This window comes from Entelurus aequoreus, linkage group LG03 (genome assembly GCF_033978785.1).
Source record: "Entelurus aequoreus isolate RoL-2023_Sb linkage group LG03, RoL_Eaeq_v1.1, whole genome shotgun sequence".
Taxonomy (NCBI): Eukaryota; Metazoa; Chordata; class Actinopteri; order Syngnathiformes; family Syngnathidae; genus Entelurus; species Entelurus aequoreus.
Genome location: NC_084733.1, coordinates 36,560,166 through 36,632,254, shown reverse-complemented (window position 1 = coordinate 36,632,254; position 72,089 = coordinate 36,560,166). Strand labels below are relative to the sequence as shown.

At 40.9% G+C, this 72,089-nt stretch overlaps 1 protein-coding gene and 1 pseudogene across 1 annotated transcript; both read left to right on the top strand.

Annotated features, from left to right (window-relative positions):
• The first annotated feature begins 22,567 nt into the window (after positions 1 to 22,567).
• LOC133645635 (uncharacterized) lies at positions 22,568 to 25,811 on the top strand (annotated as a pseudogene).
• A 21,005-nt stretch (positions 25,812 to 46,816) lies between these two features.
• On the top strand, positions 46,817 to 68,802 carry LOC133645909 (uncharacterized). The gene is made up of 8 exons (XM_062040839.1): positions 46,817 to 46,895; positions 50,439 to 50,620; positions 50,686 to 50,764; positions 50,997 to 51,155; positions 51,440 to 51,535; positions 53,837 to 53,986; positions 55,490 to 55,738; positions 68,749 to 68,802. The coding sequence occupies exons 3-8, from the start codon at positions 50,714 to 50,716 to the stop codon at positions 68,800 to 68,802; spliced, it is 759 nt and encodes a 252-aa protein (XP_061896823.1). The 5' UTR covers positions 46,817 to 46,895; positions 50,439 to 50,620; positions 50,686 to 50,713.
• Positions 68,803 to 72,089: the final 3,287 nt, after the last annotated feature.

Below are 72,089 nucleotides of genomic sequence, written 5' to 3'. Positions count from 1 at the left end.
CCCTGTGCGCGAGCACTCACACACAAAACAAACAAACACACACACACACACACATATATATATATATATATATATACAGTATATGTATATGTATATTAGGGTTGTACAGTACAGAGTTTCTTACAAGTATCATCCCTGCAGGACAAGGAATAGGTAAACATGCTTCACTACACATCGTAGGAGGATACACTAGCTCACCGGCATCACCGCTAACAAAAGCTAGCGCTCCTCAATATAAACAAATGCCAGGAGTGGATCTACACCTGATATCCACTGTAATGATACAAAGTACAAGAGCGTATCTCGTCGATAGAACTATGAATACATTGATATTTTTATAGTCACAAAATATTTTTTTCTTTATACGAGAAAGGTTAATACAACAGCAATTGTTGTGGTGTGTCAGCATTGTCGCAGCCAGAAACACACAACACGTAAGAGGGCAGATCGATCCATGCAGTAAATTATATAAAAGTGTGTTTAGTTATTGTGTTGTATTGCTCAATCAATTGTGTGTAACAAAACAGAATAAGGAAATAGCTTTAACATGGTGCTGATATTGATAAGCTGTCAATAGCACTCACAATAGACAAACAGCAAATTTTACATTTAATACATATGATCGGTATTGGTATCGGCTGATCTCACTTCTGGATGATCGGAATCGGCAGCATAAAACCCTGATCGGAACATCTCTAGCTACAACGTTTTCACTGAGGCTTGAGATACATTTATTAAACACTATTCTGTTACAATGCATATTCTTGCTTTGTTGCAATTAATCTATTTTTGCACACATTACCTAAATCAAATTAACATTATTGCCTGTGTATGTGAAACACACGCCAAATAAGATCCAGGACAGTTACTGCTGCAAAATGTGTAAGTAAGTGTAACTTTTCCCTCAACCTAAAAGGTTAAATCGGCCTTTAATGACTGTGCAAATGCAACTGCAACAGATCACTGAAGGCACTGCACACCTGTGTTAGAACGTCTGCTTAATGGAGCAAGGCAAAGCAAGCCTTTAAAGACATCAAACTCAGCAAGCAACACAGATAACTACGAGCAGCTGAAGACTTCTATTGAGTCTGCCTTAATGCACAATTATCGTAATAAGGCCTAAAGCAAACATCTAGTCCAAATGTCGCTGCATCTCCTGCTGTGGTGACACATGCATGTTTTCACATCGCACGTCACATCTGTGTTAAGGGGGGGTCCTCCAGCAGAAGAATCAATGAGAAGCTTTGAAAAGATCCCATTACAGTGGTTATCTTGCTACTGCAAGAAGCTACCTTAGACTTCAACTCACATTTTATCTTTGAAATCTGAAATTAGTGCTAAATGTATTATTTTTATAAATGTATTAGTGCATATATTAAACTGGAAAATAGTCATTACTTATATAATTCATATTTAAAATAACCACAAGGCTAAAGACTGACTGGATAAATTATATCCTATTCCATTTTGACTGTACTTGAATCAGAGGGTGTAATGCATGTATTAAACTAGAAAATAGTCATTAGTTATATAATTCATACTTAAAATTCTGTTTTGCACTGCTGTTTTTGCACCGGAAGGCTAAAAACTGAATCCTCGCCTATTCCTTTCTGACTGTACTTGAAGGTATACTAGACCATATTTATGTTATTCACACGTAAAAAATGCTACTGCACTGCTGTCTTTTTGCAACAGAAGAATAGTGATAGGACAATTATATTCGATTCCATAGCCTTATTTATAGTATTCACATGTATAATGCTATTTGCACCGCTGTTGTTGCACCTGCTGTTTTTTGCTGGTTTTGCACTGGAAGGAAAGTGAGGGGACAATTCGAGTGTATGCTATTCCATATCTTTATTTTTTACTCTCCTTGATATGTGAATACCTAAGTGTTCATTGTTTATTGTTTATTGTGAGCGAACTGTGGTACTGAATTTCCCCCAGGGATCAATAAAGTACTTTCTATTCAATTCTATTATTTGGTGGATGTACCAAAAGTGTTCCACCTGTGTATTTAGGCTTATCAAAATACATATCAGTACTTTGGAGATGTGACAAAGAAAAACACACACCTAATATCCATCCATCCATCCATTTTGTACCTCTCGGGCCGCGGAGGAGGCTGGAGCCGATCTCAGCTGCATTCGGGCGGAAGGCGGGGTACACCCTGGACAAGTCACCACTTCATCGCAGGGCCAACACAGATAGACAACAATCACACTTACATTCACACACTAGGGCCAATTTAGTGTTGCCAATCAACCAATCAATCCATCCATTTATTTTCTACAGCTTGTCCCTTTCGGGGTCGTGGGGGGCGCCGGAGCCTATCTCAGCTGCATTCGGGCGGAAGGTGGGGTACACCCTGGACAAGTCGCCACCTCATCTCAGGCCCAACACAGATAGACAGACGACATCCACACTCACATTCACACACTATGGCCAATATGTGTTGCCAATCAACCAATAAGAACCATAATTCCTTCACCTTTTGAACAATATGGGTTAAGTCTGTGTTAGGTCCACATGAGTCACATAGTTCTACATAGCCACCAAGCAGTATAATGAGGTTCAATCTGATGCATTTTAGTTTAGTTTGTAATGGTTTCAAAATAACTGATTAGTACTTCAGTAACTACATCTTTTTTAGTACCTTTTTTCAGAAAACAGGATGTTGTTGTGCGCACCGATGTATATTGGCAGGCAAACTTAATCATTTCACACATACCTGGTGGTGGGCATTCTTTTTTTTTTTATTGATGGTGACCGATGATGAGCAGCCAAGTTCCACGCGTCCGTGGTCCTTCACTAAATGTAAGTCATTTAGTTACAATTTTTTTTTTACACAAGCCTGTTTAAAGACCTACTGAAACCCACTACTACCGACCACGCAGTCTGATAGTATATATATCAATGATGAAATCTTAACATTGCAACACATGCCAATACGGCAGAGTTAACTTATAAAGTGCAATTTTAAATTTCCCGCTAAACTTCCGGTTTAAAAACTCCTTTGGATATGACGTATGCGCGTGACGTAGCCAGTAGAACAGAGGTATGGCTTCCCCATTGAGGCCAATACAAAAAGCTCTGTTTTCATTTCATAATTCCACAGTATTCTGGACATCAGTGTTGGTGAATCTTTTGCAATTTGTTTAATGAACAATGGAGATTGCAAAGACGAAAGTTGTAGGTGGGATCGGTGTACTAGCGACTGGCTGTAGCAAAACAACAAGAGGACTTACTTGGATAGCAGACGCGCTAGCCAATGCTAGCCACCAACCGATGCTAGCCGCCAACCGCATCTGTGATTGGGTGAAGTCCTTCGTCGCGCCGTCGATCGCTGGAACGCAGGTGAGCACGGGTGTTGATGAGCAGATGAGGGCTGGCTGGCGTAGGTGGAGCGCTAATGTTTTTATCATAGCTCTGTGAGGTCCGGTTGCTAAGTTAGCTTCAGCGTCGTTAGCAACAGTATTGTTAAGCTTTGCCAGGCTGAGAATTATTAACCGTGTAGTTACATGTCCATGGTTTAATAGTATTGTTGATCTTCTGTCTATCCTTCCAGTCAGGGATTTATTTATTTTGTTTCTATCTGCATTTGAGCCAGATGCTATCACGTTAGCTCAGTAGCTAAAGAGCTTCGTTGATGTATTGTCGTGGAGATAAAATTCACTGTGAATGTCCATTTCGCGTTCTCGACTCTCATTTTCACAAGGATATAGTATCCGAGGTGGTTTAAAATACAAATCCGTGATCCACAATAGAAAAGGAAAGAGTGTGGAATCCAATGAGCCAGCTTGTACCTAAGTTACGGTCAGAGCGAAAAAAGATGTCTTTCACTGCATTCTAGTCCGTCACTCTAACGTTCCTCATCCACAAATCTTTCATCCTCGCTCAAATTAATGGGGTAATCGTCGCTTCCTCGGTCCAAATCGCTCTAGCTGCGTTGAAAACAATAGGAAAATATGAGGAGGTGAACAACTGACTACGTCACGCTACTTCCGGTAGGGGCAAGGCTTTTTTTATCAGAGACCAAAAGTTGCGAACTTTATCGTCGTTGTTCTCTACTAAATCCTTTCAGCAAAAATATGGCAATATTGCGAAATGATCAAGTATGACACATAGAATGGATCTGCTATCCCCGTTTAAATAAAAACAATTCATTTCAGTAGACCTTTAAATCATCTGTTTTGAGCGTTATTTGAGTCCCACCATCTTTTGTTATTTCACCCTGTTTCTAGTTCTACTCAGTCCAGGCAATTCATTTGTTGTGCAAATACTCTTAAAGGCACACTGTGTGATATTTTAAATGACTCTGTGGCCAGCAATGTAAAGAGTGGATTTGAATGAGGACCTAATCTGTTTAAATCTACATAAAGTTTTATGGATGTTACAATTGTACTTTATTACAGAATACATTTTGCACACTTTATTTGTATTTTGCACACAAACTGTAATAGCTCAATACTTTGCAATATTGTTTAATGCCATCAATTGTCTTACAGGAAGATTCACTCTATACTTGGGGGTGGTAACCGAGGTAAACTATTATAGTAGCTGCAGCTGCTCCTGGGTAGACTGACTGTTATATGGGTGCCACCCCTGAAAAAAAGTCTGGACTGGGGTAGACTGATGGAAAAGTGGCTGCCAATTTGCAACTACGTCCTCTCCGACCACTACCAAAACATTCATACACCAGTGTGGGCTGCACTGCAGGCAAGGTGGGTGATGTGTCTTGCCTAATGACACAACGACATTGACTCGGATGGCGGAAGCTATATTGGTACCAGGAACCCTCAAGTCTCTGGACGGCCGTGCTACCGTTTGAGCAGTGCTGCTGAACTAACTATTAGGTAAAGTACAGGAACAACAAACACAAATTATGTGTAGTACGGAAGTTCACCAAGGGTGTTTAGGATTTTTTCTTATTCAGTAAATAAATGTCCAGAGAAAACTAAAATCTTTTGATGTAATTGTTTGAGATCTCAAATAACATCAGAATACAAAGGAGAAAGTTAACGCTGCTACAGAAAGAAAGAAGGAAGGGGGAAGAATGAGAGGGAGCAAGATAAAGAACTCTTCCAGAACGTTATAGCTTTTGGGAGTGAGAGTGGAAGGAGAAAGGGTTGGGGCAAGACGTCATAACCTGGACAGGGAGGAAGATGTGCAAAGCCCACTTTATCTGATTGTGATATTATCAAAGCCCGGAATGTCTTAATTAAACATTGGATAGGCAGTCACAATCAAAAAAGAAATCAATTTGAAGAGTAACCTCTGACAAAAAAAAAAAATACAACATGAATTGGTGATCTTCCAATAACATAGCAATCTTTTTCCTATTCACAGATAAGGTGGGGGTTTGGAGATATCACCAATGGGCTCCTAGAATGCATATGGCTATAAAAGTGTGTTATCGTACAACAGACCAATGCATTGAAGACAAAGCTGCACGCAAAAATTCTTAGACTCAAACTGTGGCTTTAGACAAGAAATTACTAGAATATTAATTTTGCCATTACAAGGGCGAATGGGCTTAGGAAGCATAATGTATGCAAAGCTCAGCATAAATGATATGTCTGGCACATAAAGCATCTTGATTAAATGATAATTACAAATAGATTTTATAGATTGTTAATTGCTTTTTATATTTTATTTTACTTGAGTTCTTGCTGTTTTGGCTATGTTTCTTATGTTAGCTTTTTTTCCATCCAAGACATGACAAGACCCATACAAGACCAAGACAAGTTCCTTGTATGTGTAAATGTACTAGAGTAGACAATAGAAAATGATTCTGATTGCCAAGCAGGGACAGGTGTTTCCTGATTGCCAAGTAGTGATGGGATCGGCAGTTCTTTTGACTGTACTGAATCACTAGAATCAGTTCCTTAAATTGATTCGTTCAAAAAATGTGTTCACCGTATCACCCCCCCCCCCCCAAAAAAAAAAAATGGGGGGGGGGGGGGGCGTGCGTGCGTAGTACAGACAGTACAGTGCAGACATTGATTGATTGATTGATTGAGACTTTTATTAGTAGGTTGCACAGTGAAGTACATATTCCGTACAATTGACCACTAAATGGTAACACCCGAATACGTTTTTCAACTTGTTTAAGTCGGGGTCAACTTAAATTGATTCATGATACAGATATATACTATCATATATACTATCATCATAATACAGTCATCACATAAGATAATCACATTGAATTATTTACATTATTTACAATCAGGGGTGTGGAGGGGGGGGGGTGGATATGGACATCAAGTGGTGGACATAGAGAGAGAGAGAGAGAGAGATCATAAGGCATAAGAAAAAGAAAAAGTATCTACACTTGATTGTTTACATTTGATTATTAGCAATCCGGGGAGGGTGTTAGTTTAGGGTTGTAGCTGTTTGGAGGTGAACTTTTATTGCGGTTTTGAAGGAGGATAGAGATGCCCTTTCTTTTATACCTGTTGGGAGCGCAATCCACATTGATGTGGCATAGAAAGAGAATGAGTTAAGACCTTTGTTAGTTCGGAATCTGGGTTTAACGTGGTTAGTGGAGCACCCCCTGGTGTTGTGGTTATGGCGGTCATTTACGTTAAGGAAGTAGTTTGACATGTACTTCGGTATCAGGGAGGTGTAGCGGATTTTATAGACTAGGCTCAGTGCAAGTTGTTTAACTCTGTCCTCCACCTTAAGCCAGCCCACTTTAGAGAAGTGGGTAGGAGTGAGGTGGGATCTGGGATGGAGGTCTAGAAGTAACCTGACTAGCTTGTTCTGAGATGTTTGGAGTTTAGATTTGAGGGTTTTGGAGGTGCTAGGGTACCAGGAGGTGCATGCGTAATCGAAAAAGGGTTGAACGAGAGTTCCCGCCAGAATCCTCAAGGTGCTTTTGTTGACCAGAGAGGAAATTCTGTAGAGAAATCTCGTTCGTTGGTTAACCTTTTTGATTACCTTGGTTGCCATTTTATCACAGGAAAGGTTAGCCTCTAGAATGGAACCTAGGTAGGTGACCTCATCTTTCCTGGTGATAACAATGTCGCCTACTTTTATGGTGAAGTCATTGACTTTCTTAAGTTTGATGTGGGACCCAAACAGGATGGATTCTGTTTTACCCAAGTGTATGGATAGCATGTTGTCATAATATGAGTCAGAATTGATCCCCAAGGAGAAATGTATTTTTGTTACAATAACTGTGTAAATAATAGCCTATGTATGTGTACATACATTAGTTATTATTTTTATTTTAAATCTTCTCAAAACAGCCTGCTTACACTTTACCCCCCACCCCTTCTTTCTGTCTCCTCTACTAGTCTACTCTCATTTTGTTTTCATGTGGCTTGTTTTCATGGGATCGGCAGTTCTTTTGACTGTACGAATCACTAGAATCAGTGACTGACAACGCCACACGGTGGCCGCAGTTCAGTACGTGTACCGAATCTCTTCTGCAGTTCTTTTGACAGTACAAATCACTAGAATCAGTGACTGACAACGCCACATTGTGGCCAGTTCAGTACGTGTACCGAATCTCTTCTGCAGTTCTTTTGACAGTACGAATCACTAGAATCAGTGACTGACAACGCCACACGGTGGCCAGTTCAGTACGTGTACCGAATCTCTTCTGCAGTTCTTTTGACAGTACGAATCACTAGAATCAGTGACTGACAACGCCACACGGTGGCCAGTTCAGTACGTGTACCGAATCTCTTCTGCAGTTCTTTTGACAGTACGAATCACTAGAATCAGTGACTGACAACGCCACACGGTGGCCAGTTCAGTACGTGTACCGAATCTCTTCTGCAGTTCTTTTGACAGTACGAATCACTAGAATCAGTGACTGACAACGCCACACGGTGGCCAGTTCAGTACGTGTACCGAATCTCTTCTGCAGTTCTTTTGACAGTACGAATCACTAGAATCAGTGACTGACAACGCCACACTGTGGCCGCAGTTCAGTACGTGTACCGAATAACTTCTGCAGCAGCAGTACAGTTTAATTGCAAATCAGCATTATTATAATGATGATGATAGCTACTAAACAACAACAACAACAACAACAACAACAGTTGCAGTAGAATGGATAATAATAATAATAATATGAATCAGAATTGATCCCCAAGGAGAAATTTATTTTTGTTACAATAACTGTGTAAATAATAGCCTATGTATGTGTACATACATTAGTTATTATTTTTATTTTAAATCTTCTCAAAACAGCCTGCCCTACACGTTACCCTCCGCCCCTCCCCCTCGCGTCGCTGCTGTTCAGCCTGCACGGATTTTCTTTAACTTTATGTGTTGACATAATGGGGACGTGTGTTTGTTTTCATGTGGCTTGAGTCAACATTAGCCGTTAGCTTGGAGAATGAATGGAGAACGGATGCCAATGGCATGAAACATATCCCCGCGATGGGGGGAGAATCACTCGCGGCATTGGGGCAAGCAGAGCAGAGAGCGAGAGCGTTGACGTTCACTGAGTGATTCATGTCGTTAATCCGCGGTGAACGAATCGTTCGCTCAGTCCCTCCCCCCGCCCTGTCATTGGCTGCGTCGTTCGCCGACGTCGAGGGTTCACTGAGTCACAGAATGCGCCAGTTCCACTCATACCGGCATGGTCGCGGCGGAGCTCAACTGAACTGAGAAAGGAACGAATCAGTTCATGAAGTGATTCGGTTCAGTACGTTCACTCATAAGATTCGTTCTTTCGAACGAATCGTTCACGAACGATACAACACTATTGCCAAGCAGAGAAAGTTGTGTCAAATCAGCATTCGTACAGGAAGTGGAAAGAAAGAAAGGGAGGAGCACTGAAACAGAAACAAATAAAACACAGGAAAACCATGACAAAGTCCAAATATTTAACAACTTTAATGCTCGGTTGAAGTTAGAATTAAGGCAGCAAATGAATGAAAATTCATTAAATAAACACGTTAACAACTCCAAAACACTCTGCTTGACAAGTATTGAGCAAGTCTTCAAAAGCGTGTTGAGATTCAGTTTTAAGATCCTGCCTCCTTTTATTTATTTAAAAAAATATCATCCTAAGAAGCATACTTTTATCATTTATTTATGTTCTGATCTTCTTTAGATTTTAACTAACATGGTTAATAAAGTAAATACTCATGTTGTTGTCACTTGAATTGCAGTTTTAGCAACAGTAGACTACATTAAAGGGGAACTGCACTTATTTTGGAATGTTGCCTATCGTTCACAATCATTATGAAAGACATAACGACGGATGTATTTTTTTTTTAATGCATCCTAGATATTAAATAAACATAATTAAAAGTCTGCTTACAGCGGAGCCAATGGGAACTCCATTATGCCGCCCATAAAATCCGATGAATAACCATTCAAAAAGCGCCAACAATACTCCATTTACATTTCGTGACTTGAATATTAACTAAGTATTAGTGATATTGTTATTATAAGCGTTAACGCAGACAAACTATTTATAACGGTGCCGTGATCACAAACTTGTGTGCCTATGTTTACATTATCTAGTGGTCTGTTGCTTCCTCTTATTCCTGCTCCCTGTAAGTTTATTCTAGATCACAAATCATGCCTCTCACCTGAAAAGTAGATGGCTGATAATATAATCCGACAAGTTGGGACACTTTGACTGCCATTTCAGGACCTGGAACTGGCGAGGACGACAAGTGCTTGTGTGCCGTGATGCATTCTTGAAATTAATGCGCCGCGTATGCTTAAAATGATCAAAATACGTAAATATTAAAAGTTATTACAAATGTACTTACATCATGTATATAAAACCTTAATGGAGGTGTTTGGATGGTCTTTAAGGGCTTTATAGGCAGAATAGAGCAGCTCCCATAGGCTCCATTGTAAGCAGACTTTTGATAGCATTTATTTACTATCAAGAATGCTTAAAAAATATATATATATATATCTGTCGTCATGCCAGAACGACAGGCACAATTTAAAAAAAAAGTGCAGTTCCCCTTTAAAAGCTGCCTTTATCATTTATTTAGAAGAAATATGTTGTGTTCAATTATATATTGTTTTTGTTTTTTTTTCAACATTGACTGTTTCAATTCTGTCATCTTCTCTCCAGTTGTGGTAGACTCCATTTCCCTGTAACCCCGCTTAGAATAGTGTATACACAGGGATAGGACAGACTTACCACTGTTCTTTTCGGGCAAATCGAGGGCAGTTGCTATTTTGCTACATAAATCTGTTCCTTTTGTACACTCGAATAGTATTTCTGATCCCAATGGAAGGTATTTTTATTGTGACAGGCTAGATCTCCAACACTCCAGTAGCCCTCGTAAATGTTTATGCTCCCAACCATGACGATGACACCTTTTTCAAACGCCTTTCTATGACTCTCCCTGACTTGTCAATGTACTATTTAGTACTAGGAGGAGAGTTTAACTGTTGGCTCAACCCCCAGCTTGATCGCTCATTACCCAAAACTTGCCCACCTTCAAGGTCTGTTTAGGTAATCCAGTCTTTTATGGAATAATTTTCTGACTCAGATGATTGGCTTTTTTTTAATCTCTCTCGAAGGCAATATTATTTTTTCTCTGACTTCATCATATTTTCATCCGCATTGACTTCTCTTATAGTTGATAATAAATAACTTTAATCTATGCAAATATCTCTGACCATTAAATGGATTTACCTCTTAGAAACCTGACAAGCACACGTGTGCCATGGCGTCTAAACATACGATTACTTTGTGGATTTTAAATAGATTTGTATGTGCTTTTGAAAAAGACTCCCAGGATGTCGGCCTCTGTACTCTGGGAGGCGCTGAAGGCATTAATTAGGGGGGAGAAAATATCCTATACAAGTCATGAGGAAAAACTCAGGAAGAACATATTGACGGGTTTGACACAACACATATCTTTGTTAGATAACTTGCACTCTGTCTCTCAAAAAACAGGCACTTATAAGGAAATGCTCTCTCAACAGGCAGAACTTGATGTCCATGTGACAGACCATGCTACTGAACAAGTCCTTTGTTTAAGATCTCAGTTTTATGGTGATAAAGCTGGTAAATTAATAAATCATCAACTATGCCAGATATCAGCATCCCATTATATTCTGCAGATTCAATCCGATTCAGGTATAGTTACGGATGATCCTGAGATCAAATAAAAAATTATTTTAATGCGTCCCTCTACTCATTTTCTAATTGTTCTACTCCTGAGCGTAATAAGTTTTCCGCCAATTTAGACATCTTCTCGGTTGATCAGTCTGTTGCGGTAGGCTGAGAGACCAATTACTCTGCTTAATAACATCCCCAGGACTAGATGGCTATCCTCCCGATTTTTTTTAAATATTTAGACATAAGCTTGTACAATGACTCATTTGAATCTGGCCGCCTCCTGCAAACGCTTAACCAAGCTTTAATTTCTCTCCTCTTATAAAAAGGCAAGGACCCTCTGTTGTGCACTTCACATCGTCCTATTAGCCTGTTAAATGTGGACTTAAAATATTTATCCAAACTGCTGGCTATATGTCTGGTTACTATTCTCCTTTCTATTATTAATCTTGATCAAACCGGGCTCATTCGGAATAGGCACTCCTTTTCTAATGTTCGACATATTTTCGATATATTCTGTGATGTGCCTGCTCTTAACACTGAAGAGGCAGTACTATCCCAGGATGCTGAATAAACATATGACCGAGTGGAGTGGAATGATCTATTTTAAAATGCTGGAGAGATTCAGCTTTGGTAACAGTTTTATTTCATGGATTAAGCTTCTATATTCATCTCCTGAGGCCTCGGTCAGGACAAACAATATTCCATCAGAATATTTTTGCCTTTACTCTTCCACTTGGCAGGGCTGCCCCATGAGCCCATTGCTCTTGCCATTGAGCCTGTCAATAGTGCTTCGTACCAACTTGCTTATTACGGGCATATGTAAACACGATGTGCAGGTGAAGGTCTCTCTATTCCAGATTACCTTTTTCTGTATGTCTTGAACATCTTCGTCTCAGTCCAGGCTGCCTTAAGTACTCTCCAAGCTGTTGGACATATCTCGTTACAAATTGAACTTGGGGAAAAGTGAAATATTTCTTATCAATTTTGCTGCTAAGAAATATCCTCTGCCCAGTGTTCCCTTTCAGAATCAGAATCAGAATCAGCTTTATTGTCATTACGCAGGGTAACGAGATTGAGGCCATTCCATACAGTGCGATAAAACAAGTGTACACTCTATACAGAGGGTGAAATGAATATGTACATGAATATCTACATGAAACAGGGTGGTTGGTGGAATGGGTTATTGCACCGAAGAGAAGGCAGTTATGAGGGTCAATGGGGAAGTCTGTTCAGGGTGGTTATGGCCCTGGGGAAGAAGCTGTTTTTTAGCCTGTTCGTCCTGGTTTTAATGCACCTGTAGCGCTTCCCAGAGGGAAAAAATTGCCTCGCAAAGTTTCACATACTTGGGTGTTCAGGTCACTCATACGGTAGATTAATAATACATTTTTACAGCTTGTCCTTCATAATTTTGACAAAATAATAGAATGGGAAATGACACAATATGTTACTGCATATGTCAGCAGCCACATTAGGAGCCTTTGTTTGCTTAGTTACTACTAAAAGACAAGTTGTCTAACATATTCAGTATTTTATTTAACCTCTTAAGGCCCAAGCTCTTAGTTTACATGCTTTTTTTATTTCTCTTTGCTATTTGGTCTTATAGGACCCTAATTATGAATAAAAACTAAAAATAATATTTTAATATGATGTACTTAACCCATAAGTACATAAACGTGTACTTCATGTGTAGTGACATGCACATTTTTATTTTTACACTTTTTTTTCCAAATTCCATTGTATGTTATACTCTTCTGACACCACCAGATAGCAGTATAAGTGTCCATATGTCGGCATAAGACCCCAATTCAGTAGTGTACACAATTTTGGAAATAAGAGCTAAAAGGTGCTGTCCACGCATTTAGCCACTAAGGCCTTTAGAGAAGGTAAAGTATCGTAAAGTACCAAAATACATTTTGGTACCAGCACCGGTACCAAAATATTGGTATCGCAACAACCAGAGTAGATAATTGAGGAGACCAGTGTCTGCGTTTGTGTATTGCTGCACTGTGTCGTTGTTTGTGGCTTTATGTCAATATTTGTCTTTACTCCAGGGGTCACCAACGCTGTGCCCGCGGGCGCCAGGTCGCCCGTAAGGACCAGATGAGTCGCCCGCGGGCCTGTTCTAAAAAAAAAAATAATAATAATAATTTATTTATTTATTTATTTTTTTTAAATTAAATCTACATAGAAAAAACACAATATACACTTTCAATCAGTGCATCAACCCAAACAACCTCCCCCATGCACACTCATCCACACCCACTCACACAAAAGAGGTTATTTCTTTCTGCTACCAATATTCTGGTTCCCACAACATAGACAACACATCTGCAAGGGACACAGTTCCTGAAGCACACATGATTGTATAGGCTGCTGGTTCACTAACATTTTCATTAATTACTATTTTTTATGTAATTATTTTTATATTGTTTTACTTTCTTTTTTATCCAAGAAAATGTTTTTTATTTATTTATCTTATTTTATTTTATTTTTTAAAAAAGGGCCTTATCTTCAACAGACCAGGTTGTCAATGAAATTAGATTTGTTTAAAGGGTTTTTTAAACCAGGCCCAGTCCAGATAATGTCCAAGTCGGACTCAGCAACACACACCTTCATTCATGTACACAGAAAATAATTAGGGAACACAACAGATTGCATATAATTTATAAACACAATTACATTTTCAAAATAAGCATTTATGTACAGTCCAGATTATGTCCAGGTCACTCAAATTAGGGAACACAACAACAGATATCATATAATCTATAAACATAATTATACTTTCAAAATAAGCCTTTGAGGACTTCTCATCTTTTTTTTAATGTTTTTTGGCATCATTATCGTTTTCAACCATGTAACTTTCTAAAGTTAGAAAATACTGAATAAATGTTTTAAAGAAAGTAATACTAAGTGAATATCTGTTTTTGGCCTTAAAAATAAACATTTTACCGAGTACTATAATTAAATTGACTAAATCATGATTGTCAATGAACTCTCCTAAAATAACAGAAACCACATTAAGCTTCATAAACAAACCAATCCTTAAACACATTTTTTCAACTTCCACCCAAAACAAAGACACAATATGACAATACCAAAACAAATGCAGGGTGATTCAGGCTCCTGACAACAAACTCGGCAATCATCTGACTCTGTCATATTCCATAATTTTAACATTTTCCCTGTGGGTAAGAAGTTATAAATAATTTTAATTTGAAAATAACGATTTTGCACATCGATAGTGGTTTTATAGATTAGTTTGAATATGGCATCCCATGGCAACGGGCAGTCAAAAAAGTCCTCCCATTTTCCATTTGTGTTGTATGAGGCAGCCTTCAAAGATTTCTTTATTAAATAAAAATTATAAATTTTTCTATTTATTTTAGTTCCTTTTTGCCAACTAGAATTTCTTATTAGAGGTTTACAAACTAATAATTTAGTAGTTCCATAATTAATTATTTGTTTCCATCTTTTCCCAATTACTCCAGTTAGTTGATAAAATGAAAAGCTTGAGCAAGCATCACCATACATAGCTCTAAATTCATCATACTTCATAATTTTACCATTCTCATTGATAATATCATTGACAAAAATGATTCCTCTTTCAAACATATTTTTCCAAAAGAAAGGCGTTCCATCTATTACAATATTAGAGTTCATCCATATTAACTGCTGCAAAATATCGTCTCTTTTTTCTGGCACATAAAATTGAAAACACCACTATGAGTGGATTGTTTCCTTTATGAACCCCGCCATGTTTCCCAGCAGACTCTCTGGGAGGGGATCACTTGTAAAAAAGGATACAATTTCTTTTGATACAGTACATGTTTTTTGTCCAACAGGACATTTGTGTACGACTCAATGTTTAAATACATCTTTGGAACAAGTGATGCTTTTAAAGACAGACACATAGCTTCAAGGTTGAGAAGTTTCAGGCCCCCATATTCATACTCTTTTTTACAAAACCTTTCTTTTAATCTTTTCTGGTTTGCCGTTCCAGACAAAATCGAAGACCCTCCGCTCATAAATCTTAAAAAAGTTTTGTGATGGAGCTGGTAATGACAAAAACAAATACATAAATTGAGGAATAATTAACGAGTTGGCAATAGACATTTTACCATACAAGGTTAGGGATTTCCCTTTCCATAATTGCATAATTTTGTCCAGCTTTCTTAGTCGATTATCATAATTTACTGAGCCTAGATCTTCCAGATTTTCTGGGACAACAACACTAAGTATGTTAACTGGTCCATCTGTCCACAAAACAGGCACTTTGCATTCCATTCGAAAGGACGTTCCCTTTAGATTTCTGATCCTTAACATTTTACATTTATCATAATTAAGCTTAAGGCCAGATTGCTGTGAAAATATGTCCAAAAGATTAAGAAGGTTCCGCAAACAATGAGGAACAATCTTATCTTTGTGAATCAGCCTTTTCTGACATGAACTTCAACAAGAACAAACACAGAACACGCCTCACTGATGCACATCTGCAAGACTCACTCAGAGTTGCAGTGTCAAGTTACACACCAGAGTACAACACACTAGTTAACAGCATGCAATGCCAGGCTTCCCACTAACTGACAAAGAAACAGATAACAGATTTGGTGTCCAGTTGAAAGTGTGACATGATTTAAAAATTTGAGAGTTTACTTTTGTATTTTACATGAGTTATTATTTGTACAAACATGGTGCAAAGTAATTCATGATTTGATAAAAAATGTTAGTGGCTAGCTAGTTAAAATGGGATATTGTGATATCACAAGACTGTCTTAGAAGTGATCATTTGAAAATGTTCAATTTGAAAAATTTGCACTTAGAGAAAATATAAAAATAAAGTGTTGCATATTGATATTTATCTGTTTCTATATATATTTATTGGGAGAAATAATTAAGATGATCAGTGTTTCCACAAAGATAAATATCATTCATTATTAATAATAACAGAGTTGAAGGTAAATTGAGCAAATTGGCTACTTCTGGCAATTTATTTAAGTGTGTATCTAACTGGTAGCCCTTCGCATTAATCAGTACCCAAGAAGTAGCCCTTGGTTTCAAAAAGGTTGGTGACCCCTGCTTTACTCATTTGACTGTTTTGTTTTTTTTTTGTTCTTTTTTGTGGGTTACTTGTTTGAGAGAAAAAAACATTACACATGTTTTTTGTATCACTGCTAATTGTATATGTCAAAAAAACTCAAAAAACAACTGTTTAAAATAAAAAGAATAATGTATACACCGTACTGACGGACGGACCGTACTGCAGCTGTATGAATTCTGCAAATATGTGTGTAAAATGCACATGTTTTAATAAGCTAGTAAAACATTTCTGTTTTGTGTGTAAGACATCCAGTTCAAACCATTTAACATTTATTCTTTGGCTCTTTTTTCCGCTATGAATAGATACGAACACACTGCTAGGAAATGCGTCATTCAATATATTTACTTCCAAAGATGAGGAAAAAAAACATCCAAGGTAATTTTGTGTATCCGCAACAGTCCCAGGTTCTAAAAATGTGATTCTGGCAAAGGCCGGACCAGTGTTGATGCTTCAATAATATATTTTTAGCCAGCTACAAGCATGTTAATGCCTTTGAATAATTCAACATTGGCTCAAGCTTGGGGAATAACAACTGCAAGGTCTGCCAGCACCTACCTTTTCCTACAAACAATATGAATCTAAATTCCCTATTCTTGGGGCATTTGCGCACGCACGCTCACACAAAAAATAAATCCACCAGGCCCTCGAAACACCCTGCACTTTCACTTGCTGATGTTCCCCAGACATTGTCCGAGGTTAAATTAAACAAGGTCTGTGCTTGATCCCTGCGGGAGAATCTTTGCCCATGAAAATGTAAGTCCTGATTGGTGATGAGTATATGCTGATTATCACCCAAAGTCATTTGTAAAGCCATTGCATTTATTTTGGCTTTGTTAATCATAGTACCACAAACATTTAGACGTAAACATCTTCTTTTGTTACACCAGCAGTGTTCCTCAAGGTTTCATTTTAGGTCCTCTCTTTTCCACATTTGAGCTACTCAGCAGGTGGCCACGCAAGTTCGGTTAAAAAAAACTTGTGAGAGACTCACCTTTGTGCAGCAGATTCTTTAAAAACACTAGAATGCTGTCATAGATATTAGATTTTGACTAACTTTTTCGAAGAAGGTCCTAAAAAACAGCAGAGCTCTCCTGTAACTCTGACAAAATAAACAGACCATAATCAAAAGTCAACAGTAGAAGATGCTGGTTCTTCGGAATATACAAAAGAAGACTGATAAGTCCAGCCCCCTGGATGTTCTAGACATGTGGCCCCCAAAACAATTAACCTGTAATTTTCGGACTATATGCCATACTTTTTTCCTACGCTTAGGACCTTGCGGCTTATAAAACAGTGCGGCTAATTAATGGATTTTTCTTCACAAACACCCATAATGTTTTGTGTTTAACAAAAAGTTTTCATCTAACACAAGCATAGACACTGAAAAGGTGTGTTATTGTTTGTGCTATGGCGCCACATTTTTGAACGTGTTCGCTCACTGCAGGTGCTGAGGGGTGAACGTGTACGGTATTTTCTTCTGTTTAATGTTTTAAACCGGAGATACAAGTGTCGTTCCGTATTCCATTTGTGATGTCTGTCGGAGTGTTTTCATACATGTGTATGTGCTATTAAAATGTAATGAAGCTAGCGTTGTTACCATTAGCTAATATGCTAACCTGTTTACAAGTGTCTGTGTTAGTATTATTAACTTACAATTGCATTATTTTCATATTGTTTCAGTTTCACATATTCCTCAGTAAATTTACCAAAACGTCACCATGGCATTATTGAGCCTGTTTAGCTAATTGGAGAGCTAGCTTCCGCAGCTAGTGGGTCCATGATGTTAACATCTGTTTTTTGATCAGTCATTTTACTGCCGTGTTACAGACACTGTTTGGAAACAATTAAGGTATGTAAATAAACATTTACAAAATCTTTCTGTGTAAAAAATATTTTTTAAACGTATATATTTGTAACTTATAGTCCAGTGCGGCTAATAGAGTGGAACCTTGATCAAAGAACTAAAACCAAAATGTTTGTATAGTGAAGCAGAGTTCTCCATAAGCATCAATGTGAATAATTGATTTAGCCTCAAAAAAAGTCCCTAATATACATACAGTTTTTGATTGATTCATTGCAATTTGTATTAGTAGATTGCACAGTACAGTACATATTCCATACAATTGACCACTAAATGGTAACACCCGAATAAGTTTTTGAACTTGTTTAAGTCGGGGTTCACGTTAATCAATTCATGGTAATATATATATATATATATATATATATATATATATATATATATATATATATATATATATATATATATATATATATATATACAGTATATATATATACATATATACACATACAGTATATATATATATATATATATATATATATATATATATATATATATATATATATATATATATATATATATATATATATATATATATATATATATATATATTAGGCATGTTAACCATAAATTTAAGTTAACTATACATTTTAATAATGGGAGTCATTTTTTTAACGGCCGATAAAAGCATGCGTGCCCATTTTGACCCTCGGGCAGTGCTGTAGAAGGGGGAATTTGGCTGCGGTTCACTTTTTATTCATGAGCCACAAGCGAGAAAAAATGGACAAAGGAAAGTCGTCTACCTTATGGAAAAATCAGGTTCAAAACCATGGCGAGATTTTTTCCCCCGACAAGAAAGGACCGTTTTTCACCGTGAGAAGAAGTAACATACCAGCAGCAAACGCCTGCTGCGCCCGTTGTTCAGGTGGGTGGTGCTTCACTCCCGTGTGGGTGGTGCTTTACTCAGCTCCTCCTCTGAATGGAAGTATTCCTAAAGCAGGAATAGAAATTCTGTGTTTCTACAAAATATAACATCTGGCAAAACACCAACACACAGTAGGCATTGTTTTTATTGTCATTAAATCATGTTTTTCCTTTTTGTATTGAGCTGTTTAAAAAAGTATAATGTTTCAAACACATTTCATTAAAGCAAACTAATTGTCCGTTCATGGTGTTAAAACTTGAAAATGATCTGTCTAGGGTACACTTATTAATGATGAAAAATTATATAAATATCTGCGATTAATTTTGAGTTAACTATGAACAAAATGTGATTAATCACGATAAATATTTTAATCGCCCTAATATATTTAAACATATATATATATATATATATATATATATATATATATATATATATATATATATATATATCAAAACAATATAACCAAGGGGTAATAGCTCAACAATCTATTTGTTAATCAAAACAAACAACATTAAATGTGAACAATGAATACACACACAAACACTTTCATTTTTAAGGAAACATATTTTATTTTTTTCCATTTTATAATTAGTCTATTGAGTCAGACTGCCGAGAAATATGATGAACATTTCCAAGCATGTACAAGCACTTCACCCAAAATTCAAGCATTTTTCAAACCTTGAAAACACAACATTAAAATCCAAGCATTTTCAGGGTTTTTAAGCACCCGTACGAACCCTGCATAGAGTATCTCAAACAAGAGAGTACATCTCACATTACATCAGCCGTTGTTATTATTTATTTTTTTGTGTACTTCAGAGTTGCAAGTTTCATTTCTAAAGTGTCATTTTAAAAGATAGAATATGTTTAATAAAATGTGTGGGTTGTAATCATTTTTGTGAGAGACACACGGCGGCTTGTGAGGCTAAGAACCACAAAAAAATGCTTTTCCAAAGTGCATTAAGTTTACGAGTCAAGGTGATATTAAATGGCAAAGAAAAAGTGGACCACGCCTCCTCAGCTTTAACTGAATTGGCAGCATGCACTTAAATGTGTTGTGGAAGGTGGAAGGGGAAAACAGAGTAACTGAGAAGAAAGCTTGACAAAAAAAAAAACTTCACGAAACGTGTTCAAACATGTAGGTTTAACACTAGAAGTCCCAGCATTTTTCTGTCTACCTAGAAGACCCAGAGAGGGGTCATTTGGCCCGACGCTTTTCCCGAATACACTAATCACTCATTTTGTTATGGTAATGAGGCTGTTAGGGGCAGTTTGTCTAGGTAGACAGAAAAATTATACATGTGGGAAATGCCGAAAGGAGCAATGGCAGTGCCAGGATTGTGAGTGACTGCTCAAATGTATGTCAGTCACGTTTACATGGACATGGTTTTTCATTCTTTGTAAATATGCTTTTTTCTTTGTAAATTTTTTTTTTTAAACTATTTTTGGCACACAAAAATAACAATTGCTTCTGCAACAACCCTCCACACCAAAACTGGGAAAACAGTTGCTTTTTCATTCTTTGTAAATATGTTTTGTTTTGTATTTTTTTTAACAATAAATGTCAGAGTGTTGATCCCTTCATTCTGTTGATCCTTGCAAAAACACACACAACCTACCTCAGAACTAAAGCTTGAGCTGTAAGGTCCCCTCCCCCACACAGGCTCAAGTGGCCCCCTGCCGTGTGCCACTAACAGCCACATTTTCATAACAAAAGGAGTGTCCACAGGGGGGACTAGGGGTCAAATGACCCTCTTGTGTGTTTTCTAGGTAAAAGTGTCAATTGACCCTTCTCTGGGACTTCGCGTGTTAAGAATGCTTGTCGACGAAATATGAGAAGAAAGGAAAATACAATGTTACGGTCTATGCTAAACTGAATACAGCGCAAGCTCAGATTGTTCACTGACAATCAACTTCATTTATAATACTGTGATTCAATCATGGATGACACTACAAGCCTCTTTAAAAGAAGCAAAAACAGAGCTCAAACCGACACTTTGGGAAAAGAAGAGATTACTTATTTCTCCGGTTGCGGTCGGTGGCTTTAGGTTTTCCAAGAACCTTTAGAATGTTGAGTAAATGACATTGCCCTCAATATGCACCACAATTTCCTCTTGACCTTGTGAGTGAAGGAAGAAATTGCTTCTCTTTCAGAAATCTGAAAGCAAAATATTTGGAAAGGAACATGAAAATGTAGCTATAGTGTATGTAGCATAAGCAGCAAATTCATTCCTGGCATTCACAGTCCATTCAAATGTCGAAAAAGCCATATTGGACCAAAAATACAAAAAAATAATCTGTCTGGAGCCGCAAAAAATGAAACCCCTTATATGAGTCTTATAATGAAGGCAACACATGATGTAAATGTTTATATCAGCTATATTAGCCTACTATCAAAATGACTGTGTGTCGCAGGCTGACGCAAATCTTCGTTGACAGAAATGTTGAAAGTTAATACTTATCATAAACATTTCTACAACATTTGAAAACATTAGTAAAAACGGAGGCTTCTCGGAGGGTGAGATAACTACTGGAAATTACTGGCTTACAGTGGCCAAAAGTGTGTGTCCAAGTTAAAGAAAACGGAAGGCTGTCTTCATTACAATCGTTGCAAGCTGGGTAACGTTTACTGTGGTCTGAAAACAAATATTAGAAATGCAGACAACATTACATACAGATAATGTGTAATGAATTAAATACACATAGGACATTAATAAAGGAAATTAAATGAGCTCAAATATACCTACAAACGAGGCATAATGATGCAATTGGGACAATCGGTAGAAAATGGATGGATGGATGTAAATACAAAGTGCTTGGCCGATTGGGAGTCACAGGGGCGGCCAAAAGCAGGGCCATTCAATCCGCAAGTGAAGCGGCAGAGAAAGCCACGAGGTGGTTGTGGCTGAAAAGGGCAGATCCGTGGGTTGCTACTGGGACACAAGCAGGGACTTGATCACCCCGGCTGGGTCGCCTGGACGAGGGTGTATGATGTTGTGAGACCCGAAACACCCGATGAATCCAGGATACATCACTGATGATGTGTCCCAGTGCATCCAGGAGATGTATCTTTCAAGTTTCAGTCTGGCTAAGCCAGTGACTCCTAGGAAAGACTGGTTTGCTACAAAGAACAGTTTGGTCGACTACTGGAGAGAAAGTTGGCAGCTCGGAAAGATGGCACCCTGGACAGTATGGGTTAGCACCCCAGCCTTTATCTTTCGTGAGAAAGAACCCAAATAAGCTACGGAAAACCCTACAGAGCAATACCCCCAGGAGATCCCGAGAGGGGGGGAGGATGAGATCTCCAATCGGACGGACCAAAGGTTAACGACCCCCGCAAACGAACTGACTACGAGTATGACATGTATCTGCGGCAAACTGTGCAAAAATCAATGTGGCTTAAGAATCCATCAGGCCATAATGAAATGTTTGGAGCGGGAGAGCGAGGTTCAACGCACAGGTCCTGGACCTGGTGAGACGCAGGAGGAGCCCTGACAGGAGACACCCCACAGATGCCAGTCCCTCCACGTACCAAAGTCTCTCAATCCCAGCAGAGTAGTTCCACAGCAGCGGATTAAATGGCCCCAAGCAAACAGACGGAGCGAGTGGCTGCAGTTTGATGAGGACGTGTCCAACATCATCCAAGCCACAGCCAAAGGAGATGTCGACAGCAGGCTCCAGGCAATGAGTACCATCATCGTCAGCTATGGCTCAGAAAGATTCGGACGGATGGAGAAGGGCAACACTGAGGCCACCCCCTACACCATGAACCGCAGGGCCACTAAGATACACCAACTGCGCCAGGAGCTTCGAACCCTCAGGAAACAGTTCAAGAGAGCTGCTGAGGAGGACAAACAACCTTTAGAAGAGCTGCGCAACATCCTGCGGAAGAAGCTGACAACTCTCCGCAGAGCAGAGTGGCACAGGAGGCGTGGAAGAGAGAGAGCTAGGAAGCGAGCAGTCTTCATTGCCAACCCCTTTCGGTTTGCTAAACAGCTGCTCAGGGACAAGCGCAGTGGCCGGCTTGAGTGCCCAAGAGAGGAAGTGAATCGCTTCCTCCAGAATACCATGAGCGACCCACTGAGGGGACAAGATCTAGGACCCAACAGAGCGCTCATTAGCCCTGCGCCACCAACGGTAGAGTTCCAGTTGACAGAGCCCAGTTTGAAGGAGGTTGAAGAGGTCATCAAGGCAGCCCGCTCAGCATCTTCCCCGAGCCCCAGTGGTGTACCTTACCTCGTCTACAAATAAATACTTGTATAGCGCTTTTCTACCTTCAAGGTACTCAAACCGCTTTGACAGTATTTCCAGATTCACCCATTCACACACACATTCACACACTGATGGCGGGAGCTGCCATGCAAGGAGCTAACCAGCACCCATCAGGGGCAAAGGGTGAAGTGTCTTGCCCAAGGACACAACAGACGTGACTAGGATGGCAGAAGGCGGGGATTGAACCCCAGTAACCAGCAACCCTCCGATTGCTGGCACGGCCACTCTACCAACTTCGCCACGCTGTCTAGGGCTTCTCAAGCATCTGTGGAAGACCTTGAAGGTGGAAGACCTTGAAGGTGATCTGGCGAAGGGGGAGAGTGGCTGACCACTGGAGGTGTGCAGAGGGAGTTTGGATCCCCCAGGAGGAGGACTCGAAAAACATCAACCATTTTCGGACTATATCACTTCTGAGTGTGGAAGGGAAGGTGTTCTTCAGCATCGTCTCCCGAAGACTGACCGAGTTTCTCCTCAAGAACAACTACATCGACATTTCAGTGCAGAAGGGGGGGATTCCTGGAGTTCCCGGCTGTCTGGAGCACAACGGTGTCGTCACACAGCTCATCAGAGAGGCCCATGAGAGCAGAGGGGAACTTGCTGTGTTGTGGTTGGACCTGACTAACGCCTATGGGTCCATCCCACACAAGCTAGTTGAGCTTGCGCTACACCGCCACCATGTTCCCAGCAAGATCAAGGACTTGATCCTGGATTATTACAATAACTTCAGGCTCCGGGTCACTTCTGGGTCAATAACCTCTGACTGGCATCGCCTTGAGAAGGGAATAATAACAGGATGCACCATCTCCGTTGTCCTTTTGACACTGGCAATGAATATGGTGGTAAAGTCTGCTGAGGTGGAATGCAGAGGGCCTCTGTCCAGATCAGGTGTTCGACAGCCCCCCATTAGAGCCTATATGGGTGACTTTACCATCACAACAACATCAGTACCAGGGAGCAGGTGGATCTTGCAGGGATTGGAGAGGCTCATTGAGTTTCAAGCCCGCAAAGTCAAAGTCCATGGTGCTGAAGAAGGGGAAGGTGGTCAACAAATTCCAATTCACAATCTCAGGAACGGTCATTCCATCCATCACGGAGCAACCAGTCAAGAGCTTTGGAAAGCTCTTTGACTCCAGCCTGAATGACTCTGCTGCTATCCAGAAGTCTACTGAAGAGCTTGGAGGGTGGCTCACCAAATTAGACAAGTCTGGCCTACCTGGTAGATTCAAAGCCTGGATCTACCAGCACTCCATCCTTCCCAGAGTCCTGTGGCCTCTCCTTGTATATGCAGTCCCAGTAACAACAGTGGAATCCTTTGAGAGGAAGATCAGCAGCTTTCTGCGGAAATGGCTGGGTCTCCCCTGCAGCCTCAACAGCGCTGCTCTGTACGGGACAAGCAACATCCTGCAGCTACCCTTCAGTGGGCTCACTGAAGAATTCAAGGTGGCACGCACAAGAGAAGCCCTACAGTACAGAGACTCCAGGGACTGCAAGGTGTCATCAGCCGGGATTGAAGTGAGGACAGGAAGGAAGTGGAAGGCAGAAAAGGCAGTGGGGGTGGAGTCACGCCTTAGGCAAAAGGCACTGGTTGGGGCCATAGCAACAGGGAGAGCAGGCTTGGGCTACTTTTCAAAGACCCAAGTCGGCCAGGCCCGGGGAAAAGACAGACGACATCTACTCCAGGAGGAAGTCCGAGCAGGCTTGGAGGAAGAGCGAGTGGGCAGGATAGTGGGACTCCGGCAACAGGGGGCATGGACAAGATGGGAGGGCACGTTGCAGTGCAAAGTCACCTGGTCAAACATCATGCAGGCAGACCTCCACCGCGTCCGGTTCCTCGTGGCAGCAGTCTATGATTCCCTCCCCAGCCCAGCAAACCTCCATGTTTGGGGGAAGAGCGAGACACCCTCCTGCTTCCTTTGCTCCGGAAGAGGCTCCTTGGAACATCTCCTTAGCAGTTGCCCAAAGTCTCTGGCTGATGGTCGCTATCGCTGGTGTCATGACCAGGTACTCAAAGCAGTTGCTGAGAGCATAGCCTCAGCCATCAGCACCAGCAAGCAACATCATGCGCCAAAGAAGGCAATCTCATTCATCAAAGCTGGAGAGAGACCTTGTGCACGTCCAAAGACAACAACAGGACTCCTTCACACAGCCGCTGATTGGCAGCTACACGTTGACCTGGGAAAACAACTGAGGTTCCCCCAGCACATTGCAAAAACATCTCTACGGCCAGACATGATCATCATCTCAGAGGCTTCAAAACACCTCATCATGCTGGAACTAACAGTGCCTTGGGAGGAGCGGATTGAGTAAGCCAACGAAAGGAAACGTGCCAAGTATCAGGATATGGTGGAGGACTGCAGGGGCAGGGGCTGGAGGACTTTCTATGAGCCAATAGAAGTTGGCTGCCGTGGCTTTGCAGGACGCTCCCTCTGCAAAGTGCTTGGCCGATTGGGAGTCACAGGGGCGGCCAAAAGCAGGGCCATTCAATCCGCAAGTGAAGCGGCAGAGAAAGCCACGAGGTGGTTGTGGCTGAAAAGGGCAGATCCGTGGGTTGATACTGGGACACAAGCAGGGACTTGATCACCCCGGCTGGGTCGCCTGGACGAGGGTGTATGATGTTGTGAGACCCGAAACACCCGATGAATCCAGGATACATCACTGATGATGTGTCCCAGTGCATCCAGGAGATGTATCTTTCAAGCAGGTAGCCTAAATAATATGTTAGCATCGATTAGCTTGCAGTGATGCATTGACCAAATATGCCTGATGAGCACTCCACACAAGTCAATAACATCAACAAAGCTCACCTTTGTGCATTCACGCACAGCATACAACGTTGGTGGACACATTGAGACAAAGAAGGAGTGTGTTTCTGTGGCAGCGTCGGAGAAAGCTATACATGTAAACAAATATTTGCGTCAAAGTCCGCACAACTACGGTGAGTTCAAGGACCATCGAAATTAGTAGGATAAAACGGCGCTCGCCAAATACTCTCATCAGTAAAGCATAAACACAAACATATTAAACAGTGGGTTTTCCAACAATTAGGAAGGTTTGTGCCATGTTTTTCCTCCTGTAGAAATCATATTAAAAAAAAAAAAATGTTTTAACACATCTTTTTCTATTTTCATGCATTTTTTAAAAAGCTCGATGGAGCCATTAGGGCGGCGCTAAAGAGCTGCGGGTTGCCGACCCCCAAATTAGACAAATGTCTCATGCATAATTTAAGTCTATGGCGCTGGAGTTGCAAACTAATCACAGTAGTGTTCTGGGTTCAACATGAATTTAAATAGTCAGGGGACCATCGCCAAGTGACTTCTGAAGTTATGCACATAGATATCCCTATTGCGGCTACTGCCGCAACCCCAACTAAGATTAGCAGGAGAAAATAGAATGGATGCACTTTAGTTTTTACTTATTTTCAAGCAACCACAATAAAATGAAATAAAACATTAAGATAAGACTCCAGGTGAAAAATATGTATTTACATATTCCTGTACACACAGGAACACACTTAAAAATGTCATCTGATCAAATATTTAGAAAAGTGAACACTGCCTTCGACCTATTCCGGCTGTTTTTCCTTTGCAGGAGACACATCAAAACAATGTGGTATTTCAAAATGCCACATATTTGATGAGTATTGTGTAAATGTATGCTCTGTTTTATTTGTTGTGGGTATTTGTAGGAATGATTGATTTAAGAAGGAGGCAATAAAAAACCTTTTACCAAGGAATGCGGGACAATGTGACTTTCTTATGTGTTGAGTTTATTTGGTTTTTGCTTGGTATGTACTGTGGTGGCTAAGAACACTGACCCCATAAGGTAAATGTAATACTACATCAGCCATGTGTACATGGGCAATATGTATTTTATCTGATCATAATTTGAATTAGATTGTTACTTTGTACTTGAACCTTGATAAAGAAAATCCAGTTTTCACGTGCGTTTTCATGCATCACATCCTAAATAGGATCACTTTATTTTGACATGCGCAGCACATACCGTAAACGGAAGTAGAAGAAGAAGAATCAGTGACATTCACTGCAAACAAACATGGCTCTGTTAATTTCTGCTTGTCCGATGTTGTCACTTTATTTATCTATGAATGTTCCTTCTACAAACCCCGTTTCCATATGAGTTGGGAAATTGTGTTAGATGTAAATATAAACGGAATACAATGATTTGCAAATCATTTTCAATCCATATTCAGTTGAATATGCTACAAAGACAACATATTTGATGTTCAAACTGATAAACTTTTTTTTTTTTGCAAATAATCATTAACTTTAGAATTTGATGCCAGCAGCACGAGGCAAAGAAGTTGGGAACGGTGGCAATAAATACTGATAAAGTTGAGGAATGCTCATCAAACACTTATTTGGAACATCCCACAGGTGAACAGGCAAATTGGGAACAGGTGGGTGCCATGATTAGGTATAAAAGTAGATTCCATGAAATGCTCAGTCATTCACAAACAAGGATGGGGCGAGGGTCACCACTTTGTCAACAAATGTGTGAGCAAATTGTTGAACAGTTTAAGAAAAACCTTTCTCAACCAGCTATTGCAAGGAATTTAGGGATTTCACCATCTACGGTCCCTAATATCATCAAAGGGTTCAGAGAATCTGGAGAAATCACTGCACGTAAGCAGCTAAGCCCGTGACCTTCCATCCCTCAGGCTGTACTGCATCAACAAGCGACATCAGTGTGCAAAGGATATCACCACATGGGCTCAGGAACACTTCAGAAACCCACTGTCAGTAACTACAGTTGGTCGCTACATCTGTAAGTGCAAGTTAAAACTCTCCTCGAAAACCGTTTATCAACAACACCCAGAAACGCCGTCGGCTTCGCTGGGCCTGAGCTCATCTAAGATGGACTGATACAAAGTGGAAAAGTGTTCTGTGGTCTGACGAGTCCACATTTCAAATTGTTTTTGGAAACTGTGGACGTCGTGTCCTCCGGACCAAAGAGGAAAAGAACCATCAGGATTGTTATAGGCGCAAAGTTGAAAAGTCAGCATCTGTGGTGGTATGGGGTTGTATTAGTGCCCAAGACATGGGTAACTTACACATCTGTGAAGGCTCCATTAATGCTGAAAGGTACATACAGGTTTTGGAGCAACATATGTTGCCATCCAAGCAACGTTACCATGGACGCCCCTGCTTATTTCAGCTAGACAATGCCAAGCCATGTGTTAATCAACGTGGCTTCATAGTAAAAGAGTGAGGGTACTAGACTGGCCTGCCTGTAGTCCAGACCTGTCTCCCATTGAAAATGTGTGGCGCATTATTAAGATTAAAGATTAAAGTACCAATGATTGTCACACACACACTAGATGTGGTGAAATTTGTCCTCTGCATTTGTCCCATCCCCTTGGAGAGCAGTGGGGAGCAGTGGGCAGCAGCGGCGCCGCGCCCGGGAATCATTTTGGTGATTTAACCCCCAACTCCAACCCTTTGTTGCTGAGTGCCAAGCAGGGAGTTTATGGGTCCCATTTTTATAGTCTTTGGTATGACTCGGCTGGGATTTGAATGAAGCCTAAAATACCACAACGGAAACCCCCAGACTGTTGAACAACTTAAGCTGTACATCAAGCAAGAATGGGAAAGAATTCCACCTGAAAAGCTTAAAAAAATGTGTCTCCTCAGTTTCCAAACGTTTACTGAGTGTTGTTAAAAGGAAAGGCCATGTAACACAGTGGTGAACATGCCCTTTCCCAACTACTTTGGCACGTGTTGCAGCCATGAAATTCTAAGTTAATTATTATTTGCCAAAAAAAAATAAAGTTTATGAGTTTGAACATCAAATATCTTGTCTTTGTAGTCCATTCAATTGAATATGGGTTGAAAAGGATTTGCAAATCATTGCTTTCCGATTATATTTACATCTAACACAATTTCCCAACTCATATGGAAACGGGGTTTGTATTTGTTAATTTTGTTTTACCTCTCTTTTTGAAATGGAGCTGTTCTGTGCCCTCCAGGTTGTGATATGTACGGGTTGGCATAGTTTTTGTAGTTGCAGATGTGATATCATCATGGCGCATCTTCATGTTACCTACCTGAGGCTAGCAGTTAGCACTTAAAGTAGCTGTGACACTGTGAATAGAACAGCTTGTTGAGACGATAACTGGATTCCTCCTTTTATTGTTACATCGATACATGACACTCAAGACCATGCTTTTTTTACCCCTATTCTCAGTTTTAAGAATATCAAACTCAACAGTATATATCAATCAATCAATCAATCAATCAAAGTTTATTTATATTGCCCTAAATCACAAGTGTCCCAAAGGGCTGCACAAGCCACAACGACATCCTTGGCTCAGATCCCACATCAGGGCAAGGAAAAACTCAACCCAATGGACTACAATAAGAAACCTTGGAGGGGACTGCAGATGTGGGGAGCCCTCTGAGTAATTTCCACCTGCCAGGAACCCCGATGTTAAATATAGTGTACTAAAATACTTAGCTGTGGATTGAGTATCTAGGGTGTCTTGGATACGTGGCAGGGGGTACGCATCTTTGATAGTTCGCTCATTCAAAAGTATATAGTCCACGCACATTTGAGTAGTCCCACAATCGGAGCAGCTCAGCTGCTATCACTAGGTTAAGTGACGCCGTGGTGCTTCTCGATAAAACCTTTGGCGGGACTTAGCATCATTTCAGCTACTGCGACACAACGACGACCGACTTCCCCTGATACCAAGTACTCCTTGTAAGAGCGAGGGGCAATTTTGTTGCATATATCCTAACCCACTACAATTGTGACTTACAACCTCCCTTACGCCTTAACTCCACCCTCTTTTTCGAGGTGACCTAGTATATGCTTTTGGTGCTCTCTTTTGCTGAACATAAGCACTGGCTCCTCCCTTGTTGCCAACGGGCAGTCCTCACGCACCACTGCTGCTCTGTTTTGACCATGCGCTGATTTGACCATGTAGACTGGGTCAAAGCTCTGGCGGCGTCTCTGGTTGTTTTGTAGCTGAGAGCTATATCATAAGCTCTAGCCAAAGTGGTTGGCTGTTCCTCCAGGAGCCGTTGCACTACTGCCGTATCCACAAAGCCTCTGGTGGAGACCTCAACAGGCCTCCTGCTTCCGCTCCATGCGGTCAGCATACATGATTGACACCTTCTCGTAGATGTCGTCTCGGAGGTTATGTAGCGCCTAGCCTTGCACCCGACATGGCTGTCTCAGCTGGATGCCGCACTGGCTTAAATGTAACTTAGATAATGGGTGTTACTATGTAAAGCGCTTTGAGTCACTAGAGAAAAGCGCTATATAAATATAATACACTTTACACTAGTAAAGTGTATTCAAAATGGTCTAGTTTTAGTGTGGGTATTCTCTGTCTGATCATGGCACTCTTTGACACTTCTGTCCTTACAGCTGGCATCCTGCATGTGAGTTTGGTTGCGTGTTGCATGCCTGCATCCCATCACACTATGCTGGTCATGTTCACAATAGTGGGGCCTTTCACCTCTTCTCATATTTAGCTGGCAGATGTGCACGTGGCATAGTATTCACAGTCGAGTGCACATTAACAGCTGACTCCTCCGTTACTATTCATTCCAGATGAAGGTGCTACATGGTAGATGCAACGACCTGACTCATGAAGCGTTCAGAACGGCTCTCAAATGTTTTTGGCTCATCTGTGGTTGCACACAGCTGTTTCGGTGGCGGCTAAAAGGGGCTAACCAATGGCGGCGTGGTGAGCGGCCTTGGCTTCATGCACTCGCGCCGCTTCTTCAAACAACAACATCTCCATGCTGCTAGGAAATGTTTCATCACCGCCAGGGAATCTTTCATCTCCACCAAAGCCTCCTTCGTGGATGGTACCACACCAGTGACGTGCCGTCACTAGAGGCAGGGGAGAAAAAAGAAAAAAAAAGAAAAAAGAAAAAAAAAAAAATTAAATTGTTATATGTATCCAGTGATTATACTAAAGTTATTTTCCATTTCACTTCACCAGTTTTAGATTATTTTTATTTTTATTTTCACATTTGCCGTTCAAATACTGAGAAGAGACGGTTGAGGCACGTCACTCGGTTGTGCCTCAACATGGATTGTGCGCAATGATTCGGCTAACTGCTGGCCTGCTGTGCAGTGAGACCGTATTGCTATATGAATTATATTGTACATTTCCATAGTTTAGTTAGCTGAGGTATATAATGTACAGTGTATTTTGTCAACAACTGTATGTGTGTAAAGTATTTCTTGTGCTGAGCGATCATAAAACTGCTGCGAAGACGCACTGTGGGAGGCTCGCCTCATAACCCCGCCTCCTGGTGCTAAGCACCTCCGCCGCAGAATGCACCGCCCGACGGGAGCGCCACACCAACCAAAGCCCACACCCAAACCCTCCACGTGCAAGACCGAATCCACCCAAAAATAAGTCACTTAACAAGAAGCCAAAAAGTGCAAAAACAACAATGCTCGCGCCGGAGGAGCTGCGAACGACCGCAGGGACACAACATTAGGTACACCTGCAGACTGCAGCACGGATTTCATATTTCATTCATGTGCAACTCCTCCAACACGAACACCACTGTTCCCGCACTTATAAGTAAAGGTAAGACCCTAATAACGTTTTTTTTTAATTAAATGTGCTTTTTTGTGTGCTACAGTTTCTATGTGTAAAGTTAAAGTTAAGTTAAAGTACCAATGATTGTCACGCACACACTAGGTGTGGTGAAATTTGTCCTCTGCATTTGACCCATCCCCTTGTTCACCCCCTGGGAGGTGAGGGGAGCAGTGGGCAGCAGCGGCGCCGTGCCTGGGAATCATTTTTGGTGATTTAACCCCCAATTCCAACCCTTGATGCTGAGTGCCAAGCAGGGAAGAATGCTGGTATGAGCTTTTAAACATAACCCGTTAACTGCTGCCAATCAAATGGTGAATAAGATACTCTTTAGGGTTCATATGTTTGTAAATCTGACTGTGATGAAGTCGGTGCCTCACCAGTCATGAACCTCACCGCACGTCACTGTACCACACACACTGTACACGTTGGCTTCAACACACTCTTCCATGTCATCCGTCCGGAATGGGTTGTTGCTGGAGTAAAGTTTGTGCTGAGCACCTACGCTCCTGTTCCCGTGTTAGCCTCCTCGTCTTGTGCCGACAGGTCCCAGTTGCACGTCTTTCTTCTCACATTAAAAAAAGTTGCTTTTTAATGTATATCACGGACGTGCCACCAGGGTTTATTTTTTTACTTTTTACTGGGCAGTATCTTCAGTCCTGGAACCGTGGTAGGGGACGACCTGACCAAAGTTTGGCTCGTTGGGTCGGTAACCAACTCAATGAGTTCACCAGACCTTGTTTCATTGAAAAAACGAAGCCGCTTCTGCCTTGCAGCATACATTGACTTTATTTTGTCCCACACGGCAGTTTCAGGCACATAAAATCACTTTAACAGCAACAACTCCTGCTCACTCGCATGCACGTGAGTCTCCCTCAATCATGTCCTTTCTCCCGCCCTCAGGTGGGGTCAGAGTTTACCCACAGGACCCTGAGCAAGCTGCCCTTGGCTATGCCTGTAAGACTCGATTGACGAACCCCTCATTGCACAAATAGACCGAATAAAAATGTGCTTTATTGTACAAACCTTGTCTCAGCGTACAAACATTTTATCCACCTATTGTGTGCCTCGCAGCGCAGCTATTTTGTGGCCAGCAGCATAGCCATTGTGAGTAGGCTAATCGATCTTCGGTTCCGATTCAGTCAGCACAGCACTGCGGTTGTTAGCTACTGTGCTACTTTGTGTGATTTTTAAGTGTTTTTATAAAAGCTTTCAATGTCAGTCCAATGGACAAGCAATGTGTGGTTTAAAACATTCAGGAAGTATCCACAGCGTTGTCAACACCGCCCCCTCCCTTTTCTTCCACTGCACACCACAACGACTAACCAACAAGGTGAAGTTGGTTGTTTGGCGTGTTGGTTGAAGTTCATTTTGAACATGTATGGATGTAACAGGTTACAGTATGTATTTGATTCCACTTGTTCCAAATGTATGTATTTGATTCCACTTGTTCCATCAAGGGTTTATGTGAGTGCTCAGTAGCGCCCACTCTCAGACATGGGCTATAAATAGGCTGGGCTGGCATTGCAGACGCCAGTTCCTTACTGCTGTGATCGAGGTGTGTAGGGGAGCGCTGCTGAATACAAAAAAATAGTAAAATAGCTACAATGCTGACATGATTTACTATTCTTCATATTGTGTTACAAGGGGCCTCACTGTACTGACCGGTCGGTGCACATTCCATTCCACATCAGGAAGTAAACGGTGTCCATAACATCACAAAAGTCTCATGTCCATCATTATTCGGCAAACACAACGCAGAGTCCAGGAGGCTTGAACTAGTGATGATTCCAGTGCATTGAACATTACATTACATTAGTGTTGTGACCCGTCTTCTTCCCTGGTAGGTGCTTGTAGGACCCATTGTCGCCAAAGCCCTGCATGTCTGCCGATCCCGTACGTCATGCATGACGCATGGTCACAGTAAGGTGTACTGGCTTTAGCCACTAGTTAGCGGTGTTGCTACATTGAATGAGAGAACATAAACTGCAAACTTCTGTTTAACAATTGTGTGTGGGTAATGATTTATTTAAATCTAATTCTGTGACCTGTTAAATCTTTTTCGAAGTTTTATTTGAATCTATATGGAATATATTCTGGGCCAGTGGATCTACAAGATATTGTTGTTGTTTTTTTGGTGGTGTTTTATTTTCTGTAAAAATCCCATTTTTACTGTAGGATTTTTTTTAAGTGTATGAATAATGGTGAGTGACAATGTTTTTGGGAGGGGGGGGTGTTTTGTGCCATTTACTCCAATTTCAGCATGTGGCAAGGGCAGGAGAGGGTTTTTGTTTAGCCCATGCTCATCTACTTCTACAGCTGAGCCTGCAATAGTGGGTGATGACTCATGTGCAACTTTTAAAATGTTGCACATGCATCAAAATTGGATGATGGTGATAATTCTGATGACTTTTTGGCAGGCATAGCATCCAAAATTGGACTTTCTATTGGTGAAAGTATTGTCTCCTGCATTGAGTCACGCTTGAGTGGGGGGCCGCATGGGTCAACAAGCAATACGGTGCCTGATGCTTCTCTTTTGAATGTTTTGGTCAGATCTGAAATAAAAGAACCAGTCAGTTTTTTGTTTTTTTTTAATCGAAGTGTTTATTTCAAACCTGCACAGTACAACAACACACTTTTTTTTTTTTCATTTTGGCAGAGACATTTATGCAAGGCTTGAAAAGGGGTTGGATGAAGCAGATGCTTATAATATCCCAACCCCTCTCACTCATTCCACATTTAACATAAACAATATAATACAAGAACAATACTATACAAACAAAGACAAGAAAAGCTCCTGTGCACGTCTTTGGCAGCTTAGTCACAGATGACCATGCTAATTTACGCTCTTGTGTCGGACACTTATTTCGATTTTAAGTTTAATTTTTTATTTAATGTATTTTTATTTTTTTTAAATTTTGTAATGGTACTTTAATTATTATTAATAGTTTTTTTTATTTTTTTTATTTAAATAATTTTGTCATCCTATTTTAGTCAATTATTAGTAATATCTTTTCAGTTTTAATGAGTGTTGTAATTATACAATGCACATATCTAATTATAATTTTCACATTTTAACTTGATGTTTTGTTGATACGGTACATTCATGTTTGTTGACAACGCCTAGCATAGCCGGCTGTACAAGCCAATTCTTGAGTGACAGTCCCGGTTGCACTTAGTGCAAACATGTGTAGAGACTTCATCCCGCTCCTGCTGTGCGATGGTATTTGCAGTATGTTTCCTCCTGTCTCTCTTCTCCTCTGCGAGCTGGCCTCTCCTCAAATCAGCCTCTGCGATACCCCGTCTAACCGCTTGACGCCAGACAACAATACAATAGTACCACTGTTACTATGAGACAAGACAAGACGAGACAAAAAACACACACACAGGCCCAAACACTCTCTGACCATACACCTCTCTCCCATCGCTCTGTGCTGAGGGCATCACTCTCTTTCCTCCTTGTACTTCTTCAATACTTCTTTTTTAAACAGTGTTTTAAATTGAATCATGTTAGAACACGTTTTTAATTCGTCCCCTAAGTTGTTCCATAGACTGACTCCACGCGCTGAAATGCACATTGATTTTAAAGTTGTTCTAAATTTAGGCAAATATAATTTGTTGTTTCCTCTAAGACTGTAACTATGGTGAGCATCTCTATCCTGGAATAGGTTCTGTATATTGGATGGTAGAGAGTTTTGGGATGCCCTAAACATAATTTGAGCAGTTTTAAAGTTGATCACATCGTGCAGTTTAAGTTGCTTTAACTCCATGAATAGTGGATTTGAATGATGTCTGTAGTGGATATTGGACACAATCCTAATGGCCTTTTTCTGCTGAGTGACTAAAGGCTGTAGATGGGATTTATAACAATTTCCCCAGACTTCAAAACAATAGTTTAAATACGACATAATAAATGAATGATACAATAACAGCAGAGCATTGGTGTTCAATAAATGACATGATCTCCTCATCATTCCAACACATTTAGCAACTTTTGCCCTCAGGTAACTTATATATATATATATAAATATATATTTTAACAAAACCTCATGGAGCTGGATGCAATCTTACTTGGAGGGGAGGGAGCAGGTGGTAGAGGTAAACGGCACCGTGCCCCCCCCCCCCCTCTCGGTGAGCTGTGGAGTCCCCCAAGGCAGTATATTGGGACCTTTACTGTTCCTAATATACATAAACGACTTGTGTAACCCTAGTTACGAACTAGTAATAGAGGAAACAGGTGAGTAGTAGTCAATGGTGTAGATATCGAACTGGACTAGTATCAGAAGAATCCTAGTGTTTTTAAGAGCCAGTGTTGCATATCAATAATGACACAGACAACGATGAACTTGAATGTAGAATGGCCAAACATGTATTGAAAAGTGCACATAGAAAATTTACAACAACTGCAGTATATGAAAACAAACAAGAATGAGAAAAGCCGGCAGAATACAAACCCTTTTTTCAAAGTTCCCAAAGTTTGTTTAAATAGTTCGTTGGGGCCCGTTTCTCTGTAGCTAACAGTGCACTGTATTCGTATTGTCCTACCGCACAGACCGTGGGGGAGGGGACGTCAACACTGCACCACAGTGTCCAGATTCTCAGGTAGCTCGCCACCCAGCATGCACTGGGAATCGGATCGATGGATCTCGGGAATGGGGGGAAATCAGTGTTGGAGTTGGAGAGACTGCGGAGCCTCTCATCCACCTGGGCTGGAAGGGCAATGTCGTCCTCTCCACACAAGGTGCTCCAGGGAATTAAGATGGTATTTGAATCACCCAATCAAAAAACCTGACCTAACAATAGATCAGACAAGACCCAATAGCTTGTATTATTCACACACACTGGTTTCAACTGTGTTCTTAAATAACCATGAATTAGCTTAAATACTTTTAACTTGCATTAATTAGCTCAATCATGTCATTAATCACCAATCATGTATCTCAAATGCTTTGGTTTACAATGTATTTGTTTTCAAAATATGAAATATCAAAATAAAAGTTAAGCGCTTATTATAATTCTTTTTTCCAATTGTTCAAATATTCAAAAATATATGAACTGTTTCTTCAAATACAAAAATACAAATACTATTTAAATGCACCCTTAAGTTCACAATTAAACGAGGTAGGTTAATTGCACATTAATGTTCAAAATGGACTTTTGTGTAGCAACTTGGAGGTATATAAGGTTAAAACGTGCTAAATAAATGATAAATGGGTTATACTTGTATAGCGCTTTTCTACCTTCAAGGTACTCAAAGCGCTTTGACAGTATTTCCACATTTACCCATTCACACACACATTCACACACTGATGGCAGGAGCTGCCATGCAAGGCACTAACCAGCAGCCATCAGAGGCAAAGGGTGAAGTGTCTTGCCCAAGGACACAACGGACGTGACTAGAAAGGTAGAAGGTGGGAATTGAACCCCCAGTAACCAGCAACACAGAGCCACTCTACCAACTTCGCCACGCCGTCCCTCTCTCCCTTGCTAGCACAGGTGAGAGATGCACTAAAAATTACCTCTTCAATCACTAAATCAAAAGTACTCAGTAATCTATTACTTCAGTAAAACAAAAATAATCACAGTGTTCCCAGCATGTGCTGTAAACATGAACAAAATAAATATCACCAACACTTATGGCTCAAATAAAACATCACATCATTGTTATTCACTCACCGCTGATCAAGTGAAATGACAGCACACAGGATATCAGTCAGTGAATATTACACTCGGATGTCACACTGCTCTACAAGGTTCAAACAACACAATATACGGATCAAAAGTTGTATAACAACATTAGAAATGTGGATGGATCGAATTGCAAGCTTATTTTTAAACCTTACCGAGTGGATGGCCAAGAATTGATCAACAGGTTCTCCGTGTGTGTTTGCATTGCCACGCATGGACCGACAAAACCGGAAGGGGAGTTTCTCTTCTTCCACACTACAGGAAGTTGTGTCATAAAACGAGTGACACGGAAGGGCTCACAGGCTCACTGATTGCCCTCTAAAGGTGACAGTCCTGGAGACAGGTAATTTTTACCTCTGCAATTTCTGTTAAGTCACCATGTTTGTGTCAACATTTTTATGTATATTGTGTATTTTCTATTTTAACAACTTGTAGAGCAGGTTAAAAATATAAATGAATAACGTAAAGTGCAGATTAGTTTGTACCTGTTTTAACACTTAGTTATTTAACTGAAATTAATGTATCGTTACTAAATGAATTATTTTAACTGAAATAAATTATTTCAACTCCAGGCATATGGTGTTTTCCAGCCTGGGTTACACCCTCCCCTCCTGAACTCATGTACGTCCCTGTACATGGTAACAAATTAGTTATTATTAGTAATAACTTAAACAGTTATCATTTGACGGGATGGGGCAAGGGGATGGTTCTCAGCCTCACTTAGAGCATCGGCCAAAACTGTTGGAAGCCCATGGAAGAATTATTTCACCACTGTGACCAAGGGATTTCCGAGTTCAGCATAGTCAAGACGCTTTGAAGGCTGACGACTTCTCTCTGATCTCCTGACAGAGGTATCCAAGCCTGTTTGTTCCTCTGTCTCTTCAGTTGCTGTTTCCGTTTCATCCAACTTGTCCATTTCTCTCTCCTCAGCTTCTTCATTTCCAGGTAAGTTGCTGTTTTCGACGGAACATTCAGTATCAGGTAAGTCACTTTCATTTGGGTTTAGTTCTTGTTCGGTAGGAAATATTTCTTCAGTAGGTAAGTACTCAGTGTCACCCTGAGGCCTGGTAGATTCGTTAAGCACCAGGGGACTATCTGATGTACCATCGGACATATCAGGTGGGTTGTCACTTCCAGGATTGCAATCAACATCGTGGGCATTTACTGAATTCTCCACAGGACATTTGCCTGGAGGTTCAGCATGATTTGTATCTTGCTCAGTAGACATAGATGGATCAGGCGGTATGGAGTGAAGCCTGTCACATCATTTCTGGTGTAATTGTAGGCGTGGACTAGGGGTTTGACGAAGTCACGCCAACGGGACTTATCCTGGTTCTGAAGAGTGCCTAGCATGTTTAGTAAGGTGCGATTAAATCACTCAACAGGGTTTCCCCTGGGGTGATAAGGGGTTGTCCTTACTTTGTGTATGCCAGCAACTTGACAGAGCTCTTTTATCAACCAAGATTCAAAATCTGGTCCCGGGTCACTATGTAATTTCTCTGGCATTCCGTAATGTACCATAAAGTTCTCCCACAGACACTTTGCAACTGTGTGGGCCTTTTGGTTAGATGTGGGAATGGCAACCACAAATTTGGTAAAGTGGTCCGTGATCACTAGAATGTCCTTGGTTCCACTTTTGTCAGGTTAGAGAGAGAGATAGTCCATGCAAAGGAGCTCAAGAGGTCTTGTGGTTTCAATGTTGACTAGGGGTGCAGCTCTTTCAGGCTGTGCCTTCCTCCGTACACATCTTCCACAAGTCCTCACCTTCCTCTCCACATCTACAGCCATCCTCGGCCAATAGAACCTGGTCCTTACAAGATCCATTGTACGGTCCACTCCCATATGACCCATGTGATCATGTAAGCTGGTCAGGACTGTATCACGGAGCTCCGCTGGGAGTACAAGCTGGTAAGTTGTCTTTGGACCTTCTTGGCGTCGCCTGTATAGGATGTTATCTATTAGCTCAAGGCGGTTTAACTCTCTCAGGAGTAGTGAGAGGTCAGGGAGTTCACTTCGTAAAGTGGGGGGTGGTTTGTCACTGGTTTCAATTTGAGTGATGACATGCCTTATACACTGATCAGCTCTCTGTTTGTCTATTAGCTCTGTCTCAGTTAGATGGGGATAACTGGCAACCCTCCAGACTGATACTCTTGTCCATAGCTGTCAGGTACAGCATCAGCGGAGATTGCAAGACATTCAACTAAGGCGACAGTATCTGCACTACTGGGGTCATCAGGGTTGACACTGTAGATGAGTTGCCTCTCGCAGATTGCTTGCACAACTTCTTGGTCCACCGCATCGATGTTGTCTGGATCAGAAAGGTGGTCTTGGGTAAATTGGAGAATACGTTCTCTCTCTTTTTGAGATTTGTGATCATCTGCCAACTCCCCATGAGGTCTGTGAGACAAGCCGTCTGCATCACCATTCTGCTTTCCGGGGCGATAGAGAAGTTTGAACGAGAATGTAGACAGCGCTGCCAGCCATCTATAACTCGTCGCGTCCAGTTTTGCGGATGTCAATATATATGTCAGGGGATTACTGTCGGTAATGACAGTGAAATGGTTGCCGTATAAGTAATCGCTGAACTTTTCAGTGACTGACCATTTCAGTGCCAGAAATTCTAATTTATGCGCTGGGTAGCGACTCTCACTTCGTGACAGCCCTCTGCTTGCATACCCAATCACTCGAAGTTGGTCTCCCTGCTCCTGATACAGGACAGAACCGAGCCCGGTGGTGCTAGCATCGGTGTGAAGTATATAGGGCTCCCGGGGATCCGCAAAACCCAACACAGGGGCAGTGGTGAGGTTATGAATAACCAGCTTGAATGCTTGCTGACAAGCAGGGGTCCACCGCTCTCCAAAAAGCTCTTTCGGATTTCGGTACTGATCTGATTTCTGTTTTAGTTTGGCTTTCCTTTGAGAAGGACGGTAGCCAGAGGTTAGGTCGTGAAGTGGCTTGACGATACTGGAGTAGCCCTTCACATATCTCCTATAGTACCCAGCGAACCCGAGAAATGATCTTAGTTCTCGTAAGTTCTGGGGAACTGGCCAAGTCTTAAGGGCTGTGATCTTCTCCGGATCGGTCTCAACTCCGTTCCTGGACACTACGTGGCCAAGGTAACAAACTGATGTTTGGAAGAAGACACACTTTTCCGGGGACAGTTTAAGACCAAATTCTTTGAGGCGAGAGAGTACTTTCATCAGCCTCTCTTCGTGTTCCTCTAGGGTTTTCGAGAACACAATCAAGTCGTCAATAAAGACTAGCACATCCTTCAGGTGCATATCTCCCATGCACTTTTCCATTAATCTTTGCAATGTACTAGGGGCATTTGTCACACCTTGAGGCATGCGATTGAACTCCCAGAAGCCGAGGGGGCAAACAAAAGCAGTCTTTGGTTTATCTGCCTCCTCAACTTCTATCTGATAGAATCCTGATTTCAAATCGAGGACAGAAAACCACTGGGAGCCATTCAGTGCACAGAAGGTGTCCTCTAGTTTTGGGAGAGGGTATGCGTCTTTTATGGTCTGAAGATTCAGACGTCGGCAATCAATACACAACCGGACTTGGCCGTTCTTCTTTCTGACCACCACAATTGGTGAAGAGAATAGAGACTCAGACTCTCTGATAACTCCAGAGTCGAGAAGCTCTTGGATGTGTTTTCGAACAGCTTCGATATCCTGTGGGTGTATCGGTCGAGCACGCTGTTTGAAAGGAGCTTCGTCTGAGAGCTTTATGTGGTGTCTTACTTTATCCGTTCGGCCAAAGTCCAGGTCATGTTGCGCAAACACATCAGGCATGTTGTTAAGCTGCCGAGTGATGCGCTCCTTCCACTCAGGGGATTCACCAAAGTTAAAGGCTAAGGTGGGGTTTTGGGAAGGTTCTGCTGACTTGACACTGTGTTCTTTTAACAGAATACTCTGGTAAGTACAGATCTCTGCTATTGTACATTTTGCAGGAATGACAATATCGTGGTTGGACTCGTTACAGATTACAACCGGTAGCTTGTAAGGCTGCCGTTGGGGGAGATCTACCAAGCCAGCTTTCACTAGTAAGCCCCCTGGTAAGGAAGGTGAAGCTGGTTGTTCAATGACAACAGACTTTTCATTCTGTACTCCATCCAATGGAGCAATTCCTTCCAGTACAACAGTTTCTACAGCTGGGATAACGTGTGTACTCTTTCCTTGCAGCCTCACTGCACAACGAGGCACAGTGTTGCTCGTCTGTTGGTGTCTCACCTCAAGTATTTTGAGGACTGCTCTGTAGCCGTGTGGAATCGGCTGGTGTGTCATTCCAGCTTTGGAGTAGATGTCATACAGGACATCAAGTGTATTGGTTCCTATCAGTACAAGGGACTCTGTGGTGAGTTTAATGTCGGGGACTACAAGAGCAAGTGTAGTTACATCAACTGGTATCCCTACAAACTCTTTTGGAAAAGTTATAGCCAACTCAATGTAACCTATGTAGGGAACAAATTGACCTGCCGCTCCCTTCACTTCTAGGAGGTTGTATAGGGGCTTAATTTCTTGTTCTGAGAAATGCTGTTCATAGAATGATTGGGGAACAGTTGGGACTTGGGATCCCGTATCAAGTAGACAGTTAACATCTTCATCCTTTACCTTAACTAAGGCCGTACTCTTGGTACCAACCAACCCCTTAGGGAGTTTGAATGGATGAGTCTTTTCTGACTGTTCTGAGTTGTTACATACTTGAGCTTTGCTCTTGACATTTATGTCTGGGGGACGTTGACTCTTCTCAGCACCTGTTTGTCCCACAACAGGAGCTGTTAGTCGTTTAAATGAGAATTGGGATGGTTTTGCGCCTCCAATGCACGCCGCCTGTCTTCCAATTGTTTTTTCTTTTTAGCCACTAGGGCAGGGTTTGCAGCTTCAGTGCATGATGGGGAAATGTGCCCATCTTCTCCACAATTAAAGCAGTACCAGGGTCTTGGTTTATCTCTTTGCTTTTCTCTTGCCTGCTTCTGTGTGTCTGCATTTGCATTGTCTGGTACTTTGCTTTGGGATTTCTTTTCAGCTCTCTTATTGGAACCTTTGCTCTTTTTCTGAGTCATAAAAGTGGTTAATTGACTTTGCAGGCTTGCCACCTGCCTCATAAGTCCCTCAATAACATTGGGACTGACTTCTGTTTTCCTTTCTGGCTCAGCCCAAGCACATGCGCCTTGAGACTGAAGTTGGGCTCGCTGCTTTGTGGCACCAAAGTGTTTTTTCATGCGAATAGATTTCTGCTGCTGCCGATCCACTTCAGTTCGCACCATTAGGAGGAGTGCTGAAAATGAAGGTGGGCTGCTTTTCTTTTGGTCTAGTTGGAGAGTAGAAAGCAGAGAAAAATTTAAACACCCCCTACAAAACTGCTTAAGGAGATGGTTGTCTACTTCTTCAGGTGCAACTTCCTCTCTTTTCACAACAAGGTTAAGAGCTGCCTGCAGCCGATGGAGGTAAGTGGATGTCACACTGCTCTACAAGGTTCAAACAACACAATATACGGATCAAAAGTTGTATAACAACATTTGAAATGTGGATGGATCGAATTGCAAGCTTATTTTCAAACCTTACCGAGTGGATGGCCAAGGATTGATCGACAGGTTCTCCGCGTGTGTTTGCACTGCCACGCATGGACCGACAAAACCGGAAGGGGAGTTTCTCTTCTTCCACACTACAGGAAGTTGCGTCATAAAACGAGTGACACGGAAGGGCTCACAGGCTCACTGATTGCCCTCTAGAGGTGACAGTCATGGAGACAGGTAATTTTTACCTCTGCAATTTCTGTTAAGACACCATGTTTGTGTCAACATTTTTATGTATATTGTGTATTTTCTATTTTAACAACTTGTAGAGCAGGTTGAAAATATAAATGAATAACGTAAAGTGCAGATTAGTTTGTACCTGTTTTAACACTTAGTTATTTAACTGAAATTAATGTATCGTTACTAAATGAATTATTTTAACTGAAATAAATTATTTCAACTCCAGGCATATGGTGTTTTCAAGCCTGGGTTACACCTGTCATCGGCATGCGACTGTGAATTGTTTTTGTTTGCGGATGACTCTGCCCTGCTGGTATCCGACAAGGACAAGTCACAGCTGGAGAAAATCCTCAGTGCTGAGCTCTGTAGAACTTGCACCTGGCTCGCTGACAACAAGCTATCCATACACTTGGGTAAAACGGAATCCATCCTGTTTGGGTCCCACATCAACCTTAAGAAAGTCAATGACTTCACTATACAAGTGGGTGACATTGTTATCACCAGGAAAGATGAGGTCACCTACCTAGGTTCCATTCTAGAGGCTAATCTTTCCTGTGATAAAATGGCAACCAAGGTAATCAAAAAGGTTAACCAACGAAATAGATTTCTCTACAGAATCTCCTCTCTGGTCAACAAAAGCACCATGAGGATTCTGGCGGGAACTCTCGTTCAACCCTTTTTCGATTACGCATGCACCTCCTGGTACCCTAGCACCTACAAAACCCTCAAATCTAAACTCCAAACATCCCAGAACAAGCTAGTCAGATTACTTATAGACCTCCACCCCAGATCCCACCTCACTCCTACCCACTTCTCCAAAGTGGGCTGGCTCAGTGTGGAGGACAGAGTAAAACAACTTGACTGAGCCTAGTCTATAAAATCCGCTACACCTCCCTGATACCGAAGTACATGTCAAACTACTTCCTTAACGTAAATGACCGCCATAACCACAACACCAGGGGGAGCTCCACTAACCACGTTAAACACCGATTCCGAACTAACAAAGGTCTTAACTCATTCTCTTTCTATGCCACAACAATGTGGAATGCGCTCCCAACAGGTATAAAAGCAAGGGTATCTCTATCCTCCTTCAAAACCGCAATAAAAGTTCACCTCCAGGCAGCTACAACCCTAAACTAACACCCTCCCCGGATTGCTAATAATCAAATGTAAACAATCAAATGCAGATACATTTTCTTATGCCTCCTGATCTCTCTCTCTCTCTCTCTCTCTCTCTCTCTCTCTCTCTCTCTCTCTCTCTCTCTCTCTCTCTCTCTCTCTCTCTCTCTCTCTCTCTCTCTCTCCACTACTTGCTGTCCATATCCTACCCCCCCCTCCACACCCCTGATTGTAAATAATGTAAATAATTCTATGTGATTATCTTGTGTGATGACTGTATTATGATGATAGTATATATCTGATAGTATATATTTGTATCATGAATCAATTTAAGTGGACCCCGACTTAAACAATTTGAAAAACTTATTCGGGTGTTACCATTTAGTGGTCAATTGTACGGAATATGTACTTCACTGTGCAACCTACTAATAAAAGTCTCAATCAATCAATCAATCAATATGAGGCTTCCATGATATATTTTCATCTATTACCACTCCTAAGAATGCATTTTTTGGAAAATATTCTATTGGTGTATCATCAATAACAATCCTGATGGGTATATTACTTTTGCGATTGCTAAAGAGCATGATTTTGGTCTTTAAATTCAGAGACAATTTGTTGGTATTAAACCAAGTTTTTAACTTTATCATCTCCTCAGTTACAGAGGCCAGAAGTTGCTTCACGTCGTCACCTGCACATGTAATGGTTGTATCGTCAGCAAAGAGGATGAACTTCAGCAGTGTTGATACTTTACATATTTCGTTGATATACATTATAAATAGTGTGGGTCCTAGTATCGACCCCTCCACAGGTTATGTTCATGAGTATAGATTGATGTTGGTCGAGCCGAACAATCTGCTGTCTCTCATTCAAGTAGCTCTTCAGCCATTTCCCTGCCACTCCCCTTATGCCATAGTTTTCCAGTTTATTTACCAAAATCTGGTAGTCAATGGTATCGAAAGCCTTTTGCAGGTCAATAAAAATTCCTATAACAAATGTCTTCTTCTCGATACCATTAGTAATGTTCTCTATTAAATCACTTAAAGCTAATGAAGTCGACCTATTTTGTCGGAACCCATATTGACAATCAGATAATAATTTGTGCTTTTCAATGAAGCCACAAAGTCTATTACCAAATAATTTTTCAAATATTTTTGACAACTGTGGCAGAAGGGAGACGGCCCAGTAATTTGTGAAGTGGTGTTTGTCTCCAGATTTGAAGATAGGGATGACTTTTGAGAGTTTCATTTGTGAAGGAAATTGTCCAAGTTGAAAAGATAAATTGCAGATGTGTGTGAATGGTTTGATGATTTCTTCCGCTACGTTCCGGACCGTCCTCATGTCGAGGTCATAAATGTCACGTGATGTTTTGTTCTTGCTTTTCTGAATAACCTCTAAGACTTCCTTTTCGACAGTCGGAGTAAGGAACATCGAATAAGGATTTTTTTCAATAAGTTCCATGGGCTGTTCATCATTAATTGGGATTTTTTTTGCCAGCTCAAGCCTAATATTATCAAAAAACATATTGAAGCCGTCAGCAATCATCTTCTTGTCAGTTATGATTTGGTCGTTCTCAACAAAAAACTCCGGAAAACAAAGACTGTTTGAACCATGCCCAATAATACATAATTTTTCCATCCATTCATTAAATATTTTCAAGTCGGATCCTGGTGTCCTATAAACGCAGCTTACAATAATGTGTTTCCTATTTGAAAATGATAATTCCACAGTGACGCATTCGAAGAGTTCCTCAACAGCTAAACACATATCATTTACAATACTACAGCTGATATTTTTGTCCAAATACAGAGCCACACCTCTCTCATTTTTACGGTTGGTGCAAAACATTTCATACCCATTTAATTCAAACTCATTACTTGTATTCTCATTTATCCATGTCTCTGAAATACCTACACTGTAAAAAAAAAATTGCAATTGTTGGACTAATTAAAGTTTTCAAGTTAGTCAGACTCAGAAATAAGGTTTCACTATGTTTAACTACCAAAACAGTGTCTGGCCAGCAAACTTCTCTCTATCGTTGCATCAAAAGGTATTTTCAAATCAGTTGCAGTTAGGCAAAGGTCTTTTTGTTGGAAACCCCGTAGATTCCGTTTCAGGGGCACGAGTGAGTGTGTGTTAATATCGACCTTGTGGCCATGCAGAGCTGGATAAGGATCAAGTTTTGACGATTTGTCGAGTATTTATTTGGCTAAAAAGGTAAGTGTTTTTCTTTTCTTTTGTTTTCTAGACAAGGGATGTTAATGGAAAAGTGCACTGTACTACTTAAATTGAAAGATGGAAAAAATGCTTTGCTAGCTAGACTACTGATGGCCCCAAAATAATATGTTTCATGAACGGGAATAAATGGTCTAGCACTAAGGGCATTTAGTAGGACAACGGTGATTTTGTGTAATTATGGCATAATGTATTTAGCAGAGAAAAGGTTCCACTCGTGCGCGGAAAAAAGACGGGGTGGGGGGGCGGTGCGAAGGGTTCGGTCGGGCCTGTCAGTCAAACAAGAAGCTTAGCTCAGGGAGTGCGTGTTTGACGGTGAGGCTCGCCACCGGAGCAGAGACTGTGAACAACAGGTACCCTGGTTATAATCGACACCCGTGTAATATACATTAGTTGTGTTTTTATTCGAGTTTTAGTTTGCCACTGACATGAAGTCATGACCGTGGTTAAGCGTGTGTTGTGTGCGTGGCCTCGTCAATGCCCAAGATGGCGGTCGCCGATAGCAATGACCAGAGGTGTGGACTCGAGTCACATGACTTGGACTCGAGTCAGACTCGAGTCATGAATTTGATGACTTTAGACTCGACTTGACAAAATGTAGAGACTTGCAACTCGACTTAGACTTTAACATCAATGACTTGTGACTTCACTTGGACTTGAGGCTTATGACTTGACATGACTTGCTACTTTCCCCAAAACCCAAACCATAAAAAGTTATTTGGGAGCGTTCCGTATCTTTCATTTTATACGTCTGTGTCTATAAGCGTGTGTGCTGCTTGTCAGCGTGTGTGCTGTCAGTACAACAGCCAATCAAATTAAATCTACGTTGTTTTCATCCCACAGCTCTCATCCAATCCAGTCAAACAATGCGGCAGTGAGAAACAATTATGCCAAAGTTGGTTTCGTTCGGTTATAAAAACTACGACTTGGTCAACAAAAAACGAATTGCCGTATGCAAATCACGCAGTTCGAATATTACAGACGGAGACGCAACAACTTCCAACTTCGTTCGACATTTGAAGTTGCACAAAGAAGGGTAAGTTTTGAATGTAAGATAACGTTTATTGGCGAAGTAACATGAATTTTATTTGCTGTGTAGTTAAATCAGTGAGGCTGTAAACTCACTGCTAACGTTATAACCATAGACATCTTATAAGGGTACGCAGCATTGAGCGCTACTGCCTACTGGCGCAGACGAGACGCGGAGCCGCCATCTTGGAGTGGTGATCCGCTCCACTCAGTGCAATTCATTTGGCAGGAGCAATGAACTGTCAGCAAATTTAATTAATCTTACCTCACTGAATACCACTGATTTTCACGCGTTTTTTTTGTCATACGTGTAGCTATGATAATGGACACACGTTTTGGCGTTTTTATTATTCATAGTTTGCTTAACAGTAATATAATATTCTTATACGCTATAAATGACCAGACGTCCGAGATCAAAACTGGGAATATAATCCCAGAGAAGGGGGAAAAAAGCGGTCAGCTATTTATAAATTGAAGAAACAATACGATTAGATTATATATACATGCGTATATCCTACATAAACAATGTATGAATACATTAGATATCTATATATTTTAGGGACCTATAGACTGTAACTCTGTTGCTGCAGCAGCAGAGAGTTTATTCTGTCTTGACACTTTGTATTGATATTTTGTATTACATTCTTCCCTTAAATGATAATGTTTACAGTGATTGTTTTATATCTTTTTTTTATGTATGTCGCTTTGGATAAAAGCGTCTGCCAAATACTTAAACATATATAAACACCTGAAAGTCTTTATATCAGCTAAAACCACCAATCTGTTTCACTGGATTCAGAATTAAACCAAATGCTGTCTTACCCAACAATGTTAGTATTTGAATATTGTTACTTGAAGACTTATTCCTGGTTACAATTATACTGTTAAGAAAGTATTGTCTTATACTTTGCTTAAAATGAGAATGCATCATAATCAGTGGCGGCTGGTGAATTTTGTTTTAGGTGGGGCTGAAAGTTTGTAAACCAAACCCCTTTAGGGGCGTCATCTCCCCCGGAAGATTTCTTTGTGATTCTCACATACAAATATTGAAGATCTTTGCTCCTTCTCAACTTTGTGGTAATGTTATTTTCATAAAATACAACCAATAGTATGTTAATGTTTGTTTTTGCAAATGTGTTTATTCTGTAAAGGAATGAGTTAAATGTTTAAAATTGTTTAAACTATTAAAATGACTGGTTAATAGTGCTATTATGAATTGCAATGTCAGCACCATTTTTTTTCCTGCAATTTCAAATGCACTTGTTTTAATAAATAAATACAGCGTTTTAAAAGCATACACAATCTGTGTAAAAATATAAGTCTGTGGTTAAAAGGACTTGAAAGGACTCGAAACTCAAAATGCAGGACTTGGGACTTGACTTGAGACTTTCTAGTCTTGACTTTGGACTTGACTCGGGACTTGCCTGTCTTGACTCGGGACTTGACTCGAGACTTGAGGGCAAAGACTTGAGACTTACTTGTGACTTGCAAAGCAAAGACTTGGTCCCACCTCTGGCAATGACTGCTAAATGTAAAGCTGGTCACTTTCTGCGTGGGCCGAAACGAGGGTAATACATGTTTATAGCTATGTATGGTTAAGACATTGTGGTGATAACAAACTGTGTGAATGATGAACCGGGTAAATATTTTCGGATACTGAATGAGCAGTGTGTATTGACGGAAGAGCTAAGCTAATTATTACCCCGCCAGAATGCTCTAGCCCAGGGGTCCCCAAACTACGGCCCGCGGGCCGGATCCGGCCCCCCAGCATCCAAAATCCGGCCCAAGGGAAGTCCCAAGTTAAAAAAAATGTTTTTAATTTAATTTTAAATTATTATTATAAATTTTTTTCCTAATCCATTTTCTACCGCTTGTTATTCTCGGTGTCTCCTAGCCACTCAGGCAAATCATATTGTCTAAAAATAAATTTTCCCATCAATAATGTGACAATGTTAAATGTTGATGAACATCAATGTTAATTGATGTTAAATGACAAAACGGATTAACTCGCTGGAATATAAAGACAATATATATATATATATATACACAGCCCGGCCCCGGGCCAAATTTTTTTTAACCCAATGCGGCCCCCGAGTCAAAAAGTTTGGGGACCCCTGCTCTAGCGTAGGCCGGGGATATCACCCCCCCTAGTTCAAAATGTGTTGTGGGTACTAGTGCTGCCGTGATTAGTCGACTGGGAATACACACGGCGGGCGAGAGACAGACGTGAGCGTAATGTAGACGTATCAATTAACACCGCCGCCGTTTATTTCACTATATTTTCAAGATAGTCGACCATGAAAAGGCCATTTTTTTTAGCCAATGAGTTGTCCTACTATTGATCGCCTATTTATTTTTGTTCTCCCGTCTCAAACGGCTCACTGTAATTCACTTCCACAAGTCTGTGCGCTGTGCGTGCCCTGCTGGAAAAGCAGATAAACTGAGAATAATAGAGTATTAAGACACGTTAATACAATTATTCAGTCTGGAGTAATGGTCTATTACTGAACTGTCATTTTCATGATTATGCATACCTGCACTTATGTTCAAGGGGGTGACACTACACTAAACACAGTATTTCCATAGCTAATATTACTTGCTAATACTTACCTGTAGGACCTGTTGAGTAAAGTTAACATGTATTTGAGTATTTACTATGAATATGTAGACAAAGTAACTGATATAATACTGAGTATGGTAAGAGTAGCATGTCTGTGTGGTGTAGCCTATACTATTTATGTGTAATATAAGGTGTATGAAGTATCTGTTTAAGATAGGGGTGGTGGGGGAAAAAAAATGATTATTGTCTGTAGCTAAATGCTTTTAGTGAAACTAAATATTTCCATTTTATGTCTCTTGTGTTTCAGGGAAGGATTGAATGCAGTGCAAATATTGCAAATTTGAAAGCTTCAATAAAGAGGCTCTCCTGAAGCACTTTCGACTTCGTCACGGTACAGGTGCAAACTGGCCCTGTATTCACACAGACTGTGTGTGTGTATTTAAAACACCTGGTGCATTACGGTCACACTTCTCAAGATCACACACAACTGTGAGATTACAGGAAAACTCAACATTTCAATGTGACTTGTGTAATTTTAAAGAATGTTCCCTTAGGCGGAGAGAGGTAGTAGAGGGGCAGCCTATGGTATCCGAAGTCCAGCAGAGATGGCCTGCACTGTTTTCCTGTGAAGAGGTATGGCTGTCATTTATTTATTAACTGTCGTACTTATATGTTCATTGCACTGTATTTAATAGGTGTAGGAGTGTATTACATTGACACACTCCACTATACCTGCCCTACCACTCCACTACATGCTCCTCCAACATAAAGCACCCCACTATACCATTAGCCCTGAAATTTGAAGTCAAAAGCTCACATTGTGATTAAAGTTAAATGCCATTTTTTCGCTGATTGTGTTTTTCAGATATCTGAAGAATTTCATCGCATCACCAGCAAAGACCTCCTGAAGACTTTCAATGAGTCCCTTGAGAATGATGTGCCTCGCCTGCTCAGACTGTACCGGGCTAGAAAGGGAGCTTTTGGTCAGCAAATAGAAGACTTCCTGGATAAGCTTGATGAACAGGTAAGTGATGGACATGTGTCAGTAAAATGGATCTTATCAGTCATTGCTATATGTTCTTAGTATGTGCCATTTGATAATTATAACAGTTTTTAATTTGCAAAAGTAGAAAATGCACTAGTCCGAAGGCTTGAAGTGTTTTTTTCCCTTTTCTTGAGCATGCTACTGGTCAGACTTGCGGTCTACTGGTCATTACTAATAACAACTTTTGATTTTGCCATTTGTATGAATCCACTATGGTGCTTCACTAATATATATGCTTATGTTTTCCACTGTATACTCTATAGACATCAGACATTGTGTCTCACCGAAAGATGACAGCACTGAGATGCCTCCCCGTTTTTGTCCGGGACGACACAACTAAGTTTTTCCTGCAGCATTTGGTAAGTAATAATAACAATAGGAAATTTACTTGAAAATTACAAGTAATTTGGCCTAATGTAGCTTTAATGGAATAGTTCAACATTTTCATATTCTAGCTTGTTGCCCTGCTCTCTGGTTTAAGATTCGTCGATAGAAACCATTCCTTTAAAGGCCTACTGAAAGCCACCACTACCGACCACGCAGTCTGATAGTTTATATATCAATGATGAAATCTTAACATTGCAACACATGCCAATACGGCCGGGTTAACTTATAAAGTGACTTTTAAAACTTCCCGGGAAATATCCGGCTGAAACGTCGCGGTATGATGACGTATGCGCGTGACGAAGTCCGAGTAACGGAAGTTATGGTACCCCGTAGAATCCTATACAAAAAGCTCTGTTTTCATTTCATAATTCCACAGTATTCTGGAAAATCTTTTGCAATTTTTTTAATGAACAATGAAGGCTGCAAAGAAGACAGTTGTAGGTGGGATCAGTGTATTAGCAGCGGACTACAGCAACACAACCAGGAGGACTTTGTTGGAGCGCTAGCCGCGCTAGCCGGCGAACTCACCTTGACTTCCTACGTCTACGGGCCGCCAAACACATCGGGTGAAGTCCTTCGTCCTTCTGCCGATCGCTGGAACGCAGGTGAGCACGGGTGTTGATGAGCAAATGAGGGCTGGCTGACGTAGGTGGAGAGCTAATGTTTAAAGCAAGATGCTATCACGTTAGCTCGTAGCTAAAGCATTTCGCCGATGTATTGTCGTGGAGATAAAAGGCACTGAATGTCCATTTCGCGTTCTCGACTCTCATTTTCAAGAGGATATAGTATCCGAGGTGGTTTAAAATACAAATCTGTGATCTACAATAGAAAAAGGAGAGTGTGGAATCCAATGAGCCAGCTTGTACCTAAGTTACGGTCAGAGCGAAAAAAGATACGTCCATCGCTGCCTCTCAAGTCATTCACTGTAACGTTCCTCATCTACGGATCTTTCATCCTCGCTCAAATTAATGGGGTAATCATCACTTTCTCGGTCCGAATCTCTCTCGCTCCATTGTAAACAACGGGGAATTGTGAGGAATCCTAGCTCCTGTGACGTCACGCTACTTCCGGTACAGGCAAGGCTTTTTTTTATCAGCGAGCAAAAGTTGCGAACTTTATCGTCGATTTTCTCTACTAAATCCTTTCAGCAAAAATATGGCAATATCGCGAAATGATCAAGTATGACACATAGAATGGATCTGCTATTCCCGTTTAAATAAAAAAAAATCATTTCAGTAGGCCTTTAACTGTGCATGTATTTTTGAAGAAGAATCAGGCAATGGTTCCTCATCACTTGTTAGATTAGCTCAAATACTGGTAGTCTATTGGTAGCCTGCCTTCGCCAACAGTCAGAAGATACACTTTACAACTCTATTTGGGGTGGCGTGGCGAAGTTGGTAGAGTGGCCGTGCCAGCAATCGGAGGGTTGCTGGTTACTGGGGTTCAATCCCCACCTTCTACCATCCTAGTCACGTCCGTTGTGTCCTTGGGCAAGACACTTCACCCTTGCTCCTGATGGGTGCTGGTTAGCGCCTTGCATGGCAGCTCCCGCCATCAGTGTGTGAATGTGTGTGTGAATGGGTGAATGTGGAAATACTGTCAAAGCGCTTTGAGTACCTAGAAGGTAGAAAAGCGCTATACAAGTATAACCCATTTATCATTTATTTATTCCGACTACATGGTGTTAGTTTTAAGTTGCAGAAGAGAAGACGACGTTGCTGATGAATATCTGTTGAATATAAACTAAATTCACCCTGGCTCACAGCTAGCACTTCCAATTGTCTGCTAGTTTTTGAGCTAAGCTTACTTGCGATGAACAACCTTCGCCTATTCCTTCAAAAATGCACGAACAGTTAAAATGAATGATTTCTGTTTCCTTGTCTTGAACCGGAGAGTAGGGCAACAAGCTAAAAAAACTATTACTATTTTAACATTTTGAGTAGGATCTCATAGCTGATGACAAAGATTTTATGCATAATACACATTGTGTAGATTTCATTTTGTGCCCAGAGATGTTTTTTAATGCCCAAATGTCATATTCTTTAGCCAATGCATATAACCATAAAGAATAGTTCCTGCCCCAATTTTTAAAAAAATATTTAATGGTTAATAAGGCCTTCAATTAATTTGAAAGTAATTTTTGTTTTTTTTTCCATTTTTTTGAACATTGTGTAAAATTGTAATCGTTCCCAGAAGATCTATACCAGTCGGGCCCTAATTAGATCCTTTTGTTCGACCTAACACTCAATCATGCATCTGTTACTATTCCTCAGAAAACTGGCCTGAAGAAAGAGTGCTCAGAGGCATGTCTGTTGGCATCCTTACAATCCTTGAAGAAGATGATCCTGCTGTATCACCCAACGTACGGGACTGGGCTGTTGTGTTGGAAGGTTCCATCGTGCTACATGACCTGCCAGACCTCGGTACCTTTGCATACCTCTTTGGCCTACTGTATGTGTCAGAGGCCTTGACACTTTCCCAGGTATTTTCTTTAAAATGAATAAAACACTTCCCTAACAGTAAAATTGGATCCCTGTAACACTGAAGTTAAAAGCTAAGAAATACATGTTTTTACAGCAGAGGCAGAGGGGACTTGAGCACAGAGCCAAGCTTGAAAAAGATAATCTGAATGGCATCATATGTGTACTTCATCTCCTTCGGATAATCAATGTTCATGGCATACAGTAGGCCAAAGAGGTATGCAAAGGCAGTACCGAGGTCTGGCGGGTTATGTAGCATAATGGTATTTTGTGAATCTCACTTGAATGTAGATATATATTTTTCTTTACATTTAAGTGAGGTTTACAAGAGGTGCATATTCACTGTCAACTGATCAAGTTTGTCAACTGTTCTAATTTACAAAACACATTTTCTCTATGATGATAATTCTATCATCAAATCATTACACAATTATATTGCCTGGCTGCTGTAAAAACATTTATTTCTTAGCTTTTAACTTCAGTGTTACAGGGATCCAATTTTACTGTTAGGGAAGTGTTTTATTCACTTTAAAGAAAATACCTGGGAAAGTGTCAAGGTCTCTGACACCCAATTTAACCCTTATGTTAAACATGTTTGAATGAGAAATAAAAAAGGTTTTAGATATATTTTGATGTGTGCTCTTTATTTTATTTATTCATTCAGCATTTCTTAAAAACATTTACAGCAACATAAATGTTACATGACTTGTAAAGGAAGTTTTCTAACTGAAGTAACAATAATTTCCGAGTTTGCTGAAGGTAAAAATACATGGAATTGAAGCATGAACTTTATTGTTGGTCCGATGTAAATATCATAATTACCGGTAGGTGAACAAGATCGAGTTGGCATAACTCTTATCTAAACTTGGAAATCTTAGTTAAGTCAACAACAGTAGTCAAAGTTCTACAAGAATATATGAGTTTGCTGAAGGTAAAAATACATGGAATTGAAGCATGAATTTTATTGTTGGTCCCACAAAAATATCATAATTAGGTGAACAAGAAGATCCGAGTTGACATAACTCTTATCTCAACTTGTAAATCTTAGTTAAGTCAACAACAGTAGTCAAACGTTGAGAAAACGCAAAAATCTGGTTGCATCATGTTGCCTTGAAAATTTGCGTTTTCTCAAATTTTTTTTTTTTACAGTGTATAATAATAAATTGAGATTTGAATTGATTCAAGTATTCCTGGATATCATCAAAATGAGAGCATAGACTCCTGCTATTAAAATGTACTATAGAGATATGTTATTATTTTGCATAAATGTTTTATCAAATGTGACGTCAGTATAATATAAACAATCATTGTTGGTGTTTTGAGGAGCATTTCTATCTGGATCCATTTCGCTCATAAATTTTTGTGATTTGTAGTTAATGTGGTCTGAGAAACTGATCGATTCCAAATTGTGGGAGTTTATCAAATCTTCATTATCCTCTATTTCAGAACTATGCATATAGAATTATTTCAGAAACAACTGTAGTCCGGGGCAAAGCGAACAGAGTTCCCGGAGAGCTGAAGAGGATGTTTCCTAGCCTCCTTCAAGATGCGGTCCCTATCCGTGTACCGCAGACACTTCACAATCATCGCCCTGGGACGGGGAGATTGGCGCAGGGGACCGATGCGATGGGCCCGCATGAGCTCCGGAGGATTTGCAGCCAAGGCAGGGAACCACTTGGGGATGTTGGCGGACAGGTAAGACAGCACGTTATTTCCTTCCTCACCTTCTTTGATGTTGATTATTCTAATGTTATCCTGCTTCTGTCCTCGAGAACTATCATTTTTTTCTCAATCTGCGTGAGCGTGCTAGTGAAATTGAAAATAGCGTCCTCATTGCTCTGGACGTGTGTTTCAATAGAAGACACTTCATTGGGACAGATTCTATATCGGCAGCGTGCTTGGATAAAGTATCTTGAATTGAGCCAAGTTGATCCTCCAATCGCTGGAATCGCACTTGGGATCTATCCTCAGCCTCATTGAAACATTTCCTGAGTAAAGTAACGGGTGCGCAACAAATGAGGAAAGACAGACAGCAGCTTTATTATTGTCCATTCTTAACATGTACAAGACACATAAGAACTGAAATTACATTTTCGGCACAATCCCACTAAGAGCAGACATACGTTACAGGGGGACAAGACGGGACCGCCAACGGATCAGCCACTTACAGCGCTCCTTAAAAAGGTGGGAAAAAGGTGACATTGGGAAAGGAGGAAGAGTAAAAAAAATATCATTCTGAGGCTGGACCCTCAGGAGGGGTCCAGACTGAGTCCGAGGAAAAAACCTCATAAGCATGGTACATATAATCAAAACAACTCGCACAGAGGGGGGGGAGTTGGGATCTTGGAGGCCGGCTGCCGCTATAAAGCGCTACTCAGCCCCCACAACCCCGGAGGAATTAAGCAGTGGTGAAAGTATTGATTTGGGGAGGGGCGTGTGCGTGCATGTATGCCCAATTAACTTGGGTGAGATGTTGAAATGTTTTTGTGGACTGGGGCCGATCTCAAAAGTTCGACCCCAGGTGCTTGTTGAAAAAAAGGAAGGTCAAAAGCGTCCATCTTTGAGGAGTCCTTGGGGGGGTTCTTCAGAACAGCCTGTTCCCGATAGCATCAAGGCAATTCGAGGGAGTCAAATCGTAGATTAAGATGTTGTTTTTCTTCGAGCAGTCCAAACAATGAACTTGCCTGCTCTCGTGTCTGTGCTGGCTCTCTCAAATTCAATTTAATTATTCTTTCTCTGCAAACTTCTCCAAGATGAGATCCATTTTGCGATTCAAATCAGAAATCGCTCCAGGCTGTGTTCCAACAGCCCGACCCAATCCTTCCATTGCGTTGAACAGCCTTTGGGCCCCTTGAGTGGCTGCCATCGTTTTCCGAATTTGACGATACAGCAGAGCAATGCCCAGCCCAATCAGCAGGTGCCCCGCGATCACGGTTCCAAATAGGTAGATGTCTTCCACGTCCTCGATGGAAAGGACTGAGAGGCACATGAGTCTCCATTTATCCCAGGAATCTCTCACGTACCCCGCAGCAATGGTTCCATCAGGGCAGCCAGGCTCCCCCGAACCTCTTTTCCTTGTCGAAAAGACTGTGTCAATTGCATCGAGAGTCCAGCTGATCATATTCATTTTGATGTTTAGATTTGAGGACAGCGCAAGAAAAGAGGCTTCAAAAAAGTTCAGAAAAAGACAAGGACACAGAAAGCAAGCAGGGAAGGAGAGAACGGAGAAAAATGTGACCGCCCTCACCAAGAGGCAAGACAGAAAGCGTTGTTCATAAAAGAAAAAGTTATGGCAGAAATCCAAGTAGCTTAGAGTTCTTTAGAGCATGCACAAGGGAGCTTCAGTTTTGGACGTGCTCTACTCCGCCATCTTGGAAAAAAAGTTTTAAAGGGGATAGTCATGACACACTTACAGTTTGTAAATGGGAGGCTATAATGGTGTCTTAAATGAAAAGGAAGGGGACCCAATGTCGGAACAGGCTGAGAAAGTGCTAATTAGGCAACTTTATTGACTGGCTCATTGACATGAACGATAGGTTAGTTTTTATTTATTTCTCAATCAAGGCAGAAACAGCGGCAGTTTAGTGGGTGAGCATCTCCCCTCTGCTCAGACTGGAATGGAATGAAACTTTGTTATCAATGCATTTAAAAGTACAATGAAATATGTTTTCAGCACAAGCTGTCCAAGAGCAGACATTCAGTAGACAGGGGACCGCTTGTTAGGTAAGGCTCACAGACCTCACAGGAGCACTGCTTGTACATTGAGGACATTATAGAGTGAGGCGCGCTTTCATTGTCTCCAAAACATACAAACAAGTTGATAGATTTGTCGCTAGTCGCTTTGGAGAAAGAAAACCACTAAGGAAATTTTAAATATTCTAGTGTTAGCGAGAAAGTCGACAAGTTGACAACACTGCGCTGAGGTGTGTGAAAAACAAAGACGCAAAGACCCGTCTAAGGTTGTTTCTGATTGGTTTACATTGCGTGGTGCCTTCCGTGGTTGGCTAGTTTTAGGCACAAGTATTTATGGATTAGTCTGTGATTGGTTCTTTCGGTAAGTCAATCAGAATTCCTTGAGCTACGGCAGACTGCGAGGAAACAAGTTTATTATTATGAAAAAGTAAATACAGAATAGTGAATGGGGAAATATAATTGGGACAAATGTCGCACGTGGCATGAGAAATTGTGAGGCTTGCAGCTGTGTGCTAGCGTTACTGCTGCTGGGATTAGATAAAAGCGGTTAAAACGCAACTTTCATTTATACATATTGCATGCTGTATGTTCAAATGTTTCAGCATATTGCCCGTATGTCCTCCTCTTGATGAACTAGCAGCCACATAATTATTCCAAGTAGCGCTGTTGCAACATTTTTTTTCGTGAAATGTAGTCAACTTTAGGGCATTATTTCCGCCCGGCCTCTCCCATTTTGCGATCAGACGTCACTACGCACATTGGGTAATGATGTCATACCCACCCAGCAGAATCAATAAGAGAACCGTTTGAAAAAATGGCAAGCGATTCCAAGGAATTGTTAGAGTAGGAACCTATTCTGAACAAAAAGCGGTTTTTGATTCCCATCCCTAATGGAGCCAATGGCTCATGGGAGCAATGACATCATTGTGTCTATTGCATTAATTCCAACCATAAAACTCTATAATTAACCATTCAGAAAGCGCCACCAATACTTAATTTACATGTCGTGATCTGAATTGGCGATATATTTATTAAAAGTGCTAACATAAAGGACCTACATTTAGCAGTGCATTGATCAGAGAGAGGCAACTTCTTTATGAACTGGTGAGCTGCTGCAATGCCTCGGAGATCTTGAAAGTTAATTCTTTATCATAAATAAATCTCTTTCATCTGAATGTAGAATGATGTCAACATGAACTGAGAGGTTAGTAAACTTTGACCCCTCTAGTTTGAATAAGATGTTGCAGTACTCTGCAGTTCCACCAAGTGGTGCTGTGACCATATAATCTACATAGCGTAATTGGTCCGTCTTTGATGTTACGAACAACATTGTCTATCTCTTTTTTACAAACTTACAGCATGGCAAACACGCGGAAATCTGCCCAATATACATTTTAACACAACAGTTAGTTTGTGAGGGTTTATACTGGAAGAAATTGGAAGTTTACTGACCTGAGTCAAAATACAGGCAGACAGAAAATGAGGACTATACTTGTTCTTCATGCACATTGTTTGACGCAAACAGGAAACGCCCCCATTACACACACCGACAGCAACTTGGGAGACATGCAAACGTTCCGCCTCATATCTGAGCATTAAACCGTACATCTGTATTCTCCTTTACTTTTAACACTAGCAAACGCAGCATTTTCTTACACCTACTACTATCATGCCAGGAGAGTTCCAAATGTAATTTACAACTCATTGGGGCCACCTTTCTTATGTGAATGCAGCCATTATTTTCAAATGTTCTGCTGGAGTACCAGAGTGACCAATTGTGCGGGTGGATATAAACAATACCCTGACAAAAATCCAGAGTTTTTCTCTATTGCAATGTTTTAGCCTCTGAAGGTCTGAATGTAAGTGTTGTGTTGACTGGGGTTTACCTTCATATATCCATTTTTGACCTTCACTGCTGACGAACACAGGAAATATCGGTTAAAACAATGAAATAAGAAAATTATCATGTAGAAAGCTGGAACGCAAATGGCGCGCGACTAAACTTGAGGTTTTCCATCAAGCATGGAGTGATAGTTTAATAACTTATAAACGCATGCTTACCTTAGCTAAAGCTAAATATTACTCAAATCTCATCCGCCTTAACAAAAACTATCCTAGATTTTTGTTTAGTACAGTAGCATCGCTAACCCAACGAGGGGCTCCTCCCAGTAGCTCCACCCACTCGGCAGATGACTTTATGAATTTCTTTAATAAGAAAATTTAACTCATTAGAAAGTAGATTATTGACAACGCATACCAGCTACAACTGGTTTATATTAACACAGATACGACTGTATATACGACGGATACTGCCCTCCAAAATAGTCTCTCTCTTTTTGATGAAATAACATTAGAGGAATTATTACGTCGTGTAAGTGGGATAAAACAAACAACATGTTTACTTGACCCACTTCCTGGGAAACTTATCAAGGAACTGTTTGTAATATTAAGTCCATCAGTGCTAAATATTATAAACGTATCACTTTCCTCTGGCACTGTTCCCCTAGCATTCAAAAAAGTGGTTATTCATCCTCTGCTCAAAAGACCTAACCTCGATCCTGACCTCATGGTAAACTACCGGCCGGCGTCCCACCTTCCGTTTATTTAGAAAATCCTCGAAAAGATTGTTGCACAGCAGCTAAATGAACACTTAGTGTCTAACAATCTCTGTGAACCCTTTCAATCCGGTTTCAGGGCAAATCACTCTACGGAGACAGCCCTCGCAAAAATGACTAATGATCTACTGCTAACGATGGATTCTGATGCGTCATCTATGTTGCTGCTTCTTGATCTTAGCGCTGCTTTCGATACCGTCGATCATAATATTTTATTAGAGCGTATTGGTATGTCAGACTTAGCCTTCTCCTGGTTTAACTCTTATCTTACTGACAGGATGCAGAGCGTCTCCCATAATAATGTGACATCGGACTATGTTAAGGTAACGTGTGGAGTTCCCCAGGGTTCGGTTCTTGGCCCTGCACTCTTTAGTATCTACATGCTGCCGCTAGGTGACATCATACGCAAATACGGTGTTAGCTTTCACTGTTATGCTGATGAAACCCAACTCTACATGCCCCTAAACACATGACCAACACGCCGGATTGTAGTCAGCTGGAGGCGTGTCTTAATGAAATTAAACAATGGATGTCCGCTAACTTTTTGCAACTCAACGCCAAAACAGAAATGCTGATTATTTGTCCTGCGAGACACCGACATCTATTTAATAATACCACCTTAACATTTGACAACCAAACAATTACACAAGGCGACTCGTTAAAGAATCTGGGTATTATCTTCGACCCAACTCTCTCGTTTGAGTCACACATTAAGAGTGTTACTAAAACGGCCTTCTTCCATTTCCGTAATATTGCTAAAATTCGTTCCATTTTGTCCACTAGCGACGCTGAGATCATTATTCATGCGTTCGTTACGTCTCGTCTCGATTACTATAACTTATTATTTTGGGGTCTCCCTATGTCTAGCATTAAAAGATTACAGTTGGTACAAAATGGGGCTGCTAGACTTTTGACAAGAACAAGAAAGTTTGATCATATTACGCCTATACTGGCTCACCTGCACTGGCTTCCTGTGCACTTAAGATGTGACTTTAAGGTTTTACTACTTGCGTATAAAATACTACACGGTCTAGCTCCAGCCTATCTTGCTGATTGTATTGTACCATATGTCCCGGCAAGAAATCTGCGTTCAAAGAACTCCGGCTTATTAGTGATTCCCAGAGCCCAAAAAAAGTATGCGGGCTATAGAGCGTTTTCTATTCAGGCTCCAGTACTATGGAATGCCCTCCCGGTAACAGTTAGAGATGCTACCTCAGTAGAAGCATTTAAGTCCCATCTTAAAACTCATTTGTATACTTTAGCCTTTAAATAGACCCCCTTTTTAGACTAGTTGATCTGCCGTTTCTTTTCTTTTCTCCTCTGCCCCCCTCTCTCTTGTGGAGGAGGGGGGGACACACAGGTCCGGTGGCCATGGATGAAGTGCGGCTGTCCAGAGTCAGGACCCGGGGTGGACCGCTCGCCTGTGCATCGGTTGGGGACATCTCTGCGCTGCTGACCCGTCTCTGTTCGGGATGGTTTCCTGCTGGCCCCACTATAGTGTTGTGTCGTTCGCGAACGATTCGCTCGAAAGAACAAATCTTTTAAGTGAACGTACTGAACCGAATCACTTCATGAACTGATTCGTTCCTTTCTCGGTTCAGTTGAGCTCCGCCGCGACCATGCCGGTATGAGTGGAACTGGCGCATTCTGTGACTCACTGAACCCTCGGCTTCGGCGAACGACGCAGCCAATGAGAGGGCGGGGGGAGGGACTGAGCGAACGATTCGTTCACCGCGGATTAACGACATGAATCACTCAGTGAACGTCAACGCTCTCGCTCTCTGCTCTGCTTGCCCCAATGCCGCGAGTGATTCTCCCCCCGTCGCGGGGATATGTTTCATGCCATTGGCATCCGTTCTCCATTCATTCTCCAAGCTAACGGCTAATGTTGACTCAAGCCACATGAAAACAAACACACGTCCCCATTATCTCAACACATAAAGTTAAAGAAAATCCGTGCAGGCTGAGCAGCAGCGACGCGAGGGGGAGGGGCGGAGGGTAACGTGTAGGGCAGGCTGTTTTGAGAAGATTTAAAATAAAAATAATAACTAATGTATGAACACATACTTAGGCTATTATTTACACAGTTATTGTAACAAAAATAAATTTCTCCTTGGGGATCAATTCTGATTCATATTATTATTATTATTATTATTATCCATTCTACTGCAACTGTTGTTGTTGTTGTTGTTTAGTAGCTATCATCATCATTATAATAATGCTGATTTGCAATTAAACTGTACTGCTGTTGCAGAAGTGATTCGGTACACGTACTGAACTGGCCACCGTGTGGCGTTGTCAGTCACTGATTCTAGTGATCCGTACCGTCAAAAGAACTGCAGAAGAGATTCGGTACACGTAATGAACTGCGGCCACAGTGTGGCGTTGTCAGTCACTGATTCTAGTGATCCGTACCGTCAAAAGAACTGCAGAAGAGATTCGGTACACGTACTGAACTGGCCACCGTGTGGCGTTGTCAGTCACTGATTCTAGTGATCCGTACCGTCAAAAGAACTGCAGAAGAGATTCGGTACACGTACTGAACTGGCCACCGTGTGGCGTTGTCAGTCATTGATTCTAGTGATCCGTACCGTCAAAAGAACTGCAGAAGAGATTCGGTACACGTACTGAACTGCAGCCACAGTGTGGCGTTGTCAGTCACTGATTCTAGTGATCCGTACAGTCAAAAGAACTGCCTATCCCATGAAAACAAGCCACATGAAAACAAAATGAGAGTAGACTAGTAGAGGAGACAGAAAGAAGGGGCGGGGGGTAAAGTGTAAGCATGCTGTTTTGAGAAGATTTAAAATTAAAATAATAACTAATGTATGTACACATACATAGGCTATTATTTACACAGTTATTGTAACAAAAATAAATTTCTCCTTGGGGATCAATTCTGATTCATATTATTATTATTATTATCCCTTCTACTGCAACTGTTGTTGTTGTTAGATTAACGCGAGTCCCTACGCAGTGCGCGAATGTCTGCACTGTACTGTCTGTACTACGCACGCGCCCCCCAATTTTTTTTATTGGGGGGGGGGGGTGATTCGATGAACACATTTTGTGAACGAATCAATTTAAGGAACTGATTCTAGTGATTCAGTACAGTCAAAAGAACTGCCGATCCCATCACTACCCCACTATGGACTGGACTCTCACTATTATGTTAGATCCACTATGGACTGGACTTTCACAATACTATGTCTGACCCACTCGACATCTATTGCTTTCGGTCTCCCCTATGCGATCCTCTCCAAGGTTTCTCATAGTCATTCACATCGACGTCCCACTGGGGTGAGTTTTCCTTGCCCTTATGTGGGCTTTGTACCGAGGATGTCGTTGTGGCTTGTGCAGCCCTTTGAGACACTTGTGATTTAGGGCTATATAAATAAACATTGATTGATTGATTGATTGATTGATTGATTGATTGATTGAAAATAAGTTAATATAAAAAATATTATTAGAGTATTCAGACTCCTTTAAATTGTTCACACTTTGCTTCATTGCATCCCATTTTCACAGAAGAAAAACAGAACTGTAGAATTTTTTGCAAATGTTTTAAAAATAAAAAAAACTCAAAAATCACAGTACATATTAGTATTCAGAACTTTTGCTCAATACTTTTTTGATGCACCTTTGGCAGCAATTACAGCCGCAAGTCTTTTTTAATACAATGCCACAAGCTTGGTACACCTATCTTTGGGCAGGTTCACCCATTTATCCTTGCAGCACCTCTCAAACTCCGTCAGATTGTATGGGAAGCTTTGATTTTAATCCATGATGTCTCTGTACATTGCTGCATTCATCTTAGTCTTGAAAGGGGGGTGACCAAGAACCCATCACTCTGTCAAAGCCACAGCATTCCTCTGCGGTGAGAGAAGAAACTTCCAGAAGGACAACAATCTCTGCAACAAACCACCATTTAGGCCTGTCTGGTATAGTGGCCAGACGGAAGTCACTTCTTAGTAAAAGGTTTGCAAAAATGCACCTGAAAGACTCTCAGACTATGAGAAACAGAACATATTGTCTGCAAAACTGGGAGTTCCTCTGATCAACATGATTATTATTATTGTGTTTATTGTAACAAGTTCACATGTGGCAAATGCAGGATTGAGATGTGGCAGTGCCAAGGATGTTCTGAACTACCTTTTGTTGTGATCACACAAGTGGAAATAGCATTACTAATTGCTGAACACATAGTGAAGTGACAATTTTATACAGAAACATTACAAACATGAGGTTAAAAAATATAACATTTTTACATTTTATACAGTACATGAGAAAAAAACTTCCTTAGGAGACTGATGTCTTCTTCTCCTTCTCCCAACCCCTCAGCTGAGCAAAGAGTAATGGCCTCACTTACATAACAATGGTGACAAGATGGACTGCTCACACCCGCCATTTGGTACCACCTTGGGCATGGAAGGTAGAAGTGCCAAATGGCACAGCTCTGGTAGTTCTAGTGTTAAATTTACTGTTCACATATAAAACAGAAAACTTCGGCCCTCTTAGGAAATGCAGTTATATATTTACATAGTCTTACCAAATTTTAAACAGAAAAATAAACTTATGTGGACACACTACTTTGAGTGTGTCACATGCTTCCCCACCACAAAAGTGGTTCCTGAAACTTTTTTTACATTTACACAACATTGTCAGTCTTTTATTTTCCAAAATACTTAAGGTTTGATTACATTGTCACTGTAATGCTTGGATAACCATACATATCAAATGGGACACAGGATATTGGTTCAGATGTGAAGTCTGGAACGACGATCAGCACCATCGGTGGGCAGAGGGTAAGTACTGACACAGTTCACAGTGGGGAATGGTTGGTACGCGTGTTGCCCCAGGGATGGATAGGTGAACATTAGTCCTTGACATCGATTCTTTGTTGATCTTCGCAGAATGACAGGAGATGCAGATTCAGTGTGTGCTTTTACAAAACCCCAAACCAGTGAACAGAATACAATGATTTGCAAATCCTCAACAAACTATATTCAATTGAATACACTGCTAAGACAAGATACATTACATTCGAACAGGTAAACGTTGTTACTCTTTGCAAATATTAGCTCATTTAGAATTTGATGCCTGCAACATGTTTCAAAAAAGCTGGCACAAGTGGCAAAAAAGACTGAGAAAGTTCAGGAATGCTCATCAAACACTTATTTGGAACATCCCACAGGTGAACATGCTCATTGGGAACAGGTGGGTGCCATGATTTGGTTTGAAAGCAGCTTCCATGAAATGCTCAGTCATTCACAAACAAGGATGGGGCAAGTGTCACCACTTTGTGAACAAATGCGTGAGCAAATTGTCGAACAGTTTAAGAACAACATTTCTCAACGAGCTATTGCAAGGAATTTAGGGATTTCACCACCATTACCATCCGTAATATCATCAAAAGGTTCAGAGAATCTGAAGAAATCACTGCATGTAAGCGGCAATGCCCGTGACCTTCGATCCCTCAGGCGGTACTGAATCAAAAACTGACATCAGTGTGTAAAGCAGGGGTCTCAAACTCAATTTGCCTGGGGGCCACTGAATGCAGAGTCTGGGTGAGGCTGGGCCGCAAGAAAAGATTTCTTAAAAAAAATATTTTTAAATGTCTTTATTTTTATTTTCAACACAAAATAAAATCAAAATATAAATGAACAAAATGAGAATTAAGTAAATAAATCAGTCATAAGTAATAACAAGAGAGGAGAAGTCTAACAAAACTCCTAGCCATTGTGGACAACACCTCCCACCCACTACACTCGGACCTTACGGGGAGAATGAGCACGTTCGGTGGAAGGCTCAGACTCCCAAAATGCAACACGGAACGACACAGGAGGTCCTTCATACCGACAGCCATCAGACTGTATAATTCATATGTTCCTTGACTGCACTTAAATGTAGAGTATATGTAGAATATATGTATATTATTTATAAACTACACATATATAATATATTATATATATTATATTATTTATTGTTATTCTTGTCTATTGTGAGCGAACTGTGGTGCTGAATTTCCCCCAGGGATCAATAAAGTACTTTCTATTCTATTCTATTCTATTCTATTCTATTCTATTCTATTATATTCTATTCTAACAATAATAATTTGATTTCTCCAGTCAACAACAATGTATACACATACACATAATGTGCAACCCGGTTCACTCTCTCATCTCCCTGGTATTTTGCATACTTGTCAGCATTTTTAGTTGTATAATGACGTTTTAAATTGTATTTTTTGTGCACGGCAACTTTCTCTGTGCAAATAAGACACGTCGGGGTGCCCCTGTGCTCAACAAAGAAATATTGCATCTCCCACTTTTCCTGGAATTGTCTTTGCTCATCACTAACCTTTCTCTTCACTGCACGCTTTGAAAAAGACATGTTTGGGGTTGGAATATATATTTGTATTTAACCGACGCACGGAGAATAATGTTATTTCCGCAATGTGTGTCGTTCCGCTTTTCCTCCCGACAGCAACACGGCGGTCGGCGGAAAACCCTGGGAAAAAGTGACGGCTCCCGGAGTGTTATATGGCGTCATATAAAAATAAATGTAATGTTCATCGTGTGAGGCAATGCAAATTAAACAATAAAAAAACAAATAACGGTTTGAATTGGTCCAGGTTATCAGGGACTTTATTACTGACGGACTGACGACGGGAGCGACGAAGACACACGCAGTGACAGAGAGCGAGAGAGAGAGAGAGAGCAAGAGAGAGAGAGCACGCAAGAGAGCGAGCGAGGGAGGGACGGAGGGAGGTAGGGAGGGAGGGAGGAAGAGCGCGTGCGGGTCTCGTGGAAAAGCAGCAAAACGTTTCTCTGCTTGCATCACGCAAGTGACGTAATGTTCGGTCCTCGGGAGCCACCATGATTGGTAGATTCCTTGTAGCCCGGAAGAGTTAGTGCTACAAGGAATTCTGGGTATTTGTTCTGTTGTGTTTATGTTGTGTTACGTGTGGATGTTCTCCCAAAATGTGTTTGTCATTCTTGTTTGGTATTGGTTCACATTGTGGCGCATATTTGTAACATTGATAAAGTTTTTTTTATACGGCCACCCTCAATGTGACATGTATGACTGTTGACTAAGTATGCATTGCAGTCACTTACGTGTGTCTGTTGAGGCCGCATATTACATGCGTCTGTGCAGGCACATTGTTTGAATGGAGAAAAAGTGGACGCTAAACCTTGTGTCTTCAATATTGATGTCCTCAGTATTGTTGACGGGTGAAAATCGGGAGGGTTGGCAAGAATGCTTCAGCTCCGCGCACACAGCGCTGTCAAGCGCCATTCATATAAAACTTGCGGGCCGCACTAACATTAAACGTTCATATTAAGGTGGGGGCCGCACAATAACGTCTCGCGGGCCGCAATTGGCCCGCGGGCCGCATGTTTGAGACCCCTGGTGTAAAGGATATGGGCTCAGGAACACTTAAAAAAAAACACTGTCAGTAACTACAGTTCGTCACTACATCTGTAAGTGCAAGTTAAAACTCTACTATGCAAAGCGAAAGCCATTCATCAACAACACCCAGAAACTCTGCCGGCTTCGCTGGGCCTGAGCTCATCTAAGATGGACTGATGCAAAGTGGAAAAGTGTTCTGTGGACGAGTCCTCATTTCAAATTGTTTTTGCTAAACTGTGGACTTTGTGTCCTCCGGACCAAAGAGGAAAAGAACCATCCGGACTGTTATAAGAGCAAAGTTCAAAAGCCAGCATCTGAGATGGTATGGTGGTGTATTAGTGCCCAAGGCATGGGTAACTTACACATCTGTGAAAGCACCATTAATACTGAAAGGTACATACAGGTTTTGGAGCAACATATGTTGCCATCCAAGCAACGTCTTTTTCATTCAGCAAGACAATGCCTAGCCACATTCTGCACGTGGTACAACAACGTGGCTTCTTAGTGAAAGAGTGCGGGTACTAGAATGGCCTGCCTGTAGTCCAGACCTGTCTCCCATTGAAAATGTGTGGCGCATTACGAAGCGTAAAATACGACAACAGAGACCCCTGACTGTTGAACAACTTAAGCTGTACATCAAGCAAGAATGGGAAATAATTCCGCCTGAAAAGCTTCAAAAATTGGTTTCATCAGTTCCCAAAACGTTTACTGAATCTTGGTAAATGGATGGATGGATGTTAAAAGGAAAGGTGATGTACTGCCTCTGTGTCAACTTTTTTGCAATGTGTTGCTGCCATTAAATTTTAAGGAAATGATTATTTGCAAAAAAAAAAAAAAATGTTTCTCAGTTTGAACATTAAATATCTTGTCTATGCAGTGTATTCAATTGAATATAAGTTGAAAAATATTTGCAAATTATTGTATTATTTTTTTTAATTTACGATTTTCACAATGTGCCAACTTCACTGGTTTTGGGTTTTGTAGTTCCGGGAGATCTGCATCCAAGGACAACTCATGCTCCTCTTCAACTTGCTGTAAGTCTGAGTTCATCTGCTCCTTATTGTGCTGTTCAGTGTGATGATGAATATTCTTAGTGTCCTCATGTCATAGCTGATTCTCTTCTCGTTAATGTCCTCCAGGTAGCCTGAGTAAGTTTTCACTGTTGTCTTCGAAACGTGTTCTGTGCGCTGGTTCAGTTTGACGTCTGACTGGTCTCTTTGTGTAGAAGCAGACATTTTCACTGGAAATGCTGTGATCCTCTGCTTCATACTTGCCAACCCTCCCGTTTTTAGCGGGAGACTCCCGGTATTCAGCGCCTCTCCCGATAACCTCCCGGCAGAAATGTTCTCCCGACAAACTCCCGGTATTCAGCCGGAGCTGGAGACCACGCCCCCTCCAGCTCAATGCGGACCTGAGTGGGGACAGCCTGTTCTAATGTCCACTTTCCCACAATATAAACAGCTTGCCTGCCCAATGACGTCATAACATCTACGGCTTTTAGAGAGTAGAGTGCACAACTGCGCACACAACAAGGAGACAAAGCAGAAGAACGAGGAAGTTACAGACATGGCGACGCCGTTGACGAGCAAGATGAAGAAATACGCTTGCAAGTTCCAAAACAAATGGAAACAAGAATTTCAGTTCATCCACGACAGTTCGAAGGGGAAGGGGTATGTAATTATGTTGCCTGTACGTTTTGTAGAACAGACTTCTCCACTGAACACGGTGGCCGAGTCATGAACGGAGGAGAAGTTAAACAGGACAATACTGCCATCTACTGGATAGCCCCCGATACACTGAAATTCAAGTATTTATTTTATTTACATAAAATGTATATGTATTATAAAATATATATATATATATATATATATATATATATATATATATATATATATATATATATATATATATATATATATATATATATATATATATATATAATTCACTGAAAGTCAAGTATTTCATACATATATATATATACATATGTGTATATATATATATATATATATATATATATATATATATATATATATATATATATATATATATATATATATATATATATATATATATATATATATATATATATATATATTGTGGAGCATCACAATACCTCCGAACAGGTGAGACTGGGCAGAGGGCCAGCCATCACAGTGAAAACATGCATCAGGGGGTCAAACTACGCCACTCTTTAGGTGTGGTCATTGAAGGCAAGTACATCCCTAATTTTATCCTCAATCAGGCTGATGTGTGGCCACCTGCCCCAAGGCAGCTGTGTCAGGTTGGCAATCACTGTTTGAGTTAAATAGCACCTCAGTGTTTGACTCATTGTGTAAATATACTCCCCTATTAACCACGCCCCCGACCACCCCCCAGTTCCCGGTATCGGAGGTCTCAAGTTTGGCAAGTATGCTCTGCTTAGTCCAACTTGCTGGTATCTTTAACCAGTAGCCTCTTTCCGACTCCTTATCAGAAACAGAAGTCTGAGCATTTGCGGAATTATTTATGTTACTCACCTGATGGTTTGTCCACTTCTTCGGCTTTGGACTTGGCTTGGTTTCCAGCTGTGGTAAATCTACAGGTAAATTGTTTACCAATAACAGCAGGTTCCTGTGTAACGTTCTTGTTTTTCCTCTGTCATCACTTTCAGGTTGAACGACATATACCAGGTTGTCTGGCACTTGTTTTTTCTCTTCTCCAAGTAAAAGAGCAGCTTACCCGGTCAACCACACTCACCCAGGATTCTCACCAACACCCTGTCTCAAGCCTTCAGGACCACACCTCTAGCCTTCTGGGCATAATACAATTTTATTTTTACACTTGAATATTGGCTGTTGTTGTAAGTCAGTGGTTCTTAACCTTGTTGGAGATACCGAATCCCACCAGTTTCATATGCGCATTCACCGTACCCTTCTTTCAAATTCAATTTTTTACTGGTGTACAAAATGAACCGTGCATCAACATCACCTTGTTCAAAGAACAAAACCAACACAGTGCATGAACTCACAACAAATTACACACGTGCAAATCAGTCTGACTTCTACTGTTGCCGTATCCATAAAGCCGATAGGAAGACGTTTTTATTTACACGATGATTTGGGTGTCTTGACCTCCGCGGCGGAGGCTCCGTCTAACCCCTGAGGCTGACTCACCAAACCCCTGGGGTTCGATCGAACCCAGGTTAAGAACCACTGTTGTAAGTGATTCGATACGCCTCTGTCATTCTTTTACGCCACTTCTTTACATAGCCTGTGTGTCATAGTGTTTGTCTCCTGTGTTAAGCCAATCAGGAGATCTACAGGAAGGCGGGGATGTTGACCATAAAGGAGGTAGTGTGGCAAATAGCCAGTCACCTCATAGCGGGTGAAATTGTATGTGTGGAGTTGAAACTCAGTGTGAATGAAGTGTCCCTGCCCTGGAAGTAAGGAGCTGTCTCCTCCTTAATCTTACTCCTTGGTGAAGTACCAGAAAGAACTACATTTCCCAGAACACCAAGGTCAAGATGGCCACCAATTGGCTGATTCAAGGCAGCTGTTAAGGAATGGTGGTGCTGTCTCATTTCATGCAAGCAAGCAGAGCGGCAAGACGCAAAAATCTACAAGATCCATCTTTAAAAGACTTCCAACACACCAATGGTCGGTGAATATACCCACTTTGCAATATGCTGAAATGCTTATTTGTGAAAACTCACCTTGACATGTTGGTTTACTTACCTGTCTTAAATTGTTTTTAGTTTGAACCACAGCAAATTTACTCCAACCTTGAGCATTGATTGCATCTGGGTATTTTCTTACTGTTTGATAATTAAAAAGCTTGAGTTAATTGAATTGTTAAATAAGCTCAATTTAAAGGGATAAAAAGTCAAAGATTATGGTTCAAAGTTAAAAGTAATAGAGATAAAAGCAAAGTTGAAGGATAAAAATGTTAAAACTTTTGCTTAAAGTTAAGCTAATTATACTTACCTTTATACTTACCTTACTAATTAAGCTACCTTATTAATTAAGCTAATTATACTTACCTTTTACTTACCTTCACTCCGTTTGGTGGATTTACTCAGTTCCATCATGGTAATGAATTTACATGATTGATTACTTAATTGCATGATTAGTTAAATGATTAATTGAGTGAACGATTAAGTAATTAAACGATTGATTGATTAAATTAAATGATCAATTAATTTTGACTTCTTTAAAGTGACTAAAACTACTTTTCTGATTTACTTGTTTCATTTTACTGAAACTGGTTAATTTGACAGTGCATTCACATGCATTTAATCTAAGTGTCTAGAGTCCTTTTGAAAAGTAATGTTAGATAATTTAAAAGTT

Excerpts from the sequence above, each read along its gene's own strand:
- LOC133645909 (XM_062040839.1), top strand. The coding sequence starts at position 50,714 with ATGGTATCCGAAGTCCAGCAGAGATGGCCTGCACTGTTTTCCTGTGAA. Across the intron at positions 51,536-53,836 it reads AGTTTTTCCTGCAGCATTTG|AAAACTGGCCTGAAGAAAGA; the intron begins GTAAGTAATAAT and ends ACTATTCCTCAG. Across the intron at positions 55,739-68,748 it reads TTGGGGATGTTGGCGGACAG|TTCCGGGAGATCTGCATCCA; the intron begins GTAAGACAGCAC and ends TGGGTTTTGTAG.